Source organism: Elaeis guineensis, chromosome 13 (assembly GCF_000442705.2).
Source record: "Elaeis guineensis isolate ETL-2024a chromosome 13, EG11, whole genome shotgun sequence".
In the NCBI taxonomy this organism is placed as follows: Eukaryota; Viridiplantae; Streptophyta; class Magnoliopsida; order Arecales; family Arecaceae; genus Elaeis; species Elaeis guineensis.
Window position 1 is genome coordinate 47594512 of NC_026005.2, and position 72089 is coordinate 47666600.

The 72089-nt window shown below is 37.8% G+C and overlaps 1 protein-coding gene across 2 annotated transcripts; it reads right to left on the reverse strand.

Moving 5' to 3' along the window:
• Positions 1 to 12525: 12525 nt before the first annotated feature.
• On the reverse strand, positions 12526 to 58980 carry LOC105056191 (putative MO25-like protein At5g47540). Of its 2 annotated transcripts, none has more exons than XM_073247440.1 (11): positions 58589 to 58980; positions 36843 to 37004; positions 36495 to 36613; positions 35477 to 35551; positions 30963 to 31056; positions 24576 to 24635; positions 15973 to 16041; positions 15470 to 15568; positions 13324 to 13368; positions 13130 to 13232; positions 12526 to 12848 (listed from the first exon to the last, which is right to left on the reverse strand). In XM_073247440.1, the coding sequence occupies exons 1-11, from the start codon at positions 58706 to 58708 to the stop codon at positions 12790 to 12792; spliced, it is 1005 nt and encodes a 334-aa protein (XP_073103541.1). In that variant the 5' UTR covers positions 58709 to 58980; the 3' UTR covers positions 12526 to 12789. The 2 variants fall into 2 exon arrangements, with proteins under 2 accessions (XP_073103541.1, XP_073103542.1); XM_073247441.1 differs by having other exon boundaries at positions 12783 to 12937; positions 58589 to 58792.
• Positions 58981 to 72089: the final 13109 nt, after the last annotated feature.

Sequence of the window (72089 nt, forward strand, 5' to 3'; positions counted from 1 at the left end):
AGGTGAAGTCAACCTTCAAAAGATCGACGGAAAAGAGAACTTAGCCAATCTATTTACTAAAGCTCTCAGAATTAAGAAGTTTGAAGAACACAAATGGAAGATGGGTATTCGATACTATTCTGATTGGCTTTAGTCCAAATGAGACTTGTTGAAAAAATATATCCTCAAACCAATCATCTAAGTTGTAAATGATTATGCTTCTTTTATGTAAATATATATGAATTATAAATTAATAAAAATTATTTGACTTTTTCATCATGAATTGTACATCTTTCTTATTTGAACTCCTATGTTATGATGAAATCCTTAAAACTACTTTCAATCGATAAAGAAGGATTTATCATGTAGTTCTTAAATATTGTTCGTGACCAAATGATACATATTAATTAGGATGATGATATTTATTAAGTATAAATTATTGTGTACTATATAAATTAGTTGTCCTCATAACCAAAGAGTGTGGAGACACTGGTATGATATACAGGTGAAATATAAGAGTAAATTTCACTAAAGGTAACCAAACTGTGGAGTACTCTACTATTAAGAGTAGCTCGCAAAGGATATAGGTATAAGTATCCCTCCAACCTGAGATTACCATGGTGACTTGTAAGCAACTTACTGTGCTTTGATGCCAAACTATCTATATTTCTAATACAGTGATGAAAAACTACTAGATACAATCAAGTACTTGTGAAGTCAGTGTGTGAGTTAAGATGGGATTAATCCCTCCGGATTATAGGAGTTAATGCATCACTATATTTCAATTTAGTAAAACCTTGGTCAAGATAATCCTTATGATCTGTCATAAGATTTGAAAGGATGAAATATAATGTGGATGACTTATCTAGGGTTGACAATTCAATCCTAGGTCATCCTGAGCATTGAGGATCAAAAGGATGAATTATACGATAACCATATCTCAGGTTCTTGAATGTTGCTTTGCAACTATTCAACACTATTCGGACATCGGATATCATTGCTGGATAGTCACTTCAATTAGTTTAAAATTTTATTTCTGTACTATTGACTTAGTGTTCGAACCTATGAGGTCATGCACAATAGAAGTTTCAATCTGATCTGATGGTTGATCAATGATTATAAATCATTGAAGGGTGTAATCATCAATATGATTGATGATTAACCTTGTGCAAAGATTGTAATAAATAATTTACTAAGAATTAGTGAATTATAAGAAGATTAATTATAATTAGATTATTAATTAACTCAATTTGATTGAGCGATGAGATTTGGTTCAAGTCTAATTGAATTGGATTCAATTAGGATTGAACCGATTAGGTTATTAGATAACCTAATCGCTAAGAGAGATTAGTTTTTTATTTTATCAGGATTTGGGTTCAATTAATTTTTGATTTGATTATGATTTAATTAGATTAGGTTCATTTATTTAGGTCTAACCAAATTGAATTTGATTTAGGACCAAAGATGAAAACTACCAAGAGTCCAAAAGCATTGGACTTCCCCCATGCACCACCCTACTTTGTGACGCCAACTCTTCTCATGCCTAAAAGGTTTTGGTGAGAAGATTTTCCATGCCTATAGATGTTTGTCACCCCCTTTCTCCATCCCTCATATGGGATAAAATCTGGTTTTAAGGAAACTTCAAATTGGATTTGAATTTCATTCCTTATGAGGATGAGTTTTGACCTCATCCAAATTCCTTGCCGCCCTCCCTTTGTACCTCTTCTTTTGTGCGACAATTGAAGAGGCTATTTCATCATGAATAATCTGAATAGGGTGTGGGTTTACCGTGGGAAAACATCACGCCACATTGCCTTATGTCGCCCCCTTTGATGAAGGAATTAGTTAAGAGTTTAAATTCAAATATGATTTGAATTCAAACTCAAACTAATTTCCATCTATGCCTTGGACACCCACCTTTTATAGGACCTTCTTTTATGTGACAAAAAAAGAGGGTGAATAACCATGAGTCGCATCAGAAAATCCCAGAGAAAGAGAGAGGGGCAAGTGGTGCTTGGGCGTGGGTTCCTCCTTGTTGGCGCTAGGGTTTTGGGTGAGGGGAAAAATAAGAGAGAAAGTGTTCTCCCTTTCCTTCTTCCAGCAACTCTTTCTTCCTCCTTAGATCAGCCTTCAAGGGTCTCTGCAAGGAGCTAGCACTCCAGAGAGGTCAATCTAATTGGGCTTCGTGTGGATATTTGTAGAGATCGTACGCATATGCGGCTAGAAGAACCTGAAGACCTTGGTATTCAACTGTGATGTATTTCGACCTGCACTCAGATATAGAGATCAGATCTCTATCATTTTTAGATTTGATCAATTATTTCAGATATATTTTCAGATTATGCATACATCTTTTATGTCATAAGATCTTTGCTTAGGTAGTTTTAGATTAGATCTAGTATATGGTAGATTAAATAATTTAATCTAGATTGCTTCTGTGGAAAAAAAATTTTAAAAAATCATACAAAAACTATCCTTCTCTTCCTATAATGGCAACAGGAGCGATCCGATTACCTCCACGCCATCAAGCAAAAAGAGAGAGAGTCGATTTGAGATTTCGTTAGCTACTTCAATGCAGCGATCTTGGAGGTTCGTGACTTAAATCAATCGATCACAATGTCTGTAATGATGGATGGACTTTTAAAAAAAAATAATCTCAAGAAGTCATTGTAAAGACCTATCTTCAGAATTATCCTGACATGCTGGCTCGAGCAGAGAAGTATGCTCACGTAGAGGAGGTCTTTATCGAAGATAATATCCCTACCAATTTTGTTGTGGCAGGGGACAAAATAAGGAGTGCTCCTTAAGATGAGCAGAGAGAATCCGTCAGTGTTCTGGCTCCCCATTGCAGAAGCAAAAAAATAAGGCCCCTCCTCGAAACCGCCACCCTCGGAGTTCTTAGAGAAGAGATCGGCGTGCCTCATCATCAAGGAGATATACAAACTACACTCTACTGAATGCACCGAGACTTAGAGCTAATGGAGATAAGGGGGACAGCTCCTAGAGCAAAGGAAGCTTCAAATGCTCCCATATAGGAGGGACCCGATCAGTACTGTCTGTATCACCACGACTATGGTCATAATACAGGAAAGTGCATCCAACTTCGGGATGAGATCGAGGACTTCATTAGGCATGGTCATCTCAATCAATTTATCCACTGAAGATAGAAGTGACGAGAAAGGCGGTAGAGATCCCCTCGACCGACGGAGCAACCACAACAAGCTGGACTGCAGGAAGACCAACCCCTAATCGGTGTGTTTAATGCTATTACTGGGGGATGTAGAGTTGGAGGACTCAGTGAGGATGAGGGGGCAATGAAAAAGCAGAGGATGGAGGAGCTGATAACCTTCACCGAGGAGGATACCCAAGGAATATAGTTCCTGCACAATAATGTAGTTGTTGTAACTTTAAGCATTGCAAATTATGATGTACATCACGTCCTAATCGATAATGGAAGCTCTAGCAACGTCTTATTTTATGATGCTTTCTCAAAGATAGAAATACTGGATGACCAATTGGGGAGGATGGACACTCCGCTTGTCAGATTCATCAGGGATGCTATCCCTATCGAGGGAGTCATCACTCTACCTCTAAATGTCGATCAGTTCCCCATCCAATATACTATCTAGGTTAATTTTTTGGTTGTTCGAGCACCTTCAACCTACAACGCCATCCTCGACCGACTAGGTCTGAACATACTCCGAGCTATCATTTTCACATACTACTTGAAGATGAAGTTTTCGACAGTAAATGGAGTCGAAGAAGTTTATGGAGACCAAGACTTGGTGTGCCATTGCTACAACATCGCTCTCCAAGGAGAATGGCTTGCCAAATCCTATCCGATGGAGGGACTAGATACTCACGATGAATTGGCCGAGAAGCGTGGAAAACCAATCGAAGATCTCATAACCATTCCCTTGGCGGACAGGAATCAAGAGCACACTGTTTGATAGGGTCGAACCTAGATCAAGTAACAAATGATCAGCTAACCTCCTTTTTATAAGAAAATACTGATGTCTTTGCCTGGACACCAGCAGATATGCCAGGCATCAATCCCTCGATGATGGTGCATCGGCTAAATGTAAACCCATGGCAACGACCCATCAAGCAGAAGAAGCAGAGTTTGGTATCCGAGCAGTAAAAAGTGATAGACGAGGAGGTAGACAAGCTACTTAAGGCAAGCTTCATCAAGGAGATGATCTATCTGAAATGGATCACGAATGTAGTCATGGTGAAGAAAGCGAATGGAAAATGATGTATCTGCATCGACTTCATCGACTTGAACAAAGTCTACCTAAAGGACAGCTATCCTCTATCAAGAATTGATCAGCTGATCGATGCCATGTTAGGCCACAAACTTTTATCCTTCATGGATGCCTTTTCTGGCTATAACTAAATTTGGATGACGCCTGAGAATAAGGATAAAATGACTTTTATTACTAATAGAGATCTTTTTTGTTATAGGATCATGTCTTTTGGTCTAAAAAATATAGGTGTAACTTATCAGCACCTCATAAATAAAATCTTCAAAGATCAAATCGGATGAAACATGGAGGTATACGTGGATGATATGCTCGTCAAAGATAAATCTATGAGGACCCACATCGATAATCTCAATGTAGCCTTCGACATCCTTCAGAGATACCAGATGAAGCTGAACCCGACAAAGTGCACTTTTGGAGTGTCCTCCAAAAAAATTCTCGACTTTATGATCTCTGGTCGAGGAATCAAAGCCAATTCAAAGAAGATCAGTGCTGTGCAGAAGATGACCCCTCCAAAGATGATCAAGGAAGTACAACATCTTATGGGAAAGATCACTGCCTTGAATCTGTTTGTTTCGAGATCGATCGAGCGGTGTCTGTCCTTCTTCCAAATCCTTAAGTAGTCAAAAAATTTTCAATGGACCGAAGAGTGTCAGAAGGCCTTCATTGATCTAAAAAACTACATCAGCTCTGCTTTATTACTCAACAAGCCTACCCTGGATGAAGAGTTATTCCTATATTTGGTGGTCTCGCCCGTCGTGATGAGTGCGGTGTTGGTCCAAGATTGAAACAAGGTTCAAAAGCCAATTTACTATATAAGTCGAACCTTGAGAGATGCGAAGACCCGATACTCCAAGGTGGAAAAGCTGACCTATGCCCTTTTGATCACCGCTCGAAAGTTGCACCCATACTTCCAAGCCCATTCTATTATCCTCTTAACGAATCAACTCATAAAAAGCATCCTTCGTCGATCAGATATGTTAGGGCGAATTGCAAAATGGGCAATAGAACTCTCCGAGTTTGATATCCAGTACTGGCCATGGCCATCAATTAAGGTACAGATTCTGACCGACTTCGTGGCCAAGTACACTATCCCGAATGAGTCAGATGAGCAGGAAGAGATCGATCCCCAAGTGCAAACTCATGAAAATCCTCTCGAGATAGGCCCTGATGCCTGGGTGTTATATGTGGATGGATCCTCCCATCTGGCTAGATCGAGGGCAGGATTGATTCTTTCAGACCCGAAAGGCACTACTATCGAGTACGCCTTGTGCTTTGAATTTCCAGCAACAAATAATAAAATTGAATTTAAAGCCTTGGTGGTAGGCCTTAGAATCACTGAAGAGTTGGGGATTCAAGATCTGAATGCCCGCGGTGACTCCCAGCTAGTCATTGGACATATCCAAGGCAATTTGAGGTCTGTGAGGAGAACATGATGAAGTACCTCCAGAGGATCAAAGATTTGGTGTCCAAGTTTAGGAGTTTCAAAATTCAATAAATCTCCAGATCAGAGAACACTCGCACCAACCTGTTGTCTAAGTTGTCGATGTCGGCACTGTTCGAGTTATCGAGAACAGCCCTCTTCGAGGTATTGGGCAAACCATGCATAGAGGAGCTAGCAACAGTCATGCAAGTGAATGAAAAACCCTGCTAGATGGACCTGTTAATCAATTATCTCAGAGATGGGACTCTGCCAGTAGATCGAAAGGAAGCTCGAAGAATAAGATACCAGTCACCTCCATATCTTCTTCATGAAGGGAGGCTATATAAAAGGTCCTTTTCCCTGTCCCTCCTCAAATGCTTGCGGCCATCGAAGGCCAAATATGCACTAAGGAAGATACACGAAGGCATTTGCGAAAGTCATATTGGCAAAAGGGCGCTGGCTTACAAATTTTTTCGGCAGGGCTACTACTGGCCGACCGTGCGAAGGATTTCGAGAACTATAGCCTACGATACAACAAATACCAAAAGAACTCCAACATACAATGATTGCCAGCGGTGTCGATCACTCCCATCTGCACCCCTTGGCTTTTTACGCAATAGGAGATAGATATCCTTGGCTCTTTTCTACACATGTCGGGTCAGTGCAAGTTTCTGATCGTCGCTGTAGATTATTTTATCAAGTGAATAGAAGTTGAACCATTAACCCGCATCACTAAAGTAAGAATAATAGACTTCATCTGAAAATTGATTATATACCAATTTGACCTACCTCAAGTGCTGATCACTAACAACGGACATCAGTTCACAGGAGCTCAATTTAAGAAGTTTTGCGAGGAGCATGGAATATCGTACCACTTTATCTCTGTCATCCATCCTCCAGCTAATGGTGAGGCTGAGGTAACAAATCACACTATCCTGCGAGGACTGAAAATAAGACTGGACAAAGCCAAAGGATCTTGGGCCGATGAAATCCATCATGTACTTTAGGCAAATGGGATGATGTCGAGGGTCCCCATAGGAGAAACTTCATTCAACTTGGTTTTTGGGATAGAAGCAATAATCTCCATTGAAATTGGGATCCCATCGGTGTGAGTTATGAACTTTGATGAGCCGACCATTCCAGAGAGGCTGTGCGCCAACCTAGATCTGTTTGAAAAAATTTAAGAAAAAGCATGCATCCGAATGGTGGCTTACCAGCATAAGGTCGCTTGGTATTGCAATACCAAAGTTTGGAATAAGATCTTTCGAGTCGGTCACCTAGTCCTGCGCAAGGCAAAAGCATCACAACCCGAAGAACGAGGCAAGCTATCCCCAAACTGGGAGAATCTATAATAGGTGGATGAAGTCATCAAATTGAGAACCTATCGACTAAAGCAACTGGATGGAATGGTGCTCCTCTGACCATGAAATTCAGAGAACCTCCAAATCTACTACTAGTAATGTATCACATGGCTCTCTCCAATGAAATTTCTTTATCTAAATATAGCAGTTTCTTGCCTGCTCATCAATTCACAGGAAATTGAAGACGGCCTCTGATCGTCCAGTCATTGAAGATAATAAGATGGCCTATGATCGGCTAGTCATTGAAGACAATAAGACGACCTCTGATCGTCAGTCATTGAAGACAATAAGATGGCCCTTGATCGATCAGTCATTAAAGATCTAAAGATGGCCTATGTTCAACCCAACTGAGAGAGCCTTTGATCGGCTTCATACAAGGCAACTCTTAATCAACTGGAGATACAAATTTCATATGAAATACACGGCAAGGTAAATTTGAGCTTACCCTTCAATTGATAATAAAAATTGTTACAAAGATGACATATCGGATACCCAAAAATAAAAAATAAAATAAACAACACAACAGAAGCTAGCACTGGTTCTACACCTCGCCAAAAGAAAGGCTCCCTTTTCTTTCATCAAGAAGAAGAAAATCAAGGCTTGGGTGCACCATTACCTCCCTCACATGGGCCCTGCAGTCCCCAAAGCAGTAGAAGTGTCTACGCTGATGACCTCTCCTCTGTGCATGGTAGAGACCTCAAAGGGAGCGCACGAGAAGGACAAAGAGGTGCTCTCATGCCCGACAATCGACGGCTATCGCTGCCCTTATCCTACCTCAAAAAAAGAGCTCGACTCGATCGAGGAGCGGGTGGGAAACTGGTGGCGGTGGGTAAAGGTCGCATCCGAATCACTTCAGTAGGCCACTGAGGAACTTGTGGAAGAGATCTCCTGGCAATGAAGACCGCAGGCTCCGTTCAGAGCAACTGTACTGTCTGGTGGCCATCCTTCTTGGAAGCATGTGCTCTACAGAAACACCATGAGAGACTGTCATTGAAGCCATGTCCACTTCGAACATGGCATCGGAATAATCCCTCAAGGCCGTGATCCGTACTTTTTCCAGGCAAGATGGCTATTCCAATACCTCCCAAGCTAAGCTAGAATCAACAAGGTGGCTCCCCTTCCTCAAACAACCAGCATCAGCCCTGATCGAAAGGGTGGGCTCCCCCATTCATAAAGAAGATGCCCGTCGTGTGCCCGCATAGGAGATCGCTCCATCGCACCATAGCACAAAAGAAGTGAATCTCCACTTTGAGATGGGGGGAGATCTCTCCTATAAAAAGAGGAGCCGAATTCAAGCACCCCGTAACTGGCCCTATTAAATCGCAGGACATGTTGGCTAGGGATTGGCCACGAGCATCGCCTCAACCAGCATACATTTAATTCGGACGAAAATGAAACGATCGAGCCACTTCATCTCCCCTCTCCTAGATTTTGAGGTGACGTGCATTCAATTCAGGTGCAGAGGCACGGGCACACCCCAAAGATCACACGCATGCTCCATCGATGGAATGGCTCTTCATCTTCTCGACCAGCGCACAGGATTACTCCCTTCATCCGACCAAAGCTCAGACTCAAGAGTAAGGGGCATGTGTTGGAGAAAATTCTATTCGGATGATGATGTGAAGAAGCCCTAGATCCAAGAAGCCTATGCCCAGTGAACTAAACTCTCTTACCGCCACCAACCCCTCATCGACTACCCTCACGATCGATTAGTTCTCGACCTCCGAAAGATCAGTCGGCGCCCAGCTATCTAAGCAGTCGAGAATTTGTCAGCTGACTTGGCCCCACCGGAGTAACCTTCGGCCAGGACTTTGCTTGCAAGTCTCGCCCCTGGCGGCCCAACTCGCCACCAGCTTCAACCGCTCCGATGTCAGATGGAAATCAGCACCAATAGGTATATTTATAACCATTCTGGTGTAATTAATATGATGAGAAAATTTACTGGATAGAAAAATTTGTTAAGGCCCGCCAAAATCATATTTACTACATTTTTAACTTTGTTAAGCATACACAAACAACGTGATAACTTGAGGAAGATGTTTACTTCTGAAGAATGGACAAATAGCAAGTAGGCAAAGGAGCAAGTGGGGAAAAGAGCAGCTCAAACTATTTTAATGCCTTCATTTTGGAATGGTATTGTTTATGCCCTCAAGGTGACCAGTCCTCTTATTTGTGTGCTTTGCTTAGTTGATGGTGAGAGAAGACCAGCTATGGGTAACATCTACAAAGCCATATATCAAGCTAAAAAAAGCCATTTCTACCTCATTCAAAGAAAATGAAGAAAGATATAGGAAGATTTTTGAAATAATTAATAAAAGGTGGGGTTGCCAACCTCATCGTCTTTTACATGCGGCTGGATATTTTTTAAATCCCAAATATCTCTATGAGAACCTTATAAGTGGGCAAGATGAAAAAATAATGGGTGATTTATACAAATGCATACAAAGGTTAGTTTCCAAACTTGGAGACACAAGATAAAATTATGGATGAATTGACAAAGAATAAGAAATATGAAGGAATGTTTAAGATTCCCATGGCTATTAGGCATAGAAAGACAAAGGCATTAGGTATACATAAAAACTTTAAAATACTAAATGTTATAATTTTATTATATTAGGAACTGATTGTGATATTTTTTTCAAACCAAAATTGTAATCTATTCTATTTGACAGTGGAATGGTGGTCATTATATGGATTTTCAACTCCAAGTTTGGAGCAATTTGCTATAAAAGTTCTTAGTCTTACATGTAGTTCTTAGGGATGTGAACGAAATTGAAGTGTCTTTGAACATGTAAGTTCTTGACAATGTGAATAAATTTGAAACTTAATCTTATATGATAATTCAGATATTCCACATAATATATAACATCTTATACATGAATTTGTTAGGTTCATAGCAAAAAAAAAAAAAAAAAGCTGGCACAAGATCCCTTGAGTAATTTGGTATATGTTAAATATAATTAAGCCTTACCATAGAGATACAACTTGCATGACACCCTTGATCCTAATTCTTTAAATGATATAGATGATAGTAATGGATGGTTGATTGGAAGAATTGAAGAAGAATGTGCTGAAGATATTATTGTACTTGATGATAGATATGATTTGATAGGGGGTGATGTTGCTAGAGCTTATGGAGTTGAGGAAGGAAGATTCATTATAAGAACAATAATGAATAGGCTAGTAAGAAGAGAAGCAAGTTCAAATTCAAGTTCAAGTTCAAGTGCTAGGACACAATAATTCTCTAATCAAAGAGAGGATGAAATACAAGAGGAAGATGATGAGAGTTACAAATTACTTGATGAAGATGATGTTACTTGTCCTATGCTTGATGAGATGAAGATTATATCTTTTGAAAATATCATGTCAACACTCAAATTGAGATATTTGATTTTGATGCTTTTGCTTTCTTGATATGTTGTGATGGAAATCATGTTATTATTATAGTTAATATAAATATATTTTTTTAATTTAAAATATTTTGATATCTCTTCAGCTTAATATCTTTAGATATTATTAAAATATATCTTAAAAAATTTAAATAATTTATAATTTTTAATAAATTTTTATTATAAATTTTATTTTAAAAATATATGCCTCATTTCGTTAAGGCACGCGTTTATGCCTTGTATGCCTCATTTCGTTAAGGCACGCGTTTATGCCTTGCACCTAATGCGCCAAGAGCCTTCAGCATCTAACTGCGTATGGGGCTTTTTAAAATACTGTGGGACCGTCAAAACTTTTTGCTTGATGCTATCAAACTGTTTGCCGGCTTCGATTGGCGGCCCTCTACCTGACAGGGTCATCTTGTCCTGCATCCTTGCCGGGCAGTTCAAGCACAACACAATGTATAGAGAGAAAGAGAGGAAGAGGGGAGGGGTTTTGATTTGTCCCGAGGATTTGTGGTCTATCCAACTGACAGGGACCCGTTAATAAGAGGATTTATTCCTTCTCGTTGCTTCCCAGATGAGCTTCATGAGAGGGGGATGCGGCAAATAAGGCAAGGATTCCCAGACGATTTTCTTTGATGCAGGCACCAGAGGATTTTTATCCTTTATTTGCCTTTAAATCTTCTATCTTATACTGTTGTTTCTTATTTTATATTTTGGTTTAGTTTAGTACCTAATGGTGTCTCCATGAATGAGACGACATCTTTATATTATTTTACTGGTCATTCATGAAAGCTTCATTATTTTACTTGAGTGATTTTTTAATGCATCGCAGAAGTTCATTTGATCACTGGCATAAGATTGCAGGAATTAGTGCACCAAGGACGGTTGTTGTTTAGTTTCATGCCCAGCATTTGTAGACCCAAACAACTATTCGTCCGAAAAATAACACAAATTAATTTTGCTCACTTTCCCCCAGAATGAAAATTTGAAACCAATTGCTGACCTGTACCAAAGCGAAAAAGAAATACTTCACTTACCTTTTTAGTAACAGCACCATCATGTTTGTATCAGCACCATCATGTTTGTATCAGGTGATGACTGACATAGTTCACTAGCTATCTTAAGCTAGAAATACTCTACAATAGCACTGCCACAAATCGTAGGCATATGTGCAAAATCTTCCTTCTCTCAAAAAAGAAATCTTACTTCTCTCAAAAAAAAAAAAAAATTTTAAAACCAGAACTGGATCGACAACCAAATAGTTATTGCTCACCCAATTTAACCTTAAAAATATGGATCAAAAAATTCTTCAGTTGACCTAACGCCCAACTAATTCAAACTTGCCGTGTATCCAACCCTACCTCACTTACCGAGAGATGAATTTTAGTGCCAGAGGAGTTTGAAGAATGAACTAGAGCCCAAATGCACGAGCAGAATATTGCCCATCAATCAAGCAGAATATTGCCCATCAATCAGAAAGGAGCTTGACGGCGCCTCTAGCGAAAACCAAAGATCGGCTAGCAAAATAGGTGGAATTATATGGCACAGGGCAATAGATAATTTTCACTTCACCCTGCAAGCCAGAATAACCAGGCACACTTGGCTCCTAGTGATCATTTTGCAGCACTTCCTTTTTAAGATTTAGCATTCATATTGACTCATCAAATCCAACATTCCCTTCCATCAATGATATCTAACCAAAAGACAAAAAAGAAAAAAAGGGGAAAAAAAAATCCCTAGGCTGCTCCGTTTAAACGTGACTGCCGGAGAATTTCCACCCTTCTGCACGAAGCCACTACCAGTCCAGAGCATCTAAAGAATTGGTGTAATGATGATGATGAAGCAGTTGCAGTGGCTTAACCTTCGACAGGATGCAGCCTTTCTGATAGAACCAGGTTGCAAATGGATTAGCTACTTGTGATCATCTTGGCCTTAGCTCACCAAATTACTTAATCAACATAGTTGGATAAGCAAATAACCCAAGCTGCCCTTCGAAATATGCACATGCAACGCAGCAGTAAACTAGGGAATGAACCTATAATTTAGCATAGCATGCAGAGCACGTCAATGATGTGCACGGACTACTCACATGACCACCAGCTTTCTGCTTTTTGATTGTGAAGGAAAGAACATTCTAATAGGTATATAATTAAAATTATGTATAAATTTATTACAAGGCAAAGAAAAAAAAAAACATCCTCGTCTTGCTGATTGATGTTCACGAGTATTATTTTTTTTTCTATAGATACAATACAATGGTCTGAGCATACCATGCCAGAGACCACAGAACAGGGTGATTCCATCTTCTACATTGACAATTACATAATAAAAAATAATATGACGGACATGACCATGCAGGAGAACTCTTGTAGTTACAGGGCTGCTATCTCTTTGATGACTTGAGATTTGTCCGCATCAAACTGTTCATCCTCTGCAAAATATGAGGATGATGCAAATGTCATAAGCTCCACTCCAAATAATTTCTAGTAGCAAAGCAAGTGAAGCTTGTACAGTGCTGCACTATAGGATTGATTCAACAAGAAACAACATGAAGATTTAACTTGAGAAAGGTCAACAATCATATATAACCCACAAGTGATGATATGAAATATACACTAAATATTGAGAAAAAAGCACATGGATTGCCCAAATAATCTGAGTAGCAGAAAAGACAGTAGCAGTGCCCAGAGGGGAGACTAGTCAAGGCAATACCTTTGTCTGTCTTAAAATCACCTAGAAGCCGAAGAAGCTTGTTCCTGTTTGTGACGAGTATGCTTACTATCTCCTGGGGCTTATTTTGATTAGCAGCAAATAGCTGCATTTTGAAATAAAGAATTCTTCATGATTAAGAAAACTCAAAAAAGAATGGCTGGTCTAGAAAACAAGGAAAGACACTAGCACTGCACCTTGAATACATGGAATGCCTCTATTTGGATATTCTTACTTGATTCCTGTGATTAAGAATCAAGCCAAATAATTGAGAATATGCTAATAATCATGTAATGCATGTGCAAACAAGCTAGAGCATCACACAAATTTCTGTACTTTATTCATTATCAATGAGTTAGAATTGGCACATAGACATGTAGATACCACATTGAGTATAATTTTCATGACAAGCCCTACATCACCTATATCAGGTCAGTCCAATCATTACTTGCTTAAATCACATTATGGTTTATGATGATTTTGTAAACCAGCAAAAAAGGAAAAAAACTAAGAAAAATTAATAGAAAGAATCACAACTTCCTATTGTCTGCACCCTTCTATCCCCCAATAGAGACCTTATTATGATTACACTGACAAGCATCTAAATAGTTGGCAGCAAAATCAAAGGTCTCAAAATTAAATCAATAAACATTCCCAAGAGACAATTCAACCTAAATTTACAACTCATAAAGCCTTTGATTTAAATGAAGGACCTCCATTTACAAGAAGTTTGGCGCATAGATACCAATAAAATCTTATTGATGAATTAATGAACAAATGTACTGTAAGAAAGGAAGTAATAAAATCTCATTGTTTTCTTAGCTCAGATGGTTGAGATTGCTCAACATTCTCGTTCATCCAACTGGTTGGAGACCTGCTAAGGCCTACTGTTTTTACCAAAAGACCTTTTGGGCACACTTCTTTAACAATTGACAATTTAATTCAACATTTTAAAGCTTTTTTACTTAAATATTTTTTCTTTAGCGTCCAAGGTAACACATCTCACACCCGAATTTGCATCCACGAGTCACTTGTGGAAACATATCACACAAGTTCTCTTCATATAGAAGCATGTATCTTTCCCTCACATTTACTTTTTCAAAGAAAGATCCCCTCATGACATGATAAGTTCATTCTGTTTCTATTCAAAGCATTTTTTGTTTTGAATATGTTCATTGTTCCATGCAACAAGAATTAAAGGTCTGAGTGTATCTATAAAGGGACTAACTGTATATAGAGTTGAAGAGTGCAGGTCAGCCAACAAATTATCGCTTGAAAGAGACGAGTGGCCCGGGACTTGTAAGAGAATTTGAGTTGACCATGATAGGAGGGCAGAAATTGGATATATTTAAACAAGGAGAGAATCTAACCTTCTGTTTATTTGTATTAATCAAAACTAATTTCCAAATTATGAGGAAGTGTCAAATTTATTGAGATTTGGAAGGAGACTGAACCCTTTAATTTGCATTAATTGAACTTAATTTCCCACAATATTCAGCAGAAGCCATAATTTATTGGGATTTGAGACCAGCTGAGATTACAAAGATCATTTTTTTTTTCTTTTGGGCATGTGTCTCGTCCAAAAGATGACTCCCCTTTGCCAAACATGGATTTGCTCATAGATGCAACAGATAGGCATGAGATGTTCTCATTTATGGATGGGTATGGTGGCTGCAAGACTTATAGACATCTAAAGCAAGACTCCATGGACCCCGCTGGTCCTCCCTTGGTTCCACCCTTGTACACACACTGAGAGTGGTCTTGACAGTGGTTAACTAGGCAATATATGGTCCATCTGCCTCATGGCCAACTGCCCATAGAAGTAGGAAAATAACATAATGTGAAGAACTAGGAAAATAACATAACCAATGAATCAGTAGCACATAATGTGAAGAACTAACAGAATTAACAGATCAGAAAATATTGCACAATAACTCAAAGAAGGCACAGGTTCTTTACCCTGAAAGTGAAAATGCACTAAGCAAAAACGCTAATTTTTGCACTGGTCTACTTCCTTGCATAATAAAGATGGGAATGGTGAGAGTAGTTTTGATGCCCCAAGATCTCATCGCTTCTGGTATCTCCAGACACAATAATTCTCTAAAAGTTATATCTCCCGACACAATAATTCTCTAAAAGTTATTTAAGGCATTTCAACAGAATTTCTCGAAGTCTACCACACTAGTTCTCTAAAACATCGATAATATAAGTTGGAGAAGCAACAAAGATCTTAAAGAGGGAAAATGCTTGGTTTTGAGAAAACTAGAAGCATTCAGCTGTGGTTACTAGTAGACTAACAAAATGCACATCAATAATTACAAGGGAAGGCAAGATATACCATACCCTGAGAAGATTCATTAGAATCATAAGATTGTCCTTTGAGCTAACATAGCGCATCATAACTGCAGAATTTGATCGATCCAGTAACATGTCTCCCAAAAGCTGAAAAAAAAAAAGCTCAGACTTTAAAAAGATATTGCTTTGAGATGCTCTAATACATAAAAACCATGAAACGTCCCATCCAAACCATATAAATACCTTCTTAAAGCATTATTAAAAATTTCATTATAATTTCATTAGAGAAAACAGAAACCACAACATCAACCTATAGTTAAATAGGTAATGCAGTATTTAATAATGTATTGATCATTATACGAAATTTTTGGTGTGCTATGAATCTCTCATGAGTCATTATTGGGGGAGCATATATGAAGTGTGTAAAAAAATTTCCTAAGGTGCACTAAGTATTGAGAATAAGATTTGAAAATACTTGTTCATACTTCTTGATATACATTATCAGTAAGTCTTTATGATAATCAAAATCATGAACATCAAACTAATTATACCTTGATAGCTTGCCTTCTAGTTATGTAATTGGGAGACTCCAGAAGCTTTGAGTTAAATTCATTGAAAAACTGAAAGAACAAGAAATGGTCCGAAATAAGTAAATAACCACTAACAATCTGACAATAATAAGAGCAGAAAAAGATCAAAAGCAACTACAATATAAATAGTCTGAGTTAAAAATAAAGTGCAAATTCTGACAAAACTAAAAGCTTTCAGTTTCATGAATGCTTACCTGACTGCTAGTGTTTAGGATCAATTTAGTATCTTATCAAGCAGAAATTTACTTAATATTTGGTTGAAAACATGCATGCGATGGATCAATCATAATCACAAGTCAACCAGTGATAAGTCAAGGATCTAGATCATGCGCAAATTTCCTATTATGATGATGCAAATCCTCATCCAACTTCTATGAGTGTCAATAGAACATACTGGAGCATCAAAGTTATCTGACAGTCCAGATTTAATCATACATAAGTTTGTATTTGTTTTAGATATGTCATATTAGATTACTTGGACCTTAAATTACATGGCATACTAGTTACTTGGGTCTCAAGGTATATATCTTTTAATATATTACACCGCTTGGTACCTAAGTTTCTATTTTATTTGGGCAGCCAAGTTTCTATTTTTATTTCATTCAGTTACCTAGGGCTGAAGCCATGTGGGTATGTAGTGCATAGGATAGTGAAAGGATGGTCATGAGTTGCATATACGAGTATGCACTGTCAAGAAAGAAAGTGGTTTCTTTCCTCTTATCCCTCTCTCAAGCGTTGTCAAGAAAGAAAGTGGTTTCTTCCCTCTTGTCCCTCTCTCCCCTATCCCTCTCTCTTGTATCCCTCTCACTTGTATCCTTTCTCTCTATTGTATTATTTTCTCTCTTTCATCTTTATTTCAGTGACTTTCCTCATGTGCTAAGCCCATCTATTGGTAAGCAATCCATCCCCTAGGTGCTCTATGTTAGTTTGGACTTTGGTATCAAAGCTAAAGGCTCCTAGCTTGTTTTTCCTTTCTTTGGTCTTCTCTCTATTTTCTTTTTCCCTTTCCCTTCCATCATGACGCCTTCTATAAACATGTCAAATATGTGAAGGTGTTTGGGCAAATGCATTATGATTTGACATCTACCAGACATGATTTAGCATCAATAAAGGCTTTGTTGCAAGTAACTGAAGTAACCCAAGGTGATAGGCAATGCATAAATGTGGTTTTATCATCTCGAATCCTCAATCATCAGTTTTCCATGCAGTTTAAGCTCTATGAGCATCCAACCAAGGTTCCCCTATACTTGCAAAGAGTCTATGCAAGGAGATAAAGGGTCCACAAAAAGACTACAAAATGCCTACCTGATTAAGTTGGTACAAACAGGTTTCTCATACCTAGAACAGCCAAAGATTTGAACATTCAAACAAGCAAACTGGTTTCCAATTTCACATATAAGTTGAAATTTAATTGCATGGCATTTTCTTTGGAACAAGGCAAATAACCTTAATGCGCTCATAATTAACTTGATTAATAGCATTTTGAACAGCAAGATAATTATAACAAGTCACCTTGAGAAAAAAATAGACATTTTTTTGATAAAAGGGAGGGGTTTACCCACAGCCCTCACCAACACGTAGTTGTAAGCAAAATTTGAACCAAGGTCAATAAGTAATAGAGCCCACTGACTTTACCAACTGCACTAATTGTTACCCACGAGATTAATATCCATACCTGCCAAAATGTCCAAGTGGCACTAAAGCATTTCAGGAGATGAATATAGTCATCCTAAAATGCTTCAGCAGCACCTTGAAATGCTAAAAGGCACCAAACTATCAAAAGGAACCCTTCAACCATCTAAAGCCCATGTAGTATGTAAAGTCACTTAGATGTCTATTTATATGCTTAATAGGCCTCTCAGATTGTTAAGTCAACAGATGGTGATTTAGTGATTGGATTTGAAACTTAGATTTATTTAATTATTTCTCTAAAAGTTGACAAACAGTGTCTAATATATTCTTTTAACATGATCTAACATCTAGATTAAGTTTTTATTTAAGTTAGTATTTCTTCAACAAATACTGAGTAACCTATAATTTGTTGATTAAGTATATCTCAACATGCAAAGACAGGGAAGTGTATGCATTGTCAACCCATATCCAACCCTTTCTAAGTTTCTATCCTTACAAAGAATTGTTTTAGTCAGTGAACAGTATTAGTTTAATAATGCACACAAAAGGAAAAAAAAGAGGTGTCTGTGAAACCACTTTGACATACCATTCGTAAGATCACTGACTATAAATGTCATGATGTTCCAACAGAAACTTCAAGAAACTTTACGTCACATAAATCCATAATCACATATTCAAGAAACTTTCTGAGATGACCACTTATGCAATCTTTATTATCTTAAGCAATACAAAAGAAGTATGAAAGAGCACTGTATGAGGAAATTCTAAAAACATAAATGAATTACGTATGTGAAAAAGCATGACTTTTACCTAGCAATAGACAAGTCTCATATAAATATTAGGTACGTGAACAGGAAGAAAGTAGGATGGACTGTTTGCCTGAATACATCCAAACACTAATACCTCTTTCACAGCATGTGTTTCCACCAAACTTAACCTGGCATTACATTCTAATGTAGTCATTTCGACTATTTCTGAAAGTCAAGACCAATGCCTTTGAAAGAATGCATAGTCCTTGTCAGCAAATGAACAAGTTGTTTGCAAGCAGTTCAGTTCAGCTCAACATTCAGCTTGAACTTCGTCCTTTTAATAAATGAGTTGAACGCAAGCGAAGTTTTTGAGCTCAAAATACATATGAGCCAAACATGAGACAGAAGTAGCTTCCTTGCGTTTACATCAATATTGCTCTAAATATGTTTGCAAATATATAAACATACATATAAATACATGTATTATGAATCATTATTTAATCCTTTCCATTATTTGTTCTATTATATTAACTGTACTATCTATGTAATCAATGTGTTTGTTCCTAATATTAGAAGGTACAGTTGTCTTCTTCCCTATAATGAAAAAGTAATAGCCAAACAAGAAATAAACTAAAAACATACCAATTTATTAAGGACAGGCATACATATATATGAGAAGGAGAAAACTTTATGTAGGTTAAATCACCTCAGCCACTCAATTTTGATCTAATGGCTGAAATGAAGCTCATTCGTTTAACAAATAGAATGGTAATGCACAGCCAGCTCTAATCCTAATCATATTTCACATCTGTTGGCCCTTTCCTCACCTCTTTCCTCCTGGATGCATAGGGACAAACAGTTTTAGCTAAATTACATATACTCGGAAATGTCAAAACAAATGTTATATGTTTAGGTGTTTTAATAAGCATGCTATCATTCAAACTCATAAATTATCTTAAGGATACAATAACATGACATTTCGCAAAGTTTATTAAATATTTACAATCTTACATTAACCTTTAAAATGCATAAACAAGAAAACCTCACTTCTCACATCATTATGAAGGGTCAAACTAATTGTTAGAAGCTTCCAACTCAAACTGTAAAACTTGCAATATAAAATTTTAAAAACACTTCTAATGTCATTATGAAGTGCCTGAAACATATTTGACTCATGGAAACTCATTTGACATGGATTCTTCAAGTTGAACATGGCAGTCTCTGTAATACAGGCAGAAACCATCTGAACACCAAGCCTAAACTGACATCAAAACCTTGATTTGAATCAGTTTCCATAAGTTCCACATGAAGCAAATTATTGTATCTTACTCACAGTTCATGCAGCCATTTTCAGGTCAAAACTTACCATGAAAAGTATGTTTATTTTTCCTTTTGGTAGCAGAAACTCTTATGTATTGATTACTTTACTATGTACTTTCATTTTTAGGGCATGTTTTCATCTCTTTAAGTAAATGTGGCTTTATAGTTTTAATTTCTGATCATTTTTACATCCAATGATAAATTAACTGTTAGAAGCATTGCCTTAAAGATCAAACATGCAGTTTTTGCAATGTTCTGAAAAATTGAAAGAAACAAGAGTGCTTCTCTCATAATGTAGGAGAAAGGTGGCTTTTACTAAATGGATAATTCTGTGATTTTTGAGAGATTTTAGAATAGAAATGAGGAGAAAAGGCATGCATGCGGTAGATTATGCCCCTTAATAGTGGATTTGCAAGATTTAAGCTACATTTGTTCAATTTTAGCTTCAATCCTATAGGCATTTAGATGAAGTATATTTAATTCTAATCTGATCACTGTGACTGATAGGTAGTAAGTTATATGTTGGTAGTTAATACTTTATATGATGGCAATTATCATATCAAGTTCTTACTTTATATGCAAACTTAAACTTTAACAATACATAACTGCTAGACATTTAATAATTTATTTGTTATCGAATAATAGAACATTAGATAATTTTTTCTTAGCATCTTAATTTGTTTACAAAAGATTATATATTAATCATTTCATGCTTGCAGCTTAGAGGAAAAATCAAAATCACAAGTCCAAATGTTACAAACAATATAATACTCTTAAATTGTCAAAAAAATTTCTAGTTTGATTTATCTTAAATTTCATGTTTTTCCAAATCTTTCTGGCCAAAACCACAGAAACTGCCTAGACCAAAACTTAGCCAGGCCTGACTGAAACCAAAACAAAGTTCTAGACATTGGATACTGAGGTGCAAGCAATACGAGTGAGATTTTGGAGCCAACAGAATGGTCTTACACAGAAAAAAGTTGTAGCCAAACTATCAAAGGGAAGATTCATCATGCACGAGCCTAGATAGACCATTACATGCTTACAATACGAGATCCATAATGGTTTTCACAAATTACTAAAGAAGTATGTTCCATGAGTCCTAAACACAAAAACCATGGACTATATATAATAACTTAACATGGATGAGACTAAAACACCAAAACAGCAATTTAAAGGATATAGAGGCCAAGTAAGAAGGATTCAAAGAAATAATGAAATTGGTTATGACTCCATGCCTAAATGTATTCATGAAGAGCTAAATGGCCATATAAGGCCAAACTAGATGCCAAAACCCCAAGACGACTTTCCAATTAAAGATAAAAGAAGAAACTAGGAGCTCATAAAAAGCAACAGAAGATGAATAAAAGCTAAATTTAAATCAGGTTGTTTGACAAGCCAAGGAGGCTACAATCAACCAAAGGTGAACCAATGTATAATAATAATGTCTCAAGGACCACTACAAGATGGACGAAAGATAAAGGACTCAAGGCAGACCCTCAGATGGTGGTTGGAGGATGAAAGGTACCTGGAGAGTAAAGAATAGCTCAAAAAAAAAAAAAAGCTGCACTTCGCTCCAATATCAATATCTAGAATAAAATATGTGACAAACTCCTTTGAAACTGCACTTGAAAGCAAGCAAAGGGTGTTTCACTGCTTGACTATGTTTTCATGAGTTATCCCATATAACAAGAATCACATGGAATGATATGTTGGATTGTCAGTACGAAAACGAATTTGAAGTTGAAGTCCTCACCAAACTAATATATGAGACAACCTAATCTGTTACAAGGTGACTCCTCTACCAAAAATTTCACAATTGCAACCTTGGTAACCTCTTCAAACCTGCTCACCTCTTCCTCCACCTCCTTTCCTGTTGAATAGATGCCTACAAGTTGCATGTTCTGCCACATGCAGTGCATTACACAAAGAGGGTGGTTCGGCACAAGAAGACCTTCCAAAACTTTTTCCTAATCCACAATGATATGTTAAAGTAACCAGCAGCCAAATATGGCCACGGATGTTGGCATGAAGGGCATAATAGGATCCATGGCATCATAAGAATTCAAGCCAACACTAATGTTGACTTGAAGATCAGCAATTTTTAGAATTGATTAGCAGTTTCTGTGTCAGTTTGACATTGAAAACAGCTGCTGACATTTCGTCTAGCCAGAATTTCTCAGTAAAATTATGTAAGAAAAAAACCTAGAAACATACACGAAATGTTTAGCTACTTGATCATCAAGATTATGCATCTATTTTCACTTTTTTTCTCAAGAAATAAATTATGCATCTACTACGTCAATCAAAAAACCTGAAAAGCATAATCACATCTTCCCCAAGACATCATTTGCCATCACCTCGAATAAAGCATGATGTCCAACACATCATCCAATTAGGGAACCAGAAACTAATATTTTTAAGCGCATGCATTCTTAAACCCAGATGACTGAGTTCTAGCTTGACATTTGAGCACTGAGTATTTCCCAAATACAAATAATTTCAGAATGAAAATTACTAAAAGAAAGTTGTAGTATATGCATTCATCATTGAGATATACAAGCATATGCCAATATTTTACAAGGTAGACTTATAAAAAGTAAAGCATTTGATTCTTAAAAAGGGTGAAGCTTTAGCCTCATGGATATTCCTACAAAGATTAGAGGCTGTTTGGTTGCTTCTAGGTCCATGTAAACAATGTCTTATGAAAAGCAGGGAGATACTTGTTTTTCATAAAAATCAGTTTTCAAGATTATGAATTTTTAACTTTGGAAAAACAGGTCTTATTTAGAAAAACCAAAGAACCATCTTTGCACAACACATTATTTATAAGTTTTCTACATACCTGTTTTACTAAAACCACTAAACCAAACAACTCCAGAGAAGCAAGAAAAGATGAAAGCAAGCATGGTAAATGTTGTGGTTTGTGTTTGGACGTGATTTTCAGTAGACACATTTTCCAAATGCCAAATGTATCAAATCTTAATGGTTAGAATATATCCATATCCTATAATATCTAGGCTTTGAATTGAATAGCAAATACTTCACACAAGAATGAGAAAAGAGGATCTATCTGTTCCCCTTAACTGGTTGCAGAAATTTCCAAAGCTTTATGTCATACCTCCCACATGATGTATAATTTAGGTGCAACATGTCCACATCACATAAAGCTCTATGGATAATACATATGGGGGTTGTTTGATTTGCAACCAGAATGGGAATGAGAATGGGAATTGGAATGGACTGGAATTTGGATCAGAATGGCCAAATCCCCCAAAGCATTTGGTTCGTAACCGAATCGGAATCGGAATCGGAATTGAAATAGAAATTTGAATCCTTAGGAGAGAGTAAGAATTGAGTTTTAGGTAGATTGGACCATTCCCATTCCACCCTGAAATCGAAATGGGACTCCCCCATTCCCATTTTGATTCCAGACCCCAACTCCCCCTAACCAAACACCCCCATGACTCTTTTCATAAATTATAAAGCCCCATGTATGATATAAATAGCATCTTCAATTGACTAGTCCAGAATATGCCATTTAGACAAATAATACACATGCACGTGCACCTGCAATAAGCATGTACGCCCATATGCATGCATGTATATCCATGCATGCCGTGCATGCACAGATCTTAATGCAGGACAGGGGTTGTATCTTTCATGTGAAAGGATTCACCTACTTTCATGCAAATCACCACTTGATTATTTTTTGAGATCTGTGCAGACAGATGAATGGTGGAGTTTGGAGTGCTTTGAGCCTTTGAGATCTATGCAGGGCATGATTCAACAGCCGGCATTGCAAAAAAAGATCAGTCATTCTTTCGTGTGAAAAATACAACCAAAACCTTTTAATACATGGATACATGCATATATGCATGTCTCCAACCATCCATACATGTATAAGTACATGCATATATGTGCATCTCTATGAATCACTATCATTTGGCATTGAGTTTCATTTAGTCTACAAAAAGATGGGATCCGCTGGAATGATGCTTTCATTAAACTTTCATTGGTCAATAATGACTTTTTTTATTTATTTATAAATATCCATATTTTTAACAATATAAATCACATATCTAATAACATCCTCTCTCTCTCACACACACACACGCACACTCACTCACTAATTCACACACATTTAAGCTTACTTATACAATTAACATTCTGTTCAGTTACAATGCCTTATGCAGAAGATAATTGCCCTTTCAGAAAAAAGGGAGGAAAAACTCAGAGCACTTATACATCCAAAAAAAAACCCATGCATAGACAAACTTCAGTTAACCTTCTCTTCAAACTAAATACAGTGAGTTCAGTGCATGCCAAAATTTCAACTTTAAAAAAATTACAACATCCCAAGATATTCAATCACCAATGTCGAATGTTTGGAAGGCAAAATTGAATATAGAGGTGTATATCATTAAAAAAAATAACTATAATTATTTTGTTCTCCAATACATTTAACCTAAATGCTGTCCACTGAGTCCTTTTTTGGTTCCTAAATAAGTCTAATCTGAACATATGAATAACTTTATTCAAAAAGGTAATTATGTATTATTTTCCGGATAAGATTTTTCATCCCCTACATCCAAAATAGTTACAACCTGGTTAAAACTGAATAAGTATCAAAAAGGAGCTTAAAAACTTCCTGAGATCTCCAAGTACCCCTCATTATTGGGGCTTTATTCAAGTGTACTGAAAAATCGCTTGGCTGAAAAAAGCTGAATAAAGCTAACAAAAATGGACTTATTCAGATTTATTCAGGTCTATTCAGGAACCAAACAATTCCAAGATGAATGAATCTACAACACAAAATAACAAAAAAGTAAGTTCAACAGACCTACCAAAAACAGTACTTACCCAGTCATAATTTTTAGAAAGAAATTCAGCAACAGTTGATTTATGCCTTGTCAAAAGCTCCTGCAATGCAGTAGAAGAATAATATTACCACTAATGTTGAAAATATGAAACAAAAGAGAAAAAAAAAAGGCATGGTCAAAACTTTGGAAATAAATCCTAATTAAACATGTGCCAGTTAACTAGAAATCAAAATGGTGCCATCAGCATAGAAAGAGCATTGCTAGATCGAGGAATGGCAGAAAAAGTCATCCAGAGGACATCTAACACCTTACAAGTTGGAGCCCCAAAATCATTAACTTCCCAACATTTAGGAAAAATACAAATATTACAGCCAAAATTTATGAAAGTTGTAATCTGAGTCAAATAAGAGGGCTCAACTAAAATCAGCAATATGCAAAAGTTATCTAAAGAAATCAAGCTCAAGAACAGAAAATGCAAAGATAAAATGAACCAAAAGGGCATACATGATGTATGCATATGCAAGCATGTAAATGTCGGTATATGTGTGAATCTTATATCAACATCATGAATCTTTCTCTTACCAAAATAGGCAGCCAACATAGAACAATATGGTTAAGCACATTATTTGAAATCTAGCCTGGACACGAACCCATTTTGTGTCTGGTCATGGGTCAACAACTCAACAGCAGGTTGTTCACAGTTCAACTGGTTGCCAGCTCATCCCTAACCTAAAATCTCCTCCACTCCATCCTATGCCAAAATTTTCCTCTGCCCTGATCCACCCAAGGTTCCATGCTCCACCTGCACCACTAAGGAAGATAACCAATGGCCAGCCCAGACTTCGTTATCAGTAGGAATGGCCTCAAGTTTCAGGGGCTTTCAATCATCAGCAATGGTTCTCGGACAGCAGAGAACCAAGAGAGCATATCAGAGAAAGAATGATTTAAGAAGAACGAAAGTCCTAGCTACACCCAAAAGGACCCAAACAGAGTTGAAAACCCTGCCAGGAGATCAAATCTTGACACAGACGATAGAAATAACAGTAACAATAACAACAACAACAATCACATTAATAATCCTGTTAGGATTAACTCTACATTTGGGTGTTGCAAAAAAAACTTAAAAACCTAAACTGGGTAACTGGAAACTAGAACTCTTAAAAACCTAGGCTAGAACTGGAAACTAAAGAAGCAAAAATGAGATTCACTAGCGTGCGAGAAAACCCTGGAATCACAGGCAGGAAAGAAGGTGGCAGAAAGGGGGAGGAAGACAAAAGAATGATGGGGCAACCAAATAGGAGATTGAGTTGGATAAGGAGGATTTTGTTTCATTTTAACTTATAAATTTTTGTCCAATTTCCGATATTGACCATGCAGTTTCATGGCTGTTCATTCAGGCACTCTCAAAAGTTGGGGCACTTAAGTCAGCTATTCAAACAGTTGATTGAAACTTTAGGGTTTTACACTAACCTGAATCAGGTTTTCTTGTGAGTGATGGATCAACACGGTCGACAACCATCTAAGAATCACTGCCAAACTTTCAGCAAGTGCAAATTAAGTAAAGAAAGCAGCTTGCCGTAAAACCTAAAAGACCAACTAGTAGGCGCTGAGACTGGTATGGTCAAAGGCACGACCCTGCAACACAACCTGTATTATGATGATTGAGTCCACATCCAGTGTAAAGAGCAACAATGGAGAATATTGAAGCATCGACAGTATTGAATGACTCAAGTTATGCACAACTGTAGATAAACCTGGACCAAGCCAAAGTAGCTCATTTCTAAATTTTTCATGTATATCACTGCCTTCTTAAGGTAGTCTCTTAATTTGATTTTAGAGACCTAAACAAGACTACAATGTAGAGGTCCTATTTTAGCTATACACTTGTTGGAGATTCTTGAAGCCATTAGTAATTAGGTTAGGAAAAGTGCAGGTCTCCTTCTCCTTATATATCGGATTCTATGGGAATCTGATTGTTGTTATATAAGGGTTTTATGCACCAACAATGGGGTGAATTTAGATTTTTCATGGCATAGTAAAGAGCAGGCTAGTTGGTTTTCAGGGCCTTCTTGGTTGTTGTGCACATTGCTTTAAGTGCACACTCGCCCATAACAAATTTAGTGCAGATCGAAATTTTATCTTGCTTTACTACCTTCTGCAGATTATGCTTAAATTTTCTGCACAAATCAGACCAAGAAACCAAAATTTTAATATTTGGTCACCAAGAAACTCCCCAAAACCTATAAACCTTAAAATACCCTTCCTAGTGTTCTCCCCCACCTTCCAAACCTTATGGGAGGCTTATTAGCTCTTCCAATATTGTGTATTTATTTATCTTGCTTAGTCCTCCCATCTTCACAAATCTGGACATCATGCTCTCAAATTTACCTGAGCCCTAGAATTTACCTTCTTTAAGACCTATCAATACTAAATACATGACCCTGATTCCTGAAGTTGCAAGCCAGCTTATCAGTTTATGCTCACATTGCCAAGGAGCAATCCTCCGACAACCCCCTAGACTTTGAAAGAATCTAGAGGATAAGGGAAGATGATAAGGTTTAGCATAGACAATTGTATTTTTCACCTCTAAGGCACAAATTGCATTTCAGGGTATTATGTTGAAACAAAGTCCAAACTTATCACATATACACAGATCAGATACATCAAGAAATGAATGTGTTTACATGTATATAAACAGTAAGTACTTACATTGCATGGTCCATAATGCATTTTGACACACTTAAACCCCATTGCTAGATGTTGGATGGATGAAGTGGTGAGTGCTACTAGCGTATGAATTGACTTACATGCCTTAGCAATAGTGCTGTATACCTTAGCATAATAAAATTAGTACGAATCATGGTTCGCCGTACCGGGCCGAACCGCCCGGTACGAGGCGTACCGAGCCGGACCGGTCCCTTACCGGTCCGGTTCAGGCCTGTTTTTCGGAAAAGGACCCCGAACCGCACCGAACCGGGCGGTACGGCTCGGTTCTGGACCGGTTCGGGGTGAACCGAACCGTACCGCCCAAGAGAGGGGGGAGGGGGGAAGGTGGGGGCCTTTTCACGTGGTTGGGGGAGGGAGGGGGGAGAGAAATGGGCATGGCCCACTTCACATGGGGGGGAGGGCCTGGTACTTTAATAAGCACCAGGCCTTCGGTGTTCTTTGAGAGTTCTCAGAGAACACCCATGGTCGTGGGCAACTTAATCGTTGAGACCTCCAAAAAAATAAAAAAGAAGGTAAAATTTCGTGAAATTGGAGTGATTTAAGAAGAGGCTGATCTTTGGCCGGAGGTAAGATAATCTGTTATTTTGTTAGTAAATTTTTTTTTTTATTTTTGTTGTTAGAAATAGGATAAAAATGAGGTAAAATAAAAATAGGAGAAAATCATGCCAAAATCTTATGATTTTGGTATGATTTAATTATATGTGATAGATCTTTGGAAGATCTACATGATGACACCAAAATTATTAATTTTCGTTAATTATATATTTTTAAAATATTTTTAAATATTTATTTATTTAAAAATTAAAAAAAAATAAATTTTAGGAGAAAAAATTAGAGTTTGGGAACCATGTTTAGAATGATTCAAGCTACTTAAATCTAATTTCAATTTTTTTTCAAATATTTGAAATTAAAAAATTATTTTTTTAATTATTTAAATTAAAAAAAAATTAATTATAAAATAAAAAATATATAAAAATAGTGTTATATTTTAGTTAATTTAAAAATATTATTTGAAGCATATAACATATTTATTTTGAATTTATAAGTTTTAAAATAATTATTAAAATTATTTTAAAATTATATATAATTATTTTAATTATCATAAAACTATCGTGTTTTGTTATACTTGCATATATTTTAATTATATATATATATACTGCGGGCGATCTTGCATGTGGAGTAGGATCCATGGATGTATCTGGATCATCCTCGCATTATGGATCCTATTATCCATAGCCACCTTATGATCCATATGCATATGGTGCATCCGAGGCATCATCTTTTAGTGGTTACTACCCTATGCAGCCTGGAGCATCTTACGGATCAGATTTTGCTACTGACATATTTGGATGGGCTCCTCCACAACCGTACCATCATCTCCAGGATACTTCTCAGAGTCAGAATTTTAGCGAGAGGTCTGAGATGTCTTACAATTCAGAGAGGATGCCTTATGGGATGATGAATATTCGAGAGTACGGTGCAGTTTGGCTAGAGGGTTGGACTGATATCCCTTCAGACTATGTTGATGATCCAAACATCTACGAGCGTCACAGACACTCGACAAGAAATTAAATGTAGAGTACATCTTAAAGTTCGTATATCAGTTATTGCATTTTGTACTTAAATATTTAGATACATTTTAATACGTATTTTATATATTTTTTCTTTAGTTTTAAGATGACATAGTTGAAATATAATGTAAATAAATATATATTTGAAATTTTGGATCAAGAGTCTTTATACCGCAACCTAACTCCAAATTGAACCCAAATGTGTCAATAATATGCATTATAATGCCATATTGAAGTTGTATTTATCAATTATTAACTTCAAAAATCCAAAAAAAAAAATTTGAAAATCGAAAAAAATATTGTATACCGATATCGGATCGATATGCCTAGGCGTACCGTGTGTCGGTACGGTACGATATCTGTACCGGTTTGGGACCGGCACACCGTCCGATACTGGTACAGCGAACCTTGGTACGAATCAATAGGTATTTGTAAACAACCAAGAAACAAGAGAACCAAAAGATTGATTTTTTCCAAGGTTCATTGTACCAGATACAGGAAGCTATACCGGTACAATATGGTATGATACAGCTCCTGCATCAAGACAGGGTCGGTAGACCCTTTCTTCATGCCCAACGAAGGTACCACATGAAACCAAGCAATATGGTCCGTACAACATGAAACTAGACAGAACTGGTCAATTCCACCACATACAAACCAGTTCAGCCCCTGCACGCCATATTGAACCTTAGAACCTTACTGGTATGTTATGCTGCACCCAGTATTGGAGAAGTATGGCTGTCGATACAGCAAACCACACCTTTTTTACATAATGAAATGGCATATCATAAAAGAAGTTTTTAGATATATTTATTTAATATTATATTTATTTAAGATTTAAAAAGATTACAATACAGCCAATGGTGAACTTCCATGTTATCAACATAACTATGTGAGAATCAGGTCAGAAAGTTGATCGGCCTAATTTTACAATTAAAAAAATTGTATAACACCTTCAGTTATACACTTCTCCTACACATCCCCAATCCCCACAAGATTCCTGATGTTTATCTGAAAAAGCTATAACAGCAATATATATGTATGTGCTTATGAGATTAGAGCAGAAAATCCAAACAAACTGCCAAAAATTGAAAACAAGTGACACTTGCCTTCCAAACTTAGCAGATCAAGTCTAGATGTAACATGGATATTTCACTTCATACAAGGACAGGAAACGGATCCAAAAATTCAACATATAACTACTTGTAGAGCTACCACAAATCATTCCTTCTATTTGTGCAAATATTTATATCTCCTCTTTATGTGATGCCAACACCTCACTTGGCTGCAGTCTCTGCATGAAGCATAGAGTGGTTGGCCCCTCCACAAGAAGTGGCTTCTCTATCATCTTCTTATTGGCCCACTCCATGGGAAAGTTCAAGGTCTGCTTCATGTCATAAGATCACAGCCATCAGTGCATCTCTCCCATGCATCAAAGAAACCAAATAATCATCAACTCTAACAATCTGCCACATTGTTCAGAGCCCGCTCACATGAAATGTCATGTGAAGATGTCTAGGAAATTTCTTTTTCCCTCTATAATATTTAAGCATGGTAATTCATCTCTTTGTATATATTCTTTATTCCCTATAATCAAGTACACGAAGTGATGCTTAAAAAGATTGAAAACTTCTATCTCATCTAAATTTACAATTCATCCTCTTCCACTATGTAAGACCACTGCTCCACCTATGCCTTGTCTTACTTTCAGTTTAGAACAATCCAAACCCTCCTCTCTAGAATGTGATTGATGTAGTAGACCATAACTCCCCGTATCATGCTCTCTACCCATGAGAAGTCAAATCCGTCTTCTCTCACCTTTTTCTCTTGCATGTGGACCACATGTTTACCCCACTCCCCTAGTATCCCTGCTAACATACATAGGCTAAACACTGAGCCACTACTACCCCGACCCAGCATCTTCCATGGTGATCATGTGGATTGTATCCAGTATTAGCACATGCAGTTATTAAGAGAATATGTGAATGTGTGATATTACTAACATCAAATGCATTTCTGCTAGCAAAACCAGGCAGGAAAATCTAATACATACAGCGTGCCCAAAAAATTAACGAGCGATAACAAATTCTGGAGCAGAGGAACACAGTGAACCAAAGCAATAACTTGACCTTAAAAGTTGCAGAGGCATCTGATGCTATGTCAAAATTCGGAAGCTGTATATAATTAAAAAACTTCTTCATGTGCTCAGACTCTAAAACATACCTGCAAATGAACAACTTAGGCATCTGAGACAGCAACTCATTATAAGTTTATAATTGTCAATTAATGTAAAGTATATGCTTGAATAGGAAAGTATACCACTCTATGAAACAGATTGAATCAATCCATGTGAAACAGATCCTTTGAGGATAGTGCAGAAATCAACATGCAAATAATGGCCTAGAGACATCACTGCTCATACTCTATATACGAAATTACTTTCTTCAAGTCATGGATAAATTAACCCACAATTTGTATACATAATGGCCAAGCAACTAACCATACAGATTTTAAAAAGAAAAAGAAAAAGAAAGAAAGAAAGAAAAAGAAGACTGCATCTAGTTAGTAGTTATAACCGCTTTCTGGAGCTAACTCCAAAAGAAAAAAGAAAACAAGTAAAATAACTGGAAGAAAAACATGATATAAAACAAACCTTTCACTGATTTCTGTGCATATCATTTTGTAAATCCTTCACCTTTCTTTACAACCATGGACTACATGTCAAAGTAAACTTTCTTGAATCTTCTGCTCCCTTTCTCATTCTCCTCTTTTAGTTGCATAAAGATCTGAAACCGCTCCATAGTCCATATGCAGAAGAAAAATGGTCTCAATATGTTCATTGCTATTCACTTTTATTGCCATGACTCTTAAACCTCCAATAATGTACTCATTTTACTAAGTTGATGTTATTGATACAAGAAGTGAAATCCCATATACTAACGAAAACCAGAAAACAAGTTGCATCATTTCAGTCAAAATCTGCTTGAAACAGAATCAGTCCACAGAAAAATAGATTGAACACAATCATTTTTTTCATTTTTCTCAAGGTTATCAGTGAAGAGAAGGGGAATAAGAGGTACCACAGGCATTTCTAAGTGAACAAATAAGACCTTATATGGCATGGCTGCTGGTTTCTAGTTTTCAATTTTTTCCCAGACACAAACAAGGGCAGAACAGGTGTTTTGTAACCAAGTTTTAGTTTCAATTTTTTAAAACTGGCAACCAGTTTCTGGAAATTGTGGACACTAGAAAACATGGTTTTGACCTTCTTGAAAACTAGGAACCACCACCACTACCCCCACTACCCACCACCACCATCAACTGCCACTTTACACCACCATCGACCATCATGGGCCACCACTTGCCACCCATGCTGGCCACTGCCAGCCATCAATGTAGTTGCTGATCGCGGCTGCCTCTCATGGCTAGTTGTCAACATTGCTTTTAGTCGCATTGCACACCGCCCCCCCCCCCCCCACACCAGTGCCGACTCACTACTCTAGCCATCCCCAACCACCACCCACCACCACCACTACATATTGCTAAACCACCATCTCCACCATCATCACATTATTCATCACCAAACAAGTTTCAAGTTTCGATTTTCAAAAAAAAGAAGAAAAGAGAAATTAGTTTCAATTAAGGGAAAAAAAAACAAAACCAAAAGCCATGCCAAATGCTACCTAAATAATTAATATTCCAATATTTATGTAAATATGAATTGAGTTATCATGAAGATCAACATGTCTGAAATATTTATAATATTTGTTGCACTATCTTAATTGAGGCCAAATTCATGAATGTGATTTTTTATCCTACATATAAATGTTTCTAAATATTAAACACTTTTTAATTTAAATTACCCAAAAAGTTTAAATGTAGACCAAATTACCGAAGTCATCTATAAGCTGTGTTAGAAGCAAGGTGTACCGAATCCGTGCTGAACCAACTAGTTTAGGGCGAACCGAACCAGACCAGTCGGTTATCAGCATGGTTCATCCCACGGTTCGAACATATAATTTTTTTCCTTTTGTAAATTTCGAACTAAAGCAAGTAATCGTTTGTTGATTTTCACTCAAAAGAAAGTCAGCAAATTATTTGTCAATTTCAATTTAAAAAATACAAACCAAAAAAAAAAATAGGGCATCTCCTATTTCGAAACGAAACAAGGGCAACCCCCCATTAATGAGAGCTTTCGAGCCCTCTCTCGACATCCCCCCTCCTCTCTCTCTCTCTCTCCTCCCCCCTCCCTCTCCCTCTCCCTCCCTCCATTCCTCCCTCTCCCTCTTCTCCTTCCTCTTCAGCTCTCCTTGTGTCAATACACCTCGAAACCAATTGCCAGATGGTACCCCTTCCTATACCAATTCGGCGAATCTCAGTTCCGAAGTCTATATTAAAATATGACAAGAATGTTCAGACAAAAGTTCATGTTAATACACACCACTTACTTTAAGATGATTGTAGGCCTAACAAAGGCAAGAGAATAAAGAAATATAGATGTATCTACGAAGATTTCAGATTATTGGTTAGAATGATCCAAGGAGAACAAACCATCTTCTTACAACCAAGGTTTTACATCCCGAAGGGATGAGAGGCGTGCCAGTCATCCTGTCCCACTCCTTTGAGAAAACGAAACCGAGACACGCTCGGGACTCCAAAACCCATCCATGCAGGCAAAGAAGAAGAAAAAGGAAAGAAGGAAACAAAGGAAAGATGAAGAAAAGGAAAAAAATGAAAAAAAGAGAAGGAAGGGAGAAGAAAAAGAAAGAAAAAGGAAAGAAAAGAAAAGTTGGTAGAGGAAAAGAAAGAAAAGAAGAAAGAAAAAAGAAAAAGGAAGAAAAGAAAAAAAAAAGGGGAGAAAAATGAAGGATATCCACTAAGATGTATGACCGAGACTGCTGTTGAGATGCGACAGGACAGCAGGGCATCCCGTTCCATGGAGAAACTAGGAGTCTTTTGTCCCATAGGATTTAAACCATACTTGTAACAACAGATGCACACTTAAGTGTCTACCAACTACAAAGTTCATGATTTTGGTGATAGACATAGAAAAGAGAAATGATAAAGCTGCCAAAAACCTAATAGAAAATGAGGGCACCAAATTTTTAAGAAGAAGCACCTTCTTTCTAGCACAAACCCCGTTTTAGGAGGATGAGGCAGGTCATACATAATAAACTTCCAACACTCAAGCAGTCCAGACCAGTGGACAGCACTTTGAGTGCATAACCTTTACAGATGCTCTGCATTTCAACATCAGATGATCTATACAAGTCAGAAGACTGACTAATCCACAACCTCCCGACTGATAACTTCCTGTGCCTCTGAATGGATGTGTGAATAGCTTTACCCCAAAAACTTTTCCAGCAACGAAAAGAATTGTGTTAAATTCATTTAACTTATAATTAGTTTTTGCAGTAACAAATTTAATGCAAAATACACATGAAATATGCATATGAGGACCAGCATGATTCTGAACAAGATTAGATGCTCATTTTGTTTTGGCAAGCCACAAAGTTATAAATTCATCATTTCTTTAATCCAAACACATTAAATTAGATTAAGAGTTGGTTTCCAAGGGTATATCCATGACTATTTTTGCATATCTGTCTACTTTAGTATATCAATACTTTGAGCCATAACACACTGCATCACATCTTGTAGCAGATACCTGAAATTGGCATAATCTGAAACACTTTTGAACATTACTTTGCAAGGAGCCAGCACTTCTTGTCACTTCTCATTGCTTATCATTTAATAATATGTGATTGGAGATATCCTCTAAAGTTAGGAGTTGAATCCGTTAAAATATCAAGATCTTTGTAAAAGCTTCCCACAAAAATAAGCCTTGTGTTATGGAAGAGATTAATGCTTAAAATACAGAATGTCAAAATGTTGGAATTCTTAAAAATCCTAAAGCTTTAACTTTTACACAACCAGTTTGCAACATTTGCTCTAATTCATGCTATATGTATTAAAGGCACATCACTTTGCAAAGATATGAACATATGACTTGTAAAATCGATTGACATCTGAAGTTTTGTCTCTGTGAAGCTTGTTCCATATAAAGTTTAAACACTTTTTTTTGGGGTGGGGGAGGGGGATGACCATACAATGTTAAGGGCATATAAAGAAAGTTATTTTCATCTTCACCAGTTTCAGTCCCAGTAATTCTGAAAAATAAACTTATCAATTACTATCCTTAAAAAATATTATTAAGAATGATCAAACCAATAAAAAGATATCAGCAAGTGATAATAACAATTTTTACAAAACAATAAACACATACCGAAAAGCTATTACATAGATGTAATGCAACCCCCATTTCTACTCTATTCCATGCCACCAACTCTCTCAATGTTTCATTTCCATGATAATTGAAGACACAAGAAAAACAACATGCTGATCGGTCAGAGATGAATATACAGAACATACAACAATGGCAAGTGAGCAGCCATGCATGACACTTAAAAACAATATATATATATATATATATATATATATATGTTGTCATTTTCCCTTCTTTATAAAATATCATCTCAATAGACCAAATAATAAACATCCAGCACACAGTTGTTGGACATAAAGCTTTTAGCTTTTAAAAAAGAACAAAAACTAATAGACCAATAACATTCACCATAGTTACCTTGCTATACTTTGATGACGAATACACTCCCTCAGCATAGCACCATAGTGTAAAGCAATGTCCATGTTCTCATAACTGTATAACCAATCTGTTAGTTCGCACCTCATTATATAAAAACTATATCAATAGTTATAGTTCAAGGGCAGAAAATCCCACAAAGCCTAGACATTGCATCTCCCAATATAGAAAAATAACATGGAAATAAGTTGACATATAGCTGTTCATAGCAAATAGAATTTTGAAATTCAAATTATACTGTTATAAAAATTGCTCCTACTATGCCCCATTGGCTGATTTTGTGAATGTTTCCACTCACACGACTAAATGTTTTCCATAAAATTCATACAGTACATATTAATATAACTTAACAGACCTTAGGTTTCCAATTGTCACTCTATAGTCTATGAAATTTCAACCACTAAATCTCAAACTAGTAGTTCATATGACTACAAATATCAAGACAGCTAATAGATCGGTAATAGGTTTAAAACAGGCCTCCTTTTCCTAATCACCATTAATCTAAATGCTCTATATCCAGATGAGATATCTTAGAGCATCAAATGTCAGATTATTAAAGTTTGTCTTCACTTAAAATTGACCTTTTGGAAGAGGTTGAAGCATTATGATGTCTCATATGCATCATTTTATCATGATGCCACAGTGCACAACCCCAGTTCATAACAAAAGGCACAACCAACAAAATTTATTAACTGAAGCTTTTCATAAATCCAAAATCATTATCACCACCAGAAAGATAACTTTTTTCTAGATTAAGGAACCAAAACCACTACAGCTGCAGAAAAACCTTAAGAGAATTAATGACCAATATTCGAGCATAGGTTTAGATGCCAAACAATAGTAACGACATTTTTCCTTCAGACGTAAAAATGGCAATAGTAATGACATGTTTCCTTCAGATGTAAAAATGGCAAGAGTTTTATCAAAAAAAAATATGGAGAAGTTAGCTCCATACTACTGAATCCTTTTTATCTATAGAGCTGAAAAACCTAGATCTTACCCAGATACTAAAAGATCCAAAAGATCTTTGTTTGCTTCCAAATAATCAGAAGCAATCAACCGTGAATGAACTTGCTGCCTTTGCAAATTTGCAACAACTTGAGTAGCATCTTTCCGAGCCTGCAAAAGTTATAAGGAACCAGATTTTGGCTACAGGTTGACAGCTGAATATATATCAATCAGAATAGGATAGGACACAAGATTTGATACAGTTGACCAGATGAATGCATATGACATATGACTGGGATTAGCCAAGATTATATAATAAGCTAAGTTCAACATATATAAACCTAGATAACCTTGTTGCATTCAATTTGTGACATTATCAATAGTAAATATGTACATGTACCTCTAGGTTCAATTTTGGGAGACAAATAATTAGCAGACGTAAGGTGTTTCCTTGAAAAAACTCTTGAGTCAACTGTGCACAAGCTTCAGAAACTGGTTCTGCTTCACTGTTGCCATAAAGAATAGATTTCAACTCCCGGATATTCTTGCATAGTTCTGCCATCTGCAATGGTGGAATTGAATATAAAATTAATGACAAGTAAATATATGTTAATCAATAATAAAAGGAAGAACACAGGACTTCCACATAATCTATCTTACTTCCATTTTCATTTTATGCTCTATATGTAATTGAGAAAGAAGAGTAGCATATAAGAAAAGGCAGATAGAATTTAAAAGAAAATTACAGGGCTGAATCCACAATTTTTTATGGACACCAACAAGACTTAAAAATATATTCTTAGTGCCAGGAGAAGCATCAATGTCTCTGGATGGACTTGGAAGACGACGCATCATTATTTGTAGGCTTTGGGTCCAAGCATAAGGTCCATTTTGCCTGATTAGGAACTTATTTGGCATGACTTTATTCCCAGATGAATGGGCCCCTTTCTCTTATATGTGAAGGCTCTTCTGATTATTCACCCATTCTTTTTGTAGGGTATTATCAGGACAGTGAGAAACCAGACATATGTGTTGGTCAACCTCCACCAGGAATTTATGAAAATGTTTATTAAATAAAAGATTATCTTTTTTATTCTGTTATACTCAACACCCCTAGGAAATGTTACTCTTCAACATAACCAGTGAGAGCAGTAGTATTACTCCTCTTTTATCTTCTTTTTTTTTTCCCTCCTCTGGTTTTTCCTTTTCTTGCGATTATCCACAGTTCTCTTCATTGTGCAACAATCCCAGTCTTGAACCACTGCCATTTTTAAAGGCCACAGCCCTTCCTACCATTTGATGATATCTTAATCCCAAAAGACAGACAGACACTGGACAACTTTAAGAGGCCCCCTTAAACTTGAAAAACAAGCAGCTAATCAGGCAAGTCAAAGAAATATTATTACTCCTCTTTTATCTTCTTTTTTTTTGACTCATCTGGTTTTTCCTTATCTTGCTATTATCCACTCTTCTCTTCATTGTGCATCAATCCCAGTCTTGAAACATTCCCTACAGCCATCCTTAAAAGCCATAGCCCTCCCTACCATTTCATGATATATTAATCCCAGAAGACAGACAGCCACTAGGCAACTTCAAGAGCCTTCTTAAACTTGACAAACAAGCAGCTGATAAGGCCAGCTGCACAAAGCTATCAAATGCTACTGTCATAAAGCAGCTCAATCACAAAACAGCATGGTCTAGGATTCATTGAATTCAACCAAGAAACCAGGCTCATATTTTCTCAGTGAAAGCAAGTTAAAAAAGGCTTGGGCCTTCAAGTCATCTTTATTGGAATCCTCTTCTGTTAAAATTTATAAAAGTTGAACAGACTGAAAATAAGGACTAGCAGGTGCATGTTAAGTTTATTTTTATTTCGTAACTTAGAATAATTAGGAATATTATAGTTCATGTATCTTCTTCTCTAGCGTGCAATATGAGTCCCTTTAGAACCCCACTTATAGCAAAGACCAGCTAGCTTCTGTACCAAATTTCCCTACTTGTGATTGCTTCCTAACACCTTCTATCTCTCTTCTTTCTACTCCTCTAGTTATATAATGATTTAAGTTATTCTCTGTGTCCACCAAAAACTCTGGAAAAAATGAAAACAGGAACCAGCTCAACATAATTACTGCTATCCCCTACTTTCACTCTCTCTCATCCCCTTTCCCTTTCTTTTTTATAATATATGCTGCTGTTACACAGAAGAGATACAATGAACATCATGTCTGAACAACTTACACCAGACCATCTGCAGAAAATTGTTGACTTTTGTTGCTTGTATCAGATCAGCCGCAAGATCTGATCAAAATATGTCTTTGATCTTTGACATATAGACTTCAACCTTCCAGAGCCACATCACAGTCTTTGCACAGACCAGTCTGATAGGCTGTAATCACAGACCTGGCCAGCAATCTTTCATACCCTAACTGGTCCTTCAAACAATGAAGTAATAAAAGGATCCTCATTTGTCCAGATTGCAGTGCAATCCCTTTTCTCTATATGTAAACCCTAGAGTACTTCTGGAGTTCCAAACTATCACTAGTATCAGACATTTCCACTTGTTTGGTCAGAAGCTTTTACAATCCTTGAGCGTAGAAAGAACCTTCCACAACTTTTTGGTGAAATATGAATTTCTTCTAGTTTCCAAACTTGAATTGAGATATGGGTACATGGCTTATTCATTAGTTTGAAACCATTCAGAACTTCTTAGTAACTCCCTGTATCACTTTTAATGCCTATAAGTAGTTTTCATTAGTTTAATTTCCAACTATTAGTGAATATCTCAACTCATTTGCTTGCAAACCATTCAGAACTTTCTAGTAACTCCTTGTATCATTTTTAATGCTGATAGGTAATTTTCATTGTTTTAATTTCCACCTGTTAGTGATTATCTCAACTCATTTGCTTTCAAAACTTTCTATGATTTTAAATTTCTGCATTTACATATTTGTTGTCCTTATACTTTCATACACATGACCGTTCAGACATTACGTATCATATGCGTGTAAGCATTGCAGACTATGTTGTTCTCAAGGGCTGTCCTAAATAGCTAAATGATAGTCTCTTCCTATTTTTCATTGATTAACAGCAGAGTCAAATTCATCTGACTGATGAATGAGGTCAATACGCAAAATGATGCCCATAATCATTCAGTGAGATATCAAAAAAATAAACAAATAAATGATACAATATAATGAACAGAACATAAGCTTCTACCAGATTGAGTACTTCACATGGTCAGTCATGATTTAAAAAATCACTACACTGCAAATGATTGGAGAATAAGAAATTTACTAAGGAATTGCTTACTATGCCACAAAAAATAGGTTTCATAAAAGAACATGATTCTAAATTCCAGAAACTGAAATGCGCTAAATGGAGGATGCCTCTTGATTATGTATGTGAAATTCATGGACTCATCAGACTGCTTAAAAGTGAAGTATAAACTCACATTATGGGCCTACCACTACTCTGCAGAATAAGAGTCCATTTGAATATTACAACTTTAAGGTATTGAGCTAACCACCCATATCAGTTTAATGAGTAGGGCCACTCCACGAAATCTATGTTGCAAGTTCAAGGATTGGAACCTACTTCTAAACTTACAGATGCTGATGTGCGAATCTCCAAGTAATCTAAGAACAATAATTTTTGATCATTTGTCATAAAAAAAAGAAGACAATCACATAATCCAAAAATAATGACTTTAACAGTTGGTCAGCTGAACATCACTTTACCACAGCTGGCTATGATCTGCGACCTCTTTGCTTAGCTTGCTCATTCTTTCCCTGGAGAGAACCATGGGATCCATCCTTACGACACAATGAAAGTCTCATCCTTAAAATTTGCAATGGTGAATGCTTAAAGGGAATATAATTCAGACATCTTTTATGTGCATTTCATGATCAGTGCATGAGTTGAGAATGCATGGCACAACCTTTTGATCTTGACAAACCTGTTTTAATGCATTGTAACATATAAAGAACTTTTCACAAATATTACATCTCCAAAAAAGCCATGAAATTGTGCTTATTTGCATATTTCATCAAGGATCTATAGGTTAAATCCATGCTAAACCTCAGTAGGTATCACCAGTTCACCGCTATAGGAGCGATGCACTTGGTCCTTTGCATCCAAGCATCACAAATTTCACAGAACACCACAAATTATTAAAGCTTCTGAAAAAGGTATACATCTGAAAATGCCAGTTGCTCTATTTGCCTGTTTAGCCTCAAAATATTTCCTGTCTCGGATGTAGAACTGGACCATATGTCGCTTTTTAGTAACTGATAATTGATTTATGCAAGTCCACCATTACCACTTTCTTATTATTTTACTTGTCTTAAGAACCTACTCATTTAGGTCCCAATCAAGTGAGGCTACAATATCTCACGTTTATAATAAGGAAGAACATATAACAAATAAAAGCCAATAACAGATCTTTCCAGAGGAGATTCTCTGTATCTTTCAAATCATTTTGTATCTTCCAAATCATAAATTGAATTGTTAATTTTCCAAATGATTAGTTAAGTTAAAAGAAATGCAAAGCAAATTTATAAACCAAAGGACTAAACCACTTATCAGAACTATTCCTCATCAATGTTTTTAAAATTTGTTTAATGATAACATTTAAGAAATTAAATAATAAAATGGTCACCCTCTTTCAGCTTCCATACTGTCCACATCATAGTTACCAAAACAAATTGCGGGATCCAGTTTCAAAACTGTGATTTAGACACAATTGAACAAATACTAATATACTATCATAAGTATGACTCACATGAAAATTGCCATGATAAAATAACCAGATTAATTTAAAGTATTAGTTTGGTTCATATAGCATCTTTAAACAAAATATTGAACCATGTTAACACACTGGTCATAGCCTGATAGCCCTAGAAAGAAAAGATTGGCAGATGAGGATTCATACAACCAAACCTAGATATTAACTCTTCAATCAGGAGCAATCTTAACTAATCGCAGGGTTCTGAGACTCTACTTTATTGGCTAGATTACACCAGTTTCTTGGTCAAGATAAAGTAGGCAATACTTTCACTTGAAATAAGATGTGAGCACACTCCATAAATCCCAAAAGATAACATATGGCAGCAACCCGATCATCTGATTCTTTAAAATACTTCTTCAAAGATCTTCAAAACTGAACTCCATTTCTATAGTTGTTTGGCCATCTCACGTCATGCATTGCTATTAATGATGCAGACACCCACCTTAACGTGCACTGGCAACTTTATTCACTTGGAAGTTGTATAATTGCAGAAGGAAATGAAATGCTCGTTATAAAGATGACTCATCCTATGGAGACAAGTAAAATTTCTCAAGAAAACCTGTGCCCTAATACATGAGGCAAAGAGAATAATGGAAAGGATAGTAATGACAGGACAACCAGAAATAGATCATGCTGTTAGATGTATGTCCTAGAAGCCAATACGGCTGACACATTATAATAAGTCAAAGGCACAATTTTGTACTTAATACATTGATTTGATTAATAAAAAGACAAGTTTTATTTTCATTCAAGAGTGATATGTCTTTGAATCATCCATAGAATTAATACTTCGATACATATTCTCAAGATATTGAGAATTAAAGGCATATATAATTAATTTCTAAATGCTCCCGGTCATAGTATCATCATGAGGACAGTGATCGATCCAGATAGACCAGTGCACATATCACTTCTGTCGGGGTAGATGAGTCTCTGATCTACAGTGTAGAGATACTGAGCGACGAGTGCGGATAGTTGTTAAAGAACAACTAGTACTAAGCGTGACCATACGAAAGATTACTTGGATTTCTAATCAATTGTCAGTGATTATCTTGATGCTGTAGTTCGTGAATGATCTTTTGACCTATGATGATACGACTGCTCGCAATAAGGCTGCTGAAATTTGACTAACACATAAACATGGCCGCATTGAGATCTTGTAGTAGAATCTGGTAGCAGTTGATCCACTGTAGGAGTAGAGTGCGTATCTAGATAGAATCTATCGACTTTGATAGAGAGTAGTCCTATTGAGAGGCTAAGTCCAAGAGTCCGTGACCACAGTAGTGTGATTGATGGAAAAGAATTTTTATGAGGATCACAATTGGACTTGAGCTAATGAATCTATCATATGACTGATGATAAGATTTGACGATTTATCTATGACCTACCATTTAGTCGAAACTCACGATAGAGAGACTGAATCACATTTGAAGTAGACCTTAAGGTTCTTTTTCGGTTCTACTAGGTTGCCACTACATACTGCTAGGTGTCACTGATGGATTATAAGAGCTCACTAGGATTGCTCAGAATCGATAATTCTTGATGAGTTAGAGTGGAATTATTCCGATCCATTGAAAAAAATTGCAATGATACTATAATAAAGATCATTGTATTCTCACTACTAGATAGAATTGAACCTATGGAGTCACACAACAAAAGAATTATAACTGGAATAAGCAATTGGACTTACGAAGTCTCAATTGGATTTAGAGAAACCTTATTGCGTTCAGAATAACCTTGCTAGCACATGGTTGAACCCAATTTTCTCTTTGTACTTGAATTTTTTATTTGATAAGATTAATTCAAGTTAATTACCTGCTAATAATCTAAATGAATTAGATTCATTGGGCTCCAATTGTTGGATGCCTAGAATTTTGAATTATATGAATTAAGGGATCAAATCCTTAATCAATTTTCTTGATTATTTGCATGAGGCGCCAATTTGATCAAGTTGGGCGTGCCCACCTAAAAGAGGACATATGGAACCAGCATGGAGCGTCCCCTAGGCCCCATGTGGCGTGTGAAAAAGTGGGTGCAAAGGCTCCAATAGCTGACACCTAATGGATTTCCTAAAGGGGGTCAAATATCTAAGGCTACAAGAATTCCTAATGCAAGTAAGACTTGTATTAAGCGGCTATTTGATTTTGAATAGGATTCAAATCTTTTGCCTATTTAAAGGGACCTTCTCTAAAGCTCTTTACATCAAATTTTCAGCAGCCCACGTCTCCCATAAGATCCCCCCATGCCTTCCTTTCTTCTCCCCTTTGGATCCAATGCCCAAAGGAGTAGGGCGTCCTCCATCTCCACGTCCAAGAGGAGCTTGGGTGTCCCCTCTTCCTTACTAGTTTTCAGACCTTGGTTGCTTCATAATCAAGGAAAAAAGAGCAAGAGAAGAAGAGAAGAAAAAAGATCAAGGAAAGGATCAAAGAGTTGATCGCGATCCAGGTTTCGCTCAGATTCGTAGGGTGATTGTTCTTGGAGAAGAAAAATCAATACCAAAGAGGACTGTTTCATGCTAATCCCGAGTGAATACCCGTAGAGGCCGGACACTTGCATGGCTAAGAAAGAACCAACTCTCTTCCAGATCCAAATTTGAAGAAAAAAATTACGAAACAGATATGTGATTCGATCATATATTTAATTCAGCATAAACTTCAACATATGATGTAGATCCTTGTGTTCTTTATTTTATGCATGCATGATTTAGATTAAAAGATGTTTTAATCTTCTATCCTGCTGCGTTGTTTAAAAAAAAAAAATTGAAACGTACATGCATGCCCCGACACAAAATTCCTACAGTGGTATCAGGGCTACGAGTCTTATATGCATGAAATTGACACACATGTTTTTGAAAAAAGTTTCAAAATCTGATTTTTCTTGATATATGAGATATATAGATGATTGCTTTGAATCTGAAATTTATTTTAGATTTAATTTTCAGACCATATATTCGATATGTAAAGACATGCATAGATCTGAAATTTGTTCTAGATAGATTTTTAGTTCATGTATATGTGATATATAGGTGCATGCATAAATCTGAAAATTATTTTGATCTGATTTATGATTTATATATGAGACGTATGATTGCATATTTAGGTCTCAAAATTAGTTTCAATATGATTCATAAGTTATATATGAGATATATAATATTATATTAATGATCTAAATTTTTGTTCTAATCTAAATTTACATACATATACAAGATATATGCTTGTATGTTAAATCTAAAAATTAGTTTCATGATTTAAAACTTACTTTTTATACAAAGAATTTAGATCTGAAATTTATGTTTATGCATGAGGATTTTGGTTATGGATAAATCAAAAATTAGGTCATATAATTAGATTGTATCTAGGATTTTTCATTTGAACACATTAGATCTAATTAGATTAAGTAATTGATCAAACCGAATCAAGTATTGATTAAGATTAGGTCAATTAAGTTTAAGATTATGCAATTGTTGTTAATCAAATTGATTAAATCCCATATGTAGAATCAAGTAACTTAAGGACCTAATTCGGCTCGATGGCTTGAGCCCGATTCACTTAAACTAACCTATTTGGACTAATTGACCTATTGATGTCTAAGGCAAGTAATTGATAGATGGTTATTTAATTGGTTCCATTCGCTTATCTGACCAAATTATTGGTGTCTAAGAAAAGCAATGGGGGAACCCCACCGATCTCCACTTATCTGACCAATTTGGAAGATTAAATCTTGAATAAGGTTGTTTGGTGATTTGATTTAGCCCATACCAATTAGATTGATCACATGATAACTGATTAGATGAGACCTAAACCTAAACCTACCTATAAATATTAAGTCTATAGGTCTTCCACCGTTGTAGATGTACAGGCGTGGTATTGATGTTAATTGTTCTCGACTGATCACAGTGGTTCAGTTGCACCAAGAATACGCAACCACTCTATTAGCAAAAAGTTGCTCCAGGATAAAGATGGGATTGGATCCAATAACTGTTAGGTGAGGGACCCAATGACGGCTTTACACCTACTTGTGAATGGTGGGTCGGATTTAACTAAGGAGTGTGGTCAATAACTGTTAGGTGAGGGACCCAATGACGACTTTACACCTACTTGTGAATGGTGGGTCGGAGCCCACATGACTTAGAGACCAAGTCGTTGCAACATGCTTAGAGAAGCATCTGGACAAAGAATTATCTACGCATCGATGTACATGTTATCAATAACTGTTAGGTGAGGTGCATGGCATCGGTGGAACCGCAGCACCCACTAGAAATCCAGTTGTTGCATTAGAATTTTCGTTTTCCACCCGAAGAGTGGAGGGATTCAAAAAAATAGTGAGGGTCATTGTTTGCTTTTTAAAGTTCCTAAAGCAAATATAAATTTAAAATACAAAAGTCTAACTTGAATCTCTACTCTTGCAGCTAAACCATGTCAGCTTTAAACCATCTAGCCCGCATCTTTGAGTCCAATCGTTTGACTGAAACCAATTATAAAGACTGGTTTAGAAACCTCAGGGTTATCCTGATTTCTGAAAAAATAGGTCATGTATTCGATCAGGAACCCCTAGTGTTACCAAACCATCCTACTGCTAAGCAAAGAATAGCATATGAAAAATATACGGATGAAGATAATTGGATTAAGTGCTATGTGCTGGCTTCCATGTTAAACGAGTTGCAGAGCCAACATAAGCATATGCCCACTACCAGAGCTATGATCACTCACCTGCAAGAGTTATATGATGAGCAGAGCCGCACAGCGCACTTCGAAGTGTCCAAGAGACTCTTCAATCTGAAGATGCGCGAAGGGCAGTCAGTCCATGAGCACTGTATGACAGTGATCAAGGACATTGAGGAACTTGGAAAGCTCGAATTTGATATGCAAAAGAAATTGCAGATGAATTTGATCCTTTAAACCCTTACGAGTTCATATAGTTAATTTATTATAAATTTTCATATGAACAAACTTGATTGCACCATATTCAAACTGGTCAACATGTTGGTTACTACTGAGGGAACCTTGAAGAGTTCAAGGGACACTATTCTCATTGTGGAGCGGACTTCATCCAAGAGAAAGTCTGGTTGGAAGAAGAAAAGTAAACATGCGAAGAAGCAGAAGAAAGAGAGCAAGCCAAGGAAGGACGTTCTGAAGAAGCCTGAAGCAAAGGAAAAGTGTTTCCAATGTGATGCTGAAGACCACTGGAGGAGGAACTGTCCACTCTACTTGAAGAGCCTGAAGACCAAAAAAGATGACAAACCTTCAGAAGATATGCCCGTAATTGAATTTAACCTTAAGGTTTCTTCTACTTCTAGTTGAATAATGGACTCTGGTTTGAGTGCTCATATATGTACTTCAATGCAGGATCTAATAGAAAACAAGAGATTGAGGGAAGGTGACATAATCCTTCGGATCAGCAATAGAGCAAAAATTGCTGCAGAAACCATTGGCACTTATCCTCTTCGACCACCGTCAGGATTTAGATTAAATTTAAAAGACTGTTATTTTATTTCTGTAGCTAGTCAGAATTTAATTTTCATGTCAGTACTAGCACAAGATGGTTTTAATTTTAATTTCAATAAAGATTTTTGTTCCATTTATTTGCAAAATAAATTGGTTACATGTGGTCTTTTAATTGACAGTCTTTATCACTTGCATATTAATGCGAATGTGAATCTAAATGAGCAAGTAATGAGTATCGTAGATCAAAAGAGACCCAAAGACGAAATTAACCAAAAATACTTGTGGCATTATAAACTAGGCCATATTGAAGATGACAGTATAAACAAACTAAAAAAGAATGAGATCTTTGACTCTTTTGATTCAAAATCATTCCCAGCTTGTGAATCTTGTCTTTGAGGAAAAATGGCTAAGTTATCCTTTGTAGGACATAAGGAAAGGGCCACCGAATTACTTGCCCTGGTACACACCGATGTGTGTGGACCATTTGATGTGCAAGCCAGAGGTGGTTATAGCTACTTCATCATCTTTATCGATGATCTGTCATGGTACGAGTATATATATCTGATGAAACACAAGTCTGAAGCCTTTGAAAATTTCAAGAAATTCAGAAATAAAGTAGAGAAACAAATAGACAAACCGATTAAGGTTCTTCGATCTGATCGAGGAGGTGAATATCTTAGTCGAAAATTTCTGAAATATCTTAAGGACAATGGCACAGTCTCTTCATGGACTTCTATAACACCTCAGCTCAATAGGATATCCGAAAGGAGGAATAGGACCCTATTAGATATAATCAAGTCCATAATAAGCTTCACTGATTTATCCTTATATCTTTGGAGATATGTCTTATTAACTGCAATTCACTTATTGAATAGAGTTCCATCAAAATTCATTCCTACCACACCATATGAGATATAGTACGATAAGAAACTGAGTCTTGGTTATCTTAAAACTTGGAGATGTCCAGCTTATGTCAAAAGACAGATGATTGATAAATTAGATGATAGATTTGTAATAGCTCGTTTTATAGGATATCCAAAAGAATCAATGAGATACTACTACTTTTCACAAGATCACAATGTGATTGTAAGTCGGAACGCCATATTTCTAAAAAAATAGTTTATCCAGGATGGTGGCAGTGAGAAGTTAGTTGAGCTTAAAGAGGTCTCTAAAGAGCAAAGAGCTACGGATCCTCAAAAATCTATTATTCATAAGCCAATAGTTGATGTTCTTCCACTACCTCGTAGATCTAGCAGTATCTTCCGACCTCTTGAAAGGTACATCGATATGCTTACGAAAAAAGAAAAAAAATATTCCTTATAGGAGAAAAAGGCCATGATGATGATCCTAATATCTTTGACAAGGCGATGTTTGATATCGATTCTGAGAAATAATTAGATGCAATGAAGTCAGAGATTGATTCGATGCACTCGAACCAAGTATGAACCTTAGTGGATCCATCCGAAGGTATAGTACCCATTGGGTATAAATGGATCTACAAAAGAAAAATAGATACCGATGGTAAGGTAGAGATCTATAAAGCTAGACTTGTAGCTAAAGATTATAGTCAACGCGAACGCATTGACTATCAGAAAACATTCTCGTCCGTAGCCATACTAAAATCCATCCATACTCTGCTTGCTGTTGCAGCCTATTATGATTATGAAATCTGACAGATGGATGTGAAAACTGCTTTTCTGAATAGACATCTTGAGAAAAATATCTATATGGAGCAGCCTTTGAGTTTCACATCAGATGATGGTGATCATCGAGTCTGCAAACTACAAAAATCCATATACAAATTAAAACAAGCTTCTTGAAATTGAAACCTTCGTTTTGATGAAACGATCAAATCGTTTGATTTCATCAAGAACGAAGAGGAACTTTGTGTATACAAGAGGGTCAGTGAGAATGCAATAACATTCTTCGTATTGTATATGGATGATATTCTCTTCGTTGAAAATGATATTCCTATGATAACCTCGATCAAAAGATGGTTATTCAAGAAATTCTCCATGAAAGATCTAGGGAAGCATCTTATATTCTTGAAATAAAGATTTATAGAGATAGATCTAAAAGGATGCTAGACCTGTCACAAAAGCTGTACATAGAGAAAGTGCTGAAGAGATTTAGTATGAAAAACTCTAAAAGAAGACTCTTACCTCTTAGGCATGATATTCGTCTTTTCAAGATGATGTGTCCGACCACATCTGAGGAAGTTTAGCACATGAGTGGGATTCCTCATGCCTCGATCATAGGGAGCCTCATGTATGCCATGTTGTGTATTCGACCTAATATTGTCCTTGCTGTAAGTGTCACGAGCAGGTATCAGTCGAATCCAGATGAGAAGCACTAAATAGCTGTGAAAAACATCCTTAAGTACTTAAGAAGAACTAAAGATTTATTCTTGATCTTTGAAGGAGCTTCTGAGTTGCAAGTCGAGGGGTATACTGATTCAGACTTCATGTCTAATCTTAATGATAAAAAGTCTACATCAGAATATGTGTTCGTATGCAATGGTGAAGCAATTAGCTGGAAAATTTCAAGCAACCCATCATAGCGGATTCAATCACAAAAATTGAATATGTCGCTTCAGATGATGCAAAAGAAGACATCTGATTTAAAAAATTCATCGCGGAGGTTAGGATAATGACATCGGATGCCATAACATTTTATTACGACAATAATGGAGCCATAGCACTTACTAAGAAGCCGAAGTCTCATCAGAATCAAAGCACATCGAATAGCGGTTCCATATTATACGCAACTACTTCGAAAAAAATATATCGAGGTGCGAAGAGTAAACTCTACGGACAACATGGCAGACCCGCTGACAAAGCAATTGAGCCAGCCAAAGATGGAAGTCCATCTTGAGAAGATAAGACTTAGATTAGTAGCAAATTGACTTTAGTCCAAGTGGAAAATTGTTAGATGTATGTCCTAAAAACCAATACGGCTGATATATTATAATAAGTCTAGGACATAATTTTATACTTAATACATTGATTTGATCAATAAAAAGAAAAATTTTATTTTCATTCAAGAGTAATGTGTCCTTGAATCATCCATGGAATTAATACTTCGATACATATTCTCAAGATGTTGAGAATTAAAGATATGTATAATTAATTCCTAAATACTCTCGATCATAGTATCATTATAAGGACAGTGATCGATTCGGATAGAACGGCGTATAGATCGTTTTCTTCGGGACAGATGAATCTCTGGTCTATAATGTAGAGACACTGAACGACGAGTATAGATTGTTGCTAGAGAACAACTAATACTGAACATAACCATACGAGATATCACTTAGATTTCTAATCAATTATCAGTGATTTTCTCGATGTTGTGTGAACGGTCCTTTGACCTGCGATGATACGACTGCTCGCAGTGAAACTGCTGGAGTTTGACTGACACAAACATAGCCTCATTAAGACTTTGTAGTAGATATTGATGACAGTTGATCCACTGTAGGAGTAGGATGCGCATCTAGATGGAATCTATCGATCTTGATAGAGAGTAGTCCTATGAGATTTGAGAGGCAAAGTCCAAAAATCTGTGGCCACAACAGTGTGATTGATGGAAAAGAGTTTACATGAGGATCACAATTGAACTTGAGCTAATTGAATCTATCATATGACTGATGATGAGGTTTGACAATTTATTCATGATCTGCCATCTAGTCGGGACTTGCGATAGAGGAACTGAATCACATGTGAACTACACCTTGAGATTCTTTTTCGATTCTACTAGATTGCCACTATATACTGCTAGGTATCACTGGTGGATTGTGAGAGCTCACTAGGATTGCTCAAGATCGACAATCCTTGATGATTTAGAGTGAAATTATTCCGATCCATTGAAAAGAGTTTCAATGATACTATGATAGAGATCATTGTATATCTCACTACCAGATAGAATTGAATCTATGGGGTCACACAACAAAGAGATTATACCTAGAATAAACAATTAGGCTTATAAAGTCTCCATTGGATTTAGAGAAATCCTATAGGATTCGGGATAACCTTGCTAGCACATGGTTGAACTCAATTTTTTCTTTACACTTGAATTTTTTATTTGATAAGATTAATTCAAGTTAATTACCTGCTAATAACTTAAATGAATTAGATTCATCGGGCTCTAATTGTTGGGTGCCTAGGGTTTTGAATCATATGAATTAAGGGATCAAAACTTTAATCAATTTTCTTGATTGTTTGCATAGGACGCCACTTGATTTGATCAGGTTGGGCATGCCCACCTAAAAGAAGGCATATGGAACCAACATGGGGCATCCCCTAGGCCCCATGTGGCATGTGAAAAAGTAGGTGCAAAGGCTCCAATAATTGATGCCTAATGGATCTCCTAAAGGGAGTCAAATATCTAAGGCTACAAGGATTCCTAATGTAAATAGGACTTGTATTAAGGAGCTATTTGATTTTGAATAAGATTCAAACATCTTGCCTATTTAAAGGGGCCTTCTCTAAGGCTCTTTACATCAGATTTTCAGCAGCCCACACCTCCCATAAGATCCCCCCCATGCCTCCCTTTCTTCTCCCTTTTGGATCCAACACCCAAAGGAGTTGGGCATCCTCCATCTCCACACCCAAAAGGAGATTGGGCGTCCCCTCTTCCTTGCTGGTTTCCAGACCTTGATTGCTTCATAATCAAAGAAAGAAGAGCAAGAGAAGAAAAAAAAGATCAAGAATCAAAGAGTTGATCACGATCCTGACTTCGTTCAGATTCGCAGAATGATTGTTCTTGAAAAAGAAAGATCAACACGAAAGAAAAATATTCCAGACTGATCCTAAGTGGATATCCGTAAAGGCCAGGCACTAGCGCGGCTAAGAGAGAACCTACCCTCTTTCGGATCCAGATTTGAAGAAAGAAATTGTGAAACAGATATGTGATTCGATCACATATTTAATTTCAGCATAAAATTCAACATGTGTTCAATTTCAACATACGATGTAGATCCTTGTATTCTTTGTTTTATGCATGCATGATTTAAATTAAAAGATATTTTAATCTTCTATTCCGTTGTATTGTTGAGAAAAAAAAATTTTGAAACATACATACATGCCCCGATACGAAATTCCTACATATACGACTTATATGAAAAAAAAAGAGATAACAATATAACAACATATAAGGTCAATGACCATATTTGACATGGTTGACCATTGAATATTGGCCACACTCACCTGTCACTTTTCTAATATTTAGTAGCCCATTTTTGTTATTCCACGTAATCATAACTGGAACTCACATTTTAGGAGCTCACTTCTAGTACTTTTTAAGTAACCAACTTAACCAAGTTGTAAGATTCTAACTAGGACACATTACTTGTAATAGACAAAACAAACCTATTCCATGATATCAAATTGATCTATCGAGAATTTTAATTGGAAAACATAGCCAGATTGTTTCCTCACATTTTTCCTTCTTTCTTCTTCTTGTAACCAGTACCAACAACAGAACTGTTTGTATCAGATCAAAGAATGACGATGTACCTCCAAAAACAAGCCAAATGCACTGCTACCATACAATCTCAATCTAAACAGATAGGAAACACAATTCACATACATACCATTTTATATGCACATTAATATAATCTGAGTTATGCCTTCTCTATTTTGCAGATCTTATAAGATATGGATGTAAACGGTCCATGTTATCTCGATGAGCAAACACAAACCATCTGAAAATCCAACCATTACATCTAAGTTCCTTAAAACTCCAATAAGCATTCAAGTTCATCCTAAATCCCTTGGCTGAACATTATGTTTTTGTCATCTTCATTTTATTCTCGCAAGTATTCTGAAGATACTAGAAATCACACCCCATAAGTGCAGGTCTTTTTTACACTTACAAGCTCATCTCATTAAACCATTCCCATACCTAAGCATGAGGAACACTAATCCCATAATTGTTTTCAAATTCCTTATCTTTTCCCTATAAAAATCTCTGCTGAACCTATATTTTTTTTTAATTTAATATGAAGCAATAAGAGAAGGATAATTTTTGATGGTTTGAACATGAAGTCATTCATAAAAAAGGTGGAGGTAGCAGCAATCGAGGTCAAATTAAGAGGACTAGTTAGATGGTATGGACCTTGGCAACATAGGTTGAGGGATGCACTGGTACAAATGAGTGATTTAATACATGTAAAAGAAATAAATAAGGGTAAAGGTAGATGGAAATCACATAAGATGCAGTAAGGAAGGACTTAATATCACAACATCTTTCAAAAGCTATGGCCCTAAAGCAAGTAGAATGGAGGAAATGGATTCATGTAGACAGCCTCATCTAGTTTGGGATTAAGACTTAGTTAACTTGAGTTGGATCATATGAAGCAACGAACAACTATTTCCTGGCATATCACTTAAAATTATAAAAAAAAAAAAAAAAAAAAAAAAGAAGCTCTGCCTCCCAGGGAGCAGAGACAGTTTCCATACCTTTAGGCTCCTACTTTGCATGGAAAGGCCTAGATATTTTATTAGGATTAAAACCACCTTTCTTGGTTAAGCTAATCAGCTTTCTTAACCAGGAAGGAGTTATCTACATTCACCTCAAATGAGCACTATAAGTACTGCCACATCACCAACTGAAAACAAACCAACAGGAGTTTTAAATTTCATATATAGGAAGAAATTATTATTGCAACAGACAATGAATCTGGGGTCATCTTTTCATCATATTAACCTCCAACAAACCGTCAATAGAAAAACACATGTAATACAACAACCTATTTAAGCACCAAAAAAAATACAAGAGGAAAGGAGATAGACCAAACATAAACGCTATTTGCTTATGAAAGGAAGCTCTTAAAAAGATTGTACATACTTTATGCACCATTTCCATTTTTCCATTATATTCTTTCATGAATTTATTTATTGTCATCTATTTTTTATTGATTATATATTAGCAAGCATGACAATTATAAAAATTTTGACATTGATTGTTTCTTAACAAATATAGAAACAATATTTACCTAAAAACCATAGCTAAAATGGAATCCCATAATAATAATAATAATAAAGAACGTATTGTTATTATTGATTATTTTCTTATTTAGTCTGATAAAACTAAACAGTAATTATTTTGAAGTGTTAAACAAAATCGTAGCTCTGAGTAATTTTCATCCGAGAAATCTATTAATTCTATGCTATATCTAAAGGGAAAAAAGGAAAGAAACAACATTATTTTATTTTAACATTATTAAGAAACAATATTAAGGCTCTACCTTGACTTTTTTGTTAAATTCATTAATAATTGTAACTTAATTAACATTTCGAAAACCTTTTTAATAGTTCAATCATTTTTCTGGGTGGAATGATGATAAAAAAATATAAAATAACTTAGGCTACATTTGGCATCGCTGTCACTTTTCTTTTTTAAAAAAAATCTGGAAACAGGAATTCTGTTTTTAGTTTTTCCAGATATTTGAAAACAGAAAACATGTTTGGTCCGCCCCCTTTTTTTTCACAATGACAGTCAGGGACAAGGGATAGCTCGGCATTGTGTGGAGAGATGGCTGGCGAGGCCCAAGGAGCCAATGTGGTTGGGCGGGGGTGATGGGGCTGAGGGCAAGATTGGGCGGAGGAAGAGGGATTGAGAGGAGAAGGGTAAAAATACACTTCTGAAAAACTGGAAGTAAAAATTTTTGACTCTCACTTTTTCCAGAAATAATAATTTAAGTTGTTTAAGAAAACAACAGAAACATTATAACCAAACATATTTTCTGCATTGGATTCCGTAAATCTGTTTAAAAATACAGAAACAAGAAAGAAAAACAGTACCAAACAAACCCTTAGATACTAAAACCTAATTGCATGCTTGCATAAATTACCGTAAAAAAGAAACGGCTATCAAAGAGGATTAGCTCATACAACTGATAGTACAAGCATATTTTACAAATTTGGGAAGTGCCATCTCTCTACTAGGAGTATAAATCACAAATAAAGGCATCGACTCTCCCTCGCTCTATGTCATCAATTGATCCATCCATTTACTGATATATTTCTTTATCTCTTTTTAATATGTGGTTTTACAGAACAAATTGGATAGCTCTCCCTAGGAAACAAAGAGAGAATCCTTTTGGGTTTCCATGTCTATCATTTCCTTTAATTTAGAAGATGATAGGTCTCTTATTGCATTTGGAAGCCATTAAAGGGGCTCTAAATAGTAAATGCCCCATTATCTTCAGTGACATGACAAAACCTGATTGGAGATCAACCTGTTATTAAAGGATTGTACATTTTAAGTGGTCAAAGAACAACTAATATTCCCTAATATGAATTACTAACAAACATATTTTGGAATAAAAACATGTGCCAGTCTACCATCTATGCTTCACTAAATTAAATCTTGACCACAAATATTGTGACAAAAAAGTAATGAGTGCAAGATTTAGGGATTATAAGGAGCAAAAAAAGATAATTGATCGTTAAATAAGTTTAACTATGGTTAAATAAATAACAATGATAAAACATGTTATTAGTGGTTGAGTAATGTTTTTGGTGCCTGTTTTGTGCACAGAAAAGTTCTCTGTCCCACTAAAGATGGCGTGGCAACTCAGCACTCAAAATAAACACCAAAGGCAACAATTTCTGGGGCTCCACATATTCCCTCCTGCCACATGGCAGACAGAACTTTTGTGTGCACATAACGAGAGCCACATAGCATTTCTCTTAGTGATTAATAGAGGTCAATTGCCTCAATCAATGCCCCCATTGCATCCGCTAACATTTCTTGTCAATGAGATATTGGGCGCTTATTATGTTTTTTCCTTCTGTAGAGAGATTACAAGAATCCAAGGAGGGTCATGGATGATGAATATAGTTTTGGGTTGCCAAAGGGGTAGGAGCAGTTTGAATTGCAGACACTGATATTGTCAAGCATGACTACACAATCTCTAATAGAAAAATTCCGAAACCTTGAAGGAGATGTGGCCCCTGCTTGTATACCCCTATGTCTGCCCATGTGCGTGCATTTATATAAAATTATGACTTATGCAATTTGACCTCCTAGCTAACATTTATTTTCTTGGCTTTTCGATGGAATATTTCTTGCGTTCTTCTTCCAGTCCAAGATGCATGGCATAATTTCTGATTACTATAAAATAAAAATCACACTCCATCAACAGAAATCACTCAGCAACTTGAACCCAATAATATGCATGCACGGATACACACACACACACAGAGGGGGGGCAGAGAGAGAGAGAGAGATACCATACCATCATGAATAGTGCAACATATTGGAAGTAGATTCACAACCACTTCCACCCATGTTAAAATAAAAACTCATTAAGATGACATCTATTTACTGGAAGGGCAATGAAAATTCCACAGCCTCCATTGACTCAAAATTTATCTTCCAGGAAAAGCAATATATCACATCCACATATGAAAAACATAATGTTGTCTATTTGTTCGATCCATCAGCATACACAATACAGTACATAGGATATATAACAGCAAAGTATATGCCAATAATTGTTCTGAGAGTACACATTTATGAATATAACTCTAGATTGTAACTATGAACGAGCAAGTAAAGGTAAATGCTGGTACCAAAGCTTTTGCATTTGGTTGGAACTAATGGAACAAAGGAAAAAGAAAAAAAAATTCTTTAGTCTAAAACAGGGTGACCCAAAGAAAAAGCAAAGAAATTTCTTTACTTATTTATTGGAATAGCTTGAGAAATTCCGGCAAAAGATATATTACAACACAGCTTCCTGCCTAGAAGTTTCAGTTCCCCTTCTCAAAACTCTCAGTGCTCACTCTATAATTGTCTGCTTTTAGGGAGGCTTCCTATGCAATTCCTAATGTTGGATTTTTCTACTTTTAAATATTTCTACCTATATGAATTATAGTAATCGGCGGAGTCCTAGAATTACCGCCTACCTTTTCCAGAAGAAAAAGCAAGATGAGCACATTGAGCCTCTTCTAGAAAAGAAACTAAAAGAACTATATTTAGTTTACTGGGTCATCAACTCTACTGATGCATTACAAGACAAGGGCTCCATTAACCACAAGTGAAAAAACTCCTCCAATACCAGCCTCCACTCTCTGCAAGCACTTTACTCCAATCTCATTGCAAACAGTATAATAACTAAACAAGTCTACAACAGAATGCAGTGTGGAAATAAAAGACATCTATAATTTATGTTTTTGTGAAAACAAATCTCAATCATCTTTGAGCTTCTCCATTTTATATGTAGAGGAAACCAGTTAGCGAGCTAATATTACAATCATTCACTCTCCTTCAGCATAAGCAAAGAATTAGTTATGAATATCAACAAGGGGATAAAAAAAAACAAATACGAAGCTTTACCATAAGAAAATAACAAAATAATACTTAATAGTCCCTTCCTGTACATTACAAAATACAAATCCTAGCTGTAGACTAAAAACTTAATATTCTAATTCATAAAATTCTCTCGTTTACCAAGAAAATCAAAGTAAAATATACCAAAACCAAAAAACTGAAGAAAAAGAAAGAACATACCCCACCAGCAGAAGTTTAAATTTCTGCAAGAGAACGGCCTTAAACCCAATGTCAGCAGAGAATTGGAAATTTCAGATCAAAATCCATCAAAGTACACTTATGAAAGCAATCCTAACCAGAAAATCAAAAGGAAGAAAGAAAATGCGCATAACAGGAAGGTCAAAAAAGGATGGAAGAGAGAGAGAGAGAGAGAGAGAGAGGCTGGGTATTGGCACCTTCCCTCCCACTTGGCCTCCCAAGAATTCCAGTCAAGGTCGATGTAGATGAGGACTTCCTGTGTCTGCCACATGACATAAAGCCAGCATCTGTGGCTTTGACTTAAGAAACCCCTTCATCTTCCTCTTCCATGCTGGCAGGAGGCTTCAGGAGGGACCGGGCCTCCATACTGCAAAGCACCCCCCACACCACAGCACTAGGGTTAGAGCTAGAGCATGGGTCAGAGTTCATGGGGGCCAAAGAAGCGAATAGGGGCCGTTAGGGATTCAGGAGGAGCAAGTTCGACTCTTATAACATTCTCCTTCACCAGTTTTAGTAATCAATGAAATCCTAGTGTTACAGCATATCTTTCCCTAGGAAAAAAACAGAAATTAAAAAAGAAAGAAATGAGCACACTGAACCACTTATTGAAAAGAAACTAACAAAATCTTATTTAGTTAAGTGATTCCTCAACTCTAGAGATGCATCACAAGACAAAGGCTCCATTGCTTCACTGCACAACAACCTCAACAAGCAAAACCCTCCTTCAGTATGAGCATTCACTCTCCACAAGCACAAGATACTACATTCTAATCTTATTGCAAAAAATATAATAAATAAACTCGTTGACAACAGAAATACAAAGTGGAGATAATAGAGATTTATAATTTTTCATATCTTTGGCAAGCCTATATCACATTATATTACCAATGAAACATCTCGATCATATTTGAACTTTGCCATGTTATTAACAGAACCAGCAACCAGTTAGTGAGCTCTTGCTTACGATCTTATTTTTCCCCATCAGAAATGAAACAAGAAAAGGGGCAAATGGAAATAAGCAGCTTTACTGCGAGACAAAAGCAAAAATTATTACTTAACAATTACTTCATTCATACACATTATAATGCAGGAATCCTGATTCCTGATCACAGATTAAAACTTCGCGATCATAATACCACAAAGTTCTCTCATTTACCAAAGGAATGAACGAAAATTATAAAGGACATAAAACCCCACACCAGAGCAGCCTCAAGTTTCAATTCCAGCGAAAATGGACAAATTAAACACAATGTCCACAGAAAAATCCAAAAATTCAGCTAACATTCATCAAATAGAACCTATAAACACATTTCAATCCCAATCAGAGGAAACCAAATCGGATCAGATTTTAGAAGAGGGAGAAACAGGATACGGAATCGGCACCTTCTCCTCCCGCTTGGCCTCCCGGGTGTTCCAATTTATGTCGACGTAGATAAGGAGATCCCGCGTCTGCCTCACGACATCGGCCGGCGTCCGTGGCTTCGACTTGAATAGTCCCTTCATCTTCCCCTTCCTCGCCTGTGGGAGGCTTCCGGAGAAGAATCGGGTCTCCAAATCGCGAGGCAACCCCGAAAAACGGCGGTAGGATTAGGGCACTCGGGCTACGGTTAGCGCGGTGCCGGAAGTAGAAGAAGCCGACGAGATAAGAGAGGCAAGCTAAGGCTTGAGGCGGAGAGGCACTGGATTCGACCGACGGTCTTTCCACATTGGCGAGGCCGACGAAGAGGGAGCGATGTCCATCCGAAACGTAGTTCCGTTTTACTTTCTCTCCGCCTCCACGTCCCCCGCTCGCTTTTTTTTTTTATTTCTCTCTCTCGGATGAGCGGCGGAGATTTAAATACCTCAGCGGGCGATGGTGGGAGATCTCAAAATTTAAAACATAAGATTTACTGGATAAAAAGAAGGATATAATTAGTTGATTTCGACGGAAAATATAAAACATAATTATTTGTCAATTAAAGTGGAGAAAGGTAGTTTGGTCTGGGCTGGCTTACTTGCTGTCTCTATCTATTTGGGCGGTGGTCTGTCGTTATCTAATCTGGAGGTTTGTGGTGGTGCCTGCCCGCATGGAAGTGGGGTGTTGGTGTGTCGGATGGGACATTGTTAGGGCCATTCAATTTTGTTCATCCATTTAAGCTTTTTAGATTCCAAATGGAGGAGGGGAGGGTAAATATTTTTAGCCCTTTAATTTCACTAGCAAGTTGGTTTAGAATTGTGAGAATACCTATTCTAATCTGCTAGATTGGAAAAACGATTTGGATCGCAAGGTGACTACAATGGCCTTGTTGTGTAGAATGTTCAAGTTATGAGAATATATTGTAGGATCCATGGATGTTTGTATGGGAAGTTGCCATGATATACGTTGATGTTGATGGCCTAGATGGGTTGTCTAAATGGCCGGAAAGTAAGTAGAAGAAACTTCAAAAAGTTGAGTGTCCCAGAGAAAAAAAATAATACGGAAATTGATTGAAAGTTGAAAATTATATGTCACAAACCTTATCATTTGGGACCTAGACTGTATTCTCATATTATATCATATATATATATATATATATATATATATATATATATATATATATATATATATATTAAAATAGAGCAAACGCATTCGTCCATCTCCATCTGCCACGTGGGAATGTCTATGTTCGCCATGTGTTTAGAAGAAAAAAAACTCGAGAGCAGATGGGTGAGAGTTCGCAAATGTTTGAAACTAAAAGGAAAAAAAAAAACAGACAATAGAGAGGCGGAGGTCGCTATCCGTTGGATCCAAAACATGCCCAGAATGATGAAGGCACTGGATCGGAATTGCATGGCTTGGATGATTTGAAGTTTGAGAAAAATGAGGATTGTGGCAGCGTGAGCCACAGTGGGAGGAAGCAGAGGGGGCGGTTGGGAGGGAGGTGTCGGAGCTCTCACGCGGAAGAAAAATTGCCCACTTACGGAGATCAAAGGGGTTTCTAAAGTTTCGATTGGGATTTTTTCTAAGCATATAGGTTTTTGTGTAAGTTGTGACGGTGTGAGCGGTAGAGGGAGAAAGCCAAGGGAGGCGGCTAGGAGGGAGGTGCCGGAGTTTGGAGGACTTGAGGCGGAGGTCAGCAACAATGATGAAGGCAGCACGGGTTCGAACATAGAAGAGAGAGGCATAGGCGTAGACATCTTTATTCATGGTGGAGAGAAGCGGAGATAGGGGTGGATTCGACCGCGACTTCAGCCAGAGCAATGGCCACCATGGCCATGGCGACCGTTGCGGTGGCTGTCGGGAAGGGTGGCGCAACAAGAAGAAGTGGATGCCCATGAAGAAGAAAAAAGAAAGAAAAGAGTCGGATGGGTTCGACTGTGGCTTCAAGCAGGGTAGCAGCGACCGCAGCTATGACTATCGTTGCAGTGGCTATCAAGGCGGACGACGCGATGAGAAGGAGAAGTGGGTTCCCGTGAAGAAAGAGGAAGAAAGAAAAAAGAAAGAAAAAAGAAAAAGAGAAAAGAAAAGAAAAGAAAAGAAAGAAAAAAAGATTTTTTCAAAAAGAAAAAGAGAAAAAAAAAAAGGAAAGGAAAAAGATTAAAAAAAGAAAAGAGAAAAAAAGAAAAAAAATTTCATGAGGTCCTTGATTATTGTAAAAAAGAGGAAATGGATTATTATAAAGAAAAAAAATAAAAAAATAAGAGAAAAAATAAAAAAATAATTTTAAAATTTTAAAATTTTATTTTTTTTAAATGAAAGATTTTTAAACTTTAGATCTCCAAAATTTTAATATCAAAAAAGTAAAGAATTTTTCTCTATTTCTAAAATTTAAATATTTTGCCAGCCATCAGTTGGTAACTAAATTTCTTTTACAAATTGAAGTAGATAAGGATGAAATTTTTGATATTGATACGATTATGAAGAAAAAAGATGTACATAGGATGCAAATAATAATGATAAGGATTTCGAAACAACTGATGTTAAAAATATTGATTTAAAGAATGATTTCTCTCTCAGCAAAAGATAAAAATGATTATGTTACTTCTTACCATCGTATTATTTAAACAATTTGATTTTAAATTTCTATTTAAAATATTTGATATCATTGATGATATTTTTTATATTATATTAAATTTTTAATTTATAAAAATATTATTTTAAATAATCTGACTTTATATTTCTATTTAGAACATTTGATATCATCTATGATATTTTTTATATTATGTTGAATTTTTAATTTATAAAAATATTATTTTAAAAAAAATAATTACATACCATTTATCGTACAAGGTTGTAAGCTAGTTAGGTAATATATTGTGGAATCATACGTGCAAGTCTCTTCAAAAATATATAATTTATTATTCACTTTGTCTATCAGTATCCATGACCTTCTATTACCATAGCTTGAAGTGGAATATCACCAGCAAGATCCAGAACACATTTTCTATTTTTTTATTTAATTTTTTACCAACCCGTGGATGCCCGTTTATCTCAACTTGAAAACACGAGCCCATAAAACTGTGGGAAAAGTATCAAAACCGTCGGGTTGTGGACATCCCCATCAATTGCAGCATAGCTAAAAAAGCTACTTAGCTTTCTTTTTAGAAGAAATACAGTACTTAGCAGCAAGAAGATCTTCAATATATGATCCGAATATAAAGCAAACGAGGGGGAAATGCGTTCTAAGGCGCTGGATAATGCAATCTTCCGTTTTAAAACTTATGATATTCCACCTTCATTTCCTTTGCGCCTGTTTTGGTAACTGGGACATACATCTTATGGCATCTAGATTTTTGTCCCATGAGATATTATCTTTCCTCACGAATATGGAAATACTTACGTGCTATAAATCTAACCACGTATTTAGATGCTCAAAGGATAAATTATATCAAATTCTATAAAATAGATGATAGAGCTAACAGACTGTGTTAATTACTTCCTTTTCAAAATATTTTGGAGGATTGTTTTCATACAACATGATATGAGTTTTTTTTTTAAGTTCTATTTTTTCTTTCTACCATCTTATTTTATTAATATAACATAGTTGTAGAAAAATTATGATCAATTTATTTTTTATGGTAAAAACTTTTAAATTACTGATTTTCAAATTTGGTTCGATGATTACTTTTTATCCAAAATAAATAAAGTTCTTTTCATTTGAAACTTTTTAATTAAATTTCAAAAGTATAGAAAAAACTTCATCTTTTTTATGCCAAAAATAGAATCTAAGTAAATTAAGAGAAATCATCAACAATCATAAGTCCATATCTTTTTTCTCTTAGACTTGTGGTCCTAGTGAGTCTAAATAAGTCCATGCGAATCAATTTTAAAAGTTTAGATAATATTTTTTAATTTGAAAGAGCTCCTAATTTATTTTTCAAGCTATCACAAATCTTTTTAATTTCAAAATTCAGTTTTGGTAATGATTTGACAAGATCCTTTTTAACAAGTTTTGATATCAAATTCATGCTTGTATATTCTAATTTACGATATCACAACCAATAAGCCTTATTATCTTTAGCATCCTTTACCACCAAACATTGATCATTCTTCATAAAATGATTATCTAAATCAATCAAATAGATATTATCATGTCTATGTCCAATTAGCATAATACCATTGTTTATGAGACTAAAAATAATATAAATTAATAATTCAAATGTAATTTTGAAATTTTTATTACATAATTAACTAATACTTAGTAAATTATATTTCAATCCATCTTCAAGTAAAATATTTTTAAAATGGATAATTCTTATATTATCAATTCCAATAATGCATCCTTTGTTTGTTATTGCCAAAGATCACCATCCCTCCTTCAGTGCTTCAAAAGTGATAAATTGAGTCTTATCATCCATCATATATCTTGAACAGCTACTATCAAAATATCATCTCTTTTTCTTTCATTGGCTGCAAGACATACCTATAAGAAAAGACTAGATTATAATTTTAGGTACTCAAGCTTTTTTAGATCTTTTGGAATTAGTTAGAATAGCTCTTTTTGAAATCCAAATCTTTTTAATCTTGTTATTACTTAATTTTCTGAAATCACATAAGTAAACTTTATATCTTAATTTTTCAAACAATAATAAGAAATATTTAAAGATGTATTGGATGAAGATTTAACAAAAAAATTTTCTAAAAGTTTTTGCCACTTGTCGGAGTTAAAACTAGGTTCAACTTTATTAAAGATAACTCTTTGACTACTCAAAATTATATGCAATTTTTTTAGAACTATAGGTAAAATTTGCAATAATGGATTTCAGTTTTCAACTTTGTTTTTCAGATTTTAATTTTTTTCAACAAAAAATCTTTTTCTTTTATAAAGTCTTCATTTTCTTTAGTTGAAAATTGATTGTATTTTTTAAGTTCCTTGTCTTTTAAATTGAATTTCTTGAATTCATCCAAAAGATTATAAAATGCATCATGTAACTCATTCAAATTTCGTTTCAGATGTTACCTTCTCTTTTTATGCCATGAGACAAAGGTTAGCCTCTTCTTGAATTTTTTTTTTAGAGCTTAAATCATCGCTATCTCTTCAAGTGGCCAACATTGCTTTCTTTTTAATCTTCTTTGATAATTCTTTGAGGAAAAGATAGTCAATTTTGAAGTGTTCAAATGTCTTGCATTTGTAACATACGAGCTACTCCTTTTCTTTCTCTTTCTTGTTGCTAAGCTCATCCTTTGAGAAGGGTTTTCATTAGAAGTTTTCTTTCTTGTTCCGTATAAATCTTTTAAATTTGTGTGTGATGAGAGCCATATCATTATCTTCTTCTTCCTCTTCCGATTCTTCCATATCATTATCTTCTTCTCCCTCTTTCGATTCTTCACATTCTTCCTCATTTTAAGTAGTAGACTTAAGGGCAATGATTTTTCTTTTCTTTGTTCCTCTTTGTTGTTTTGCTTTATAGTTAACTTATAAGTCATGAGAGAATCAAAAAGTTCTTCCAAAGATTGAGCATTAAGATTCTAGGTTTCTTAAATAGCAGTAATTTTTGCCTCTCAAGCTCTTAGAAGTAATCTAAAAATTTTTCGTATAAATTCACTATTAGAATAATTTTTTTCTAAGCTCTTAAGATATTTAATAATATCAGTGAACCTAGTACATATATCGATAATAAATTCATTTTGTCCTATCTTGAATAATTCATGTTTATGTACAAGCATGTTAATTTTAGACTTCTTTTCTTGATTGGTACTCTCACGAGTAAGCTTTAGTCTATCCCATATTTTTTTAGTAAAAATATAAGTAAAAATCTTATTAAATTTATTTACATCCAAATAATAATAAAGAATATGTATAGCTTTAGCATTTAATTGAATCATTCTCTTATCTAAGTCATCCCAATCCTTCTCTGATTTGGATGAGACAATGTCATCTATCATGATTGTAGATGTATGTAGGCCATTGATTACGACACTCCAAAAATCATAATCAAGTGCTTGAATGAATATGTGTATGCATACTTTCCAAAAATGTAGTTTGTACTATTAAACGAGGGTGGTCCATTAGTAGATTATCTTTCGATAAGAGATGCACCAATTTGGGCTGCTATTTGATATTTGACTCTTGATTGTTAAATCAAATCAAGCTAAGTACTAAGCTTTGATACCACTTGTTGCATAGAGAGATAACCCGAGAGTGGGGTGAATTGAATTTTTAAAAACTTTAAAACTTGCTATGTACAAATTTTAAAGTATATGAAGTATGGTGAAATGATACAAAATAAGAAATGCTAAAAATAAATAAGCAATTAAGATGTAATGCAAACTAAAGAGAAGTTACATATAAACACTAAAGATTTATAGTAGTTTAGTATCAAATCTAGCATCTGCATCCACTTTCCAGGCCTCACTTGGGAATTCACTATAATCTCCATATAGATTATAGTAAGATTATTTTCTAAACTCACAATCTAAATTCAATTAGTTTTTAGGTTCACCAACCAAAATCTTTTCCTAAAGACTCTCTTAAGGTTTTTCAATCAAACACAATCTAATTCTAGACTTGGACTAGTCTTTCCCTAAGTTTTAATCCTAATTGAAATATGCAGCAAAAAATGAGAAATACAAATATAAACACAATAAAAGCTCCTAATAGAGCAAATAAAAGTCGATGAAGCTCTTTGGAGAATGTGTTGAGAAAGCTTTTTAATCAATGCTCGGAAGAATCGTTTGAATGCTTCAAGAAAGTTGTTGGTGCAAAAATCTGCTTGCGTCGGAGAAGCTGGAATCGGAGAAGTCGCGGTCGCCGCCGGGACCTGCAAAGGAAGTCTAAACCGGAGGTGGGGTTGCTCCGGCAAGATCCTCCGACGCTCAAGTCAGTTCTCTGCTTCAACAAGAATGGAGTGCTCGAATGGAGAATTTAGCAGAGTTTTTAAATAAAAAATGAGGGCTTATAGAATAACGTATCTGGAGCCCCCCTTTTATAGGCGGAGGGGGCAGTAGCCTGATAGCGACATCTGTAACCGTCTGGCAGTGGGCTGCCCAGGGTCAGGCGGAGTTTGCTGCGAAGAGTAGTGGAGTGGACCCGTGGCTATCATCGGGGTGTGTCACGTGGAGTCTGCCGTGGGGAGTGGAGCGGCGTCTGTTGTCGCGATTTGCCAGCGGATGGGAGAATCGCGCGGTATCCGTCGCAGGAAGTGGAGCAGGATCGTGGCCGTTATTGTGGCCTGCCAGGGAGTAGTGGAGCTGTGCGAGACCCGTCGTAGGGAGTGGAGTAGTGCTGTGACCGTTACTGCGGCCTGTCAGGGAGTGATGGAGTTGCGTAGGGTCCGCCGTAGGGAGTGAAGCAGTGTTGTCCGTTACTGTAGCCTGTCAGGGGGTCCAGACTTGTCGGTCGAAGTTCGGTTGGAGTCGGTAGCGAGGTCCGGTATCCCTAGGAGTTTGGGCGAGGTCTTCCCGCAGTCGGAATAGAAGACGAAATTTGGCTTCCGTAGGAGTTCGGACGAAATCTACTTGTAGTTAAAGTTAAAGGCGAAGCCCGACTCCCATAGGAGTCCGGGCGGAGTCTTTTTGCAATTAAAGTTAAAGGCGAAGTCCGGCTCCCGTAGGAGTCCGGACGAAGTCTACTTGCAGTTAAAGTTAAAGGCGAAGTCCGGCTCCCGTAGGAGTCCGGACAAGGCTTACCGACAGCTGATGTTGAGGACGGAGGATAAGGCTTACCGGCAGCTGATGTTGAGGACGGAGCCCGGCTCCTGTAGGAGTCCGGGCGGAGTCTACTTGCGGTTGAGGTTGTTGGCGGAGTCCTGCTCCCGTAGGAGTCCGGACGAAGTCTGTCTGCAGCCGTTGGAGTCGAGGACGAAGCCCGACTCCCGTAGGACTCCGGGCGGAGTCTTCCTACAATTAAAGTTAAAGGCGAAGTCCGGCTCCCGTAGGAGTCCGGACAAGGCTTACCGGTAGCTGATGTTGAGGACGGAGCCTGGCTCCTGTAGGAGTCCAGGCGGAGTCTACTTATGGTTGAAGTTGTTGGCAGAGTCCGGCTCCCGTAGGAGTCCGGACGAAGTCTGTCTGCAGCCGTTGGAGTCGAGGACGAAGCCCGGCTCCCGTAGGAGTTCGGGTGGAGTCTTCTTGCGGTTGAAGTTGTTGGCGGAGTCTGACTCCTGTAGGAGTCCGGACGAAGTCTGTCTGCAGCCGTTGGAGTCGAGGACGAAGCCCGACTCCCGTAGGACTCCGGGCGGAGTCTTCCTGCAATTAAAGTTAAAGGCGAAGTCCGGCTCTCGTAGGAGTCCGAACAAGGCTTACCGATAGCTGATGTTGAGGACGGAGCCCCGCTCCTGTAGGAGTCCGGGCGGAGTCTACTTGCGGTTGAGGTTGTTGGCGGAGTCCGGCTCTCGTAGGAGTCCGGACGAAGTCTGTCTGCAGCCGTTGGAGTCGAGGATGAAGCCCGACTCCCGTAGGACTCCGGGCGGAGTCTTCCTGCAATTAAAGTTAAAGGTGAAGTCCGGCTGCCGTAGGAGTCCGGACAAAGCTTACCGGCAGCTGATGTTGAGGACGGAGCCCGACTCCTGTAGGAGTCCGGGCGGAGTCTACTTGCGGTTGAAGTTGTTGGCAGAGTCCGGCTCCCGTAGGAGTCCGGACGAAGTCTGTCTGCAGCCGTTGGAGTCGAGGATGAAGTTCGGCTCCCGTAGGACTCCGGGCGGAGTCTTCCTGCAATTAAAGTTAAAGGCGAAGTTCGGCTCCCGTAGGAGTCCGGACAAGGTTTACCGGCAGCTGATGTTGAGGACGGAGCCCGGCTCCCGTAGGAGTCCGGGCGGAGTCTACTTGCGGTTGAAGTTGTTGGCGGAGTCCGGCTCCTGTAGGAGTCCGGATGAACCTTACCAGCGGTTGATGTTGGCGACGAAGCCCGGCTCCCGTAGGATTCCGGGCGGACCTCCTGGAGCTGATTCTGCTGAGGACTTCGGCTGTGGATATTTTATACCCAACACCAGTCCCCCTACTTCCGAGTTTGAATTTCGAATGAAGGAAGTACAGAGAGAGATGGGCACAGCCGAAACCGTCCCCTCGAATCCTGCGCACTGCCGCCCCCAGATATTTTGGCATTAAATGTGCGCATGCTGGAGTCTTTTCGGATCGGGGCGACCTGAAGAGTCTTTTCGGAACTCCCGCCGAAACGTGATCTCAAGAGTTGCGCTACAGAAATTTGCGAACAGTCAATCCTCGATAGCGGCGAGTGAGACACGTGGCATGCATCAGTTGGCCTAGGGACACCCGCCGCCATAACTGTGCTAAGATCCGCTGGCTATTTAAACCCTCTACTCTTCCTTCGGGGCTCCATCCTGTCGAAAGGACAGCATCTTTCTTTCGTCTGAGAGCCTAACTACTCAGCCACTTCCTTCGCACCAGCCCTCGCTGTCTTCAGCCGCCTCGATTCTTCTCTAAGGGATTCCCACGTCATGCCCTCCACTCCAGAGGCCATCCTCGAAGGGATGTATAGGGCCTGGAGGAAGGTGAGGAGGAGAACAGCGGTCGGTGAGTTCGCCGGTCATCAAGTGGCCGCTGAGGATCCCCGTCGTCTCAAAGGGGGCTCAAGGAAGAATTCCTTCAACAATAGGGGTTTAATAACGGGGGCCGCCAGTAAAGGTATTCTATCCGAGAATTTCGGAGTAGCAAGGCGGGATGATATCGATCAAGAGGGCAGAGCTGTCGTCACAAGCTGTGGCGGGATCCTTGATATCGTCGTGGTCGAGGGACCAGAAGCGGTCGACGTCGATGGTGGGGCAGTAGAACCTGTTGCGGGGATGGTGGAAGTAGCGCATGCCGATCTTGCCGGAGCATTTTGGACGGTGGCTACCACGGAGTATTCGATGATGATGCATATTTTTGGCACCACCGTTGCCTCTAGGGTGACTCCGGTTCTTCTTGAAACAGGTCTTCGTCGCCGCTGCCGTTGCCCTTACCGCCCCCGAAAATCTATCCCATCCTTTTCCCCCTAAGGTTGGGACTTCAGAGGTGGAGCGAAACAAGGCGGGGCGAAAGCCGATGAGCCCATCACACGTACTGGACGACGCGGCTGGGAAGGACAGAAATGGGAAGAGAAGTTTGCAGCTTGAAGCGGCCTCCGGTGCATCCTTTCCAAACCGTGTTCGCGAGACTTGCAATGATGTATATATTTTTTTTTTTTTTGGCCCACCGGGTCTTGTAACGTACATCCTGTCAGTTGAAAAATGAAAAGGAGATTTTGTTACCTCGTCTGCATCTTGTATCGAGTAGTAGTCTGTCGAACTTCTTTATTCTTCTTTCTTCTCTCTTCCTTCTTTTCTTCTTTTCTTTTTCACGTCGTCCCAAGGTCGTCGACGATCTCTTTTATTCGTGTTGGATTGTTATTTGCCGAGCTCCTTTTCGACTTTTACGCCGTTCGAAGATATCTGGTTGTCATTTTCCCGTCAATGGCTGCAGGCTTGCTTGGGGCCAATCGGGCCTGGGGTCCCTCCTAGGGCTTGAGTTCGGGGATCCGAGCTTCTGTCACCCTAAGTAGGTTGTCCTGTTTTGTGTCGAAAACTTCCTCAAAAGTTGGGACTCTCGGTGGGAGCCCCAGTCCTTGCGGTGACAGAGTTTTCTGTACCTCGATCGCTGTCCGTTTTCCAATCGTAGCTGTCATAGTCCGTTGCCTTCCTTTTTCCTTTTCGCTCGGAGTTTTTCTTCGCTGAAGTCAAGGCGAAGTTCGGCTCCCGTGGGAGTCCGGACGGAACCCTCCTGTGATTGGAGTCACGGGCGGAGCCCGGCTCCCGTAGGAGTCCGGGCGGAGTTCCTTGCAATCAAAATCAGGTGCGAAGTTCGGCTCCCGTAAGAGTCCGGACGGAGTCTATTTGCGGTTGAAGTTGTTGGTGGAGTCTGGCTCCCGTAGGAGTCTGGACGAATCTTACCGGCAGTTGAAGTTGGTGACGGAGCCCGGCTCCCGTAGGAGTCCGGGTGAAGTCCCCCTTGGGGTCAGAGTCGTAGGCGGAGCCCATCTCCCGTGGGAGTTCGGGCGGATCTTACCGGCAGTTGAAGTTGGTGACGGAGCCCGGCTCCCGTAGGAGTACGGGCGGAGTCCGCAAGGGCTAATCCTGTTGAGAACTTCGGCCATGGGTATTTTGTACCCGACACTCTCCCCATCTGGTCTAAATGGAACCGGGCCTTCGACTTTGCTCAAGTTAGGGCGAGGTTCTCCTCCTGTCCCTAACAGGGCTGTGGGGGCTCATATGGGCGTTGTAAGGCCTCTCCCCCCATCCGGTCTAAATGGAACCGGGCCTTCGACTTTGCTCAAGTTAGGACGAGGTTCTCCTCCCGTTCCCGGCTTGGCTGTGGGGGCGCATTAGGGCGCTGTAAGGCCTCTCCCCCCATCCGATCTAAAAGAACCGGACCTTCGACTTTGCTCATGTCAGGACGAGGTTCTCCTCCTGTTCCTGACATGGCTGTGGGGGCACATTAGGGCGTTGTAAGGTCTCTCCCCCCATCCGGTCTAAAAGAATCGGGTCTTCGACTTTGCTCATGTCAGGACGAGGTTCTCCTCCTGTTTCTGACATAACTGTGGGGGCACATTAGGGCGTTGTAAGGTCTCTCCCTCCATCCGGTCTAAAAGAATCGGGCCTTCGACTTTGCTCATGTCAGGACGAAGTTCTCCTCTTGTTCCTGACATGGCTGTGGGGGCACATTAGGGCGTTGTAAGGCCTCTCCCCCCATTCGGTCTGAAAGAACCGGGCCTTTGACTTTGCTCATGTCAGGATGAGGTTCTTCTCCTATTCCTGACATGGCTGTGGGGGCACATTAGGGCGTTGTAAGGCCTCTCCCCCCATCCGGTCTAAAAGAACCGAGCCTTTGACTTTGCTCATGTCAGGACGAGGTTCTCCTCCTATTCCTGACATGGCTGTGGGGGCACGTTAGGGTGTTGTAAGGCCTCTCCCCCAATCCGATTTTGAGATAGTCGGACTTTCATTTTAGGTATGTTAGGACGGGGTTCTCCCCCATTCCTAACATAACTTTGCTCCAAGCGTTTGGAGGGGTCATATCCAGTCGTAATAAATCCACGCCAGATGGGAAGAGTACGTCAAGTAGAAAGAAATTTAGATTCAAGGTGAAATCGTAAGTGATACATTTACAGATTTTCAGAGTTCCACGGTCGCGGGTGGTCCGCTCCTCCCTGAGGCCCTCCGGTGATGGAGTCGATGGTCCCGATGGGAGGTCGGTCCCCTGGTTGCTCCTCCCTTCTTGGCGGCTCAGGCTGCGGAAGGGCCCTTGGTCGATCTCCTCTACCCTCAGGCCTGCGTCGGATGAACCTGTCGAGTCGACATCGCCGAATGAGCTCCTCGATCTCATCCCGGAGCTGGATGCATTCCTCTGTGTCGTGGCCGTGGTCGCGGTGGTAGAGGCAGAACTTGTTGGGGTTGCGCTTTCCGGAGTGTGTGCGCATCCTCTCCGGCCTAGGGAGCTGCTCCCTGACCTCCATCAATACCTGGGCCTTCGAGGCGTTGAGGGGGGCGTAGTTGCAGAATTTCTCTGGTGGGGAACCCCACCGAACCCCGCGATCCGGGCTTCTCTGCCTGCGCGCCCGGGGTGGAGTATGGGCGCGCTTATGGCCAGGAGGGGATCGAGAACGCAGCCGGGCTTCCTTTGGCCTTTTTTCAATTGCGGGCTTACTCGAGTCTCCCGCTTGCCGCTCCCTCGCCTTCTCTTCATCCTTCATTTTGAAGGCTTCTTCCACTCGGGCGTACCCTTCGGCTCGGGCCAGCAAATCAGCAAAATCCCTGGGATACTTCTTCTCCAGGGAGAACAAAAGATCATTCTTCTGAAGGCCACCCTTCAGGGTGACCATTGCGACTGATTGGTCCAAGTTCCGGACCTCCAGCACCGCGATGTTGAAACGGTTGATGTAGGCCCGAATGGACTCCCCTTCCCTTTGCTTGATGTTGATGAGGGATTCCGAACCCTTCCGGGGGCGCCGGCTGCTGACAAAATGGGCCACAAATTGGTGGCTCATTTGATCGAAAGAAAAGATGGTACCCGATTTCAAAGCCGAGTACCAGTTCCTCGCCGCTCCCTTCAAGGTGGACGGGAAGGTCCGGCATAAGATGGCATCAGGAGCACCGTGAAGCAGCATCATCGTCCGGAAGGCCTCCAGATGATCAACCGGGTCTGAAGTCCCGTCGTAGCTTTCGAACTGGGGAAGCTTGAAGTTTGGCGGGATTGGTTCCTGCATGATCATTTGGGAGAAGAGAGGGTCAGTACAAATATCCTCACCATAAGCGGGGGGCACATGGCGGAGTTCTTCGATCCGCCGGTTCATCTCCTGGAGCCTCCGATCCAGAAAATCCTCTCGACTTCAAGTCTCGAGGGTCCTCTGGCAGAATGGGGGCAGGGATCTTCCAGGGGTGGAGTCGTGGTCCGATTGAGGGCTCTCTACCCTCGGGTTCATTTTTTCAGGAAGGACGGGGCGGCTGGCCCAGG

Coding starts and splice junctions, on each gene's coding strand:
- LOC105056191 (XM_073247441.1), bottom strand. CDS start 58,708: ATGAAGGGACTATTCAAGTCGAAGCCACGGACGCCGGCCGATGTCGTG. Junction 35,552..36,494: donor TTGGATCTTTTAGTATCTGG/GTAAGATCTAGG, acceptor TTGGTTATACAG/TTATGAGAACATGGACATTG. Junction 15,569..15,972: donor CTAGAAGGCAAGCTATCAAG/GTATAATTAGTT, acceptor TTTTTTTTTCAG/CTTTTGGGAGACATGTTACT.